The sequence below is a fragment of the Lipophrys pholis genome (assembly GCF_963383615.2).
Source record: "Lipophrys pholis genome assembly, chromosome: 6".
In the NCBI taxonomy this organism is placed as follows: domain Eukaryota; kingdom Metazoa; phylum Chordata; class Actinopteri; order Blenniiformes; family Blenniidae; genus Lipophrys; species Lipophrys pholis.
The window spans coordinates 3116113-3188201 of NC_137629.1; the positions used below are offsets into that span (position 1 = coordinate 3116113).

Consider the following 72089-nt stretch of genomic DNA (forward strand, 5'->3'; position numbering starts at 1 on the left):
TTTTAGGCTTTTCTTCTTAATATGGAGTCGCAGGTCTGAGAAAAGTGTCCACTTCCTTTTAAGTGAATCTTTCAGCACCGTGACTAGAAAAGGGAATGAATGCTTCCCGGAGGGGGGGGGGGGGGGGGGCAGCGGTGGGAGAGGGAATGTTTATCCAGAGCCGCTCCATTTTCCATGATCAGACCAGCAGCTCAGGCCTTATATGGGCAGACTGGAAGTTTCCAGTGGAAAGAGCATTCCTGGACTCCCCCCCCCCCCCCCCCCCCCCCCCCCCCCCAACTACCCCCTCAGCCACATCTTCACCTTACCCCCCCCTACTACCCCCTCACCCTCACCCACTACGCCCTCACCCCACCTGCCACCCCCACCCACTACCCCCTCACCCTGCTCTCCCCTCCTCCATCATCTAGCTATCTCTCTCTCTCTCTCTCTCTCTCTCTCTCTCTCTCTCTCTCTCTCTCTCTCTCTCTCTCTCTCTCTATCTATTTATCTATCCATCTATCCAGCTCCAGGAGCTGCTGTGACTGGAAATGTAGTCCGTCCTCGGAGGATGAAAAGTCCTCCCTGAACAGTTCCTGCAATTAGTCTCAGTAGCTTCTGTGAAAAGTTGGTGAAATCAATCAATCAATCAGAGGTGGAGTCCGTGGTTCTGGTCTGTTGTTCTGGTCCGTGGTTCTGGTCCGTGGTTCTGGTCCGTGGCCCGGGGTGCAGTGCTGCATCTCTGGTCAGTCGGTAGTCTGAGATGAAGCACTGTAGCTCAGGACATCGGACAATAACACCGTCATCCACAGTGGAGCGTTCATGTATTCATCAGTTCAACCACACGAAGATGAGGACCAGAAGGACTCAGCTTCTCCTCTCTCCTAAGGTCCAGTTTTCCCAGGAATCCCTTCACCTATCAGAGATGGGGATTCCTGGAAATACTGTTCTTGGGGGCGGGGCTTGTCAACGAGCACCTGTTTTTGGTTGAACACATGAATTAAAGGTAATGAACACAATCTTTTTTTTTTTTTTGGAACAAAGATTTCATTTTAAGTTTTGCACAGAACAAAATACAAAACACAAAGTGAATTATTGCGACTGAATGAAATAAGAAAAACAAAAAACAAACACAATCGTTTAACTGTTTTCAATAAAATCCTGGTACTAATCGTTGTTGTCGTTGTTTTGTGTTGACATTTTCAATCTGAACTATTTGCAACAAGAGACGAGCCGTGGTGAGTCGGACAAGGTCAAAGGTCGAGGGTCAAAGGCAGAAAAACCTCTGATATATATTTTATCATCTGATAGAATAATATGACACCAAAACAAGACAATCTGGATTAAAGTGTAGAAAGTCATGAATTCACCCGGACAATTCTTCATGAGAAACAAAGTCATATGATACCATACTAAATATATATGGACATATACTAGATATATGAAACATATATGAAATATCAATTAGAAGTACGATGTAAAACTACATTGAACAGGACTTATCTTCTCCAAAGAATTTTGTAATCTCATCGGTGGACAAGTTGTCCGGGTTTGCAGTTTTGTGGACGAGTTGTCCTACAATCGTCCCAGAGTGAGGAAATTCTAAGACCTCGGCTCGGCTGTGAGGTGTGGACGGCAAAGACGAACATCTGTGGGAAAAAGATGATGTAATCGGTTTTATTTTGAAAGCCAGCTCACCCCTCGACTGCTAAACACTTAAAGTAATTTCTGATTAGAATGTTTGAGCAGAAGCTTCTCCTGTCATTTAGTCAAGTTTTGAAGCCGATATGATATTCGCCCTCAGAGGGGATAGCGTTTGCGCGAGGGCCTTATTTGGGCGAAAATCTTATTTTGAAAGGCAAATTGTGGATTTAGGCCAGTTGAACGAACAATTGAGTTTTGGTTTGATTTTCCTAGGACATTCCTCCGGAGCGAGGCGGCCGCTTCGATTCAGTGACTGAGGAAGCTTCTAAGAGCAACTGAGGAAGGAGTTGACAGAAACGTAGATGTTCGTGAGGAGGTGTGGTCGACCCCGTTGCTGCGGCGTGTGATGCAGTCTGCTAAAAGCTGTGATTGGTTGTTAGAGAAACGGTTCTGTGCTGCTCGTAATTAATGGAGAGTAAAATGAACCTCGTTGCCCATTATAATATTGATTTGCTTATTGTTACCTTTTCTGTCACGCTGGTTATTTACACCACTTAATGTATTTGATATTCATGGTGGACGCGACGCAGCGGTCACCAACTCCTGTGATTGTTGGAGCTCTAATGAAAAGAGATTTGATTTCGAAGAATGATGAAAACAACAAATGGAATGGAAACCAAAGAAACCAACAGGACAGAAGAGCAGTTCCTGCTGTGAGCGCAGCTCGGGGAGGAAATAAAACCACTTTAAGAGGTAAACTGGTCCCGGATCACTGCTCAAGGGACGAGGCAGACCTGGGAGCGCTTTGCCCAACAACTCAATGCCTCGTTCCCTCTGCTTGGAGCACAAGTGACGAGTGTGAGAAGCGCTGGTACGAAAGCCGGAGCGGAGATTCAGCATTCACACGTAGTTCTTCTCTAACCGGTGAACGTCGCCGTCACCAGGAAACTCTGACTGCAGATTTTGAGATATTAGACTTTCAGTGTGTGTGAATGTTTCTGCAGTCACTGTGTTCAGTGTGTTGGACGGTCTGACAGCAGCATCAGCGGCCTGGAGGAGGACATTGATCCCTCACTGACTCAGCTGGCAGAACTGCGTCAAAGGAAGGACGAACTGAGACGATTTCAAGAGAAAAAGCCTCCAGCCTCTTCCTCCTCCTGCTCTTCCTCCTCCTCCTGCTCCTCCTTCTTCTCTTCCTCCTCCTCCTATTCCTCCTGCTCCTCCTTCTTCTTCTCTTCCTCCTGCTCCTCCTCTTCCTCCTCCTCCTGCTCCTCCTTCTTCTCCCCAACCTCCTCCTGCTCCTCCTCTTCCTTCTGTTCCTCCTCCTCCTGCTCCTCCTTCTTCTCTCCCTCCTCCTCCTGCTCCTCCTGCTCCTCCTTCTTCTCTCCCTCCTCCTCCTCCTCCTCCTTCTTCTCTTCCTCCTATTTCTCCTGCTCCTCCTCTTCCTCCTCCTCCTGCTCCTCCTTCTTCTCCCCAACCTCCTCCTGCTCCTCCTCTTCCTCCTGCTCCTCCTCTTCCTCCTCCTCCTTCTTCTCTTCCTCCTATTTCTCCTGCTCCTCCTCTTCCTCCTCCTCCTGCTCCTCCTTCTTCTCCCCAACCTCCTCCTGCTCCTCCTCTTCCTTCTGTTCCTCCTCCTCCTGCTCCTCCTTCTTCTCTTCCTCCTCCTCCTGCTCCTCCTTCTTCTCTCCCTCCTCCTCCTGCTCCTCCTCTTCCTCCTGCTCCTCCTTCTTCTCTTCCTCCTCCTCCTGCTCCTCCTTCTTCTCTCCCTCCTCCTCCTGCTCCTCCTCCTCTTCCTCCAATAGCACAACTAAAGTCCGTCCTCTGCAGGAGGAGCATTACAGGCTCAAAATTGAGCATTTGAAAAATAAATGAACAAATAAATGAAGCATCTTGTGATTTACTTCAACACGTTTGACTGTTTTAATATTTGTTGGTTGAATAAAATCACTGACTGGAAATGACCTAAAGTGCGACTGGTTAAATTGAGTTCTGTACGATTCCCCTCCTGCTGTTGCTGAACATCCTCATCCTCATCCTCATCATCATCCTCATCCTCATCATCACCACTGTCCTGGCCTTCCTCAGGAGGTTCTGGGAGCCGCCTGACCTTGCAGATAGTATGAAGTACTGCACAGGCGAGTATTTGGCAGACCTTCCCCGGGACAGCCTCACGTCTCTTTTAAATTGTTTTTTTTAATTGTTTTTTATTGGAATCCATGCAAAAGATTTCATAAGCAAAAACTTTTAACAAATTTTGATGCATAGTTTTTATTTCTCCTTTCATTTTGTTTTATTTTTTTTTATGAATAATTTGTCTGTGATAACTTATGTTGGATCTATATATACTATATAAACATTTCTGATAAAACAAATTGTGCAATAGATTTGTAAAGGAAGAACTTGTATTTCATCTATTCATTCTAAATTGATACCGTACTTTTGTACCATTTTTTGTTTTTAATTGTTCACTATAATGTCACTATTTGATATTTCTTACATTTTTTTTTATTGTATTTATTTTTTATGAGGACCACAACAGAAATAAGCGATTTGTCTCATCCTCAGGTTTTCATTTTTACATGTCATCAAAATGATTACTATATATTTGTATGTTTTATTTTGTATGTACATGTAGAAAATCTAAATAAATTAATTCCCTGTGAAACACATGGAATCTCCATTTCAGCTCAACTCAGGCGGCTGTTTTCTTCTGGACCCTGCGCTCACAAAACCTAAAAGCAAAGCTGGAAACGGTAAATTGTTTTAGGGAGACATTTAAAGTAATACGATAATCCAACTGCTCCTAATGTCCATTCCCCTGCATTATATAGGCTATAGTTTAACATTATTTACATTACCTGTGGTTGATGCTGTGGCAGCGTTTTCTGTCGACACAAACAGCCTCGTCTGGTGACGGTGCCGTGATGCGGATGTGACACCATCAATGACACCATCAATGACACCATCAATGACACCAGCACCACCAGGGAAGCCCGATACGCAACTAGTGAACAATGTGGGGCTGTGAAAGCGCCGTAGCGGTCAGACTGACACTCTGCTGACGGAGGGTTGGGACAGACCCCAGCCATCACCGCCACACTGCTGCATCTTACCTGCAGCCAGGTGTCGCAGTGCGGTGGTCAGCTTCACTTCGGGCGTTAAGGCGTTAACTCGTCCCTGATGAGCTCCACCACAGACATTATTCCTGTAGCGTGTCATTAAATCGTTGTTGTGAAACATTGAGAACATCTTTCCTTTCTCTTTGTCTTTCCGCCATCTTGTCTGTTTAAGAAACTCTTAGGAGGCTTCCTAAAGGAGTTAAGGAAAGGTGTTAGGAGGCTTCCTGAAGGAGTTAAGGAAAGGCGCTAGGAGGCTTCCTAAAGGGGTTAAGGAAAGGTGTTAGGAGGCTTCCTAAAGGAGTTAAGGAAAGGTGTTAGGAGGCTTCCTGAAGGAGTTAAGGAAAGGTGTTAGGAGGCTTCCTGAAGGGGTTAAGGAAAGGCGTTAGGAGGCTTCCTGAAGGAGTTAAGGAAAGGCGCTAGGAGGCTTCCTAAAGGAGTTAAGGAAAGGCGTTAGGAGGCTTCCTAAAGGAGTTAAGGAAAGGTGTTAGGAGGCTTCCTAAAGGAGTTAAGGAAAGGTGTTAGGAGGCTTCCTAAAGGGGTTAAGGAAAGGCGTTAGGAGGCTTCCTAAAGGAGTTAAGGAAAGGTGTTAGGAGGCTTCCAAAAGGGGCTAAGGAAAGGCGTTAGGAGGCTTCCTAAAGGGGTTAAGGAAAGGCGTTAGGAGGCTTCCTGAAGGAGTTAAGGAAAGGTGTTAGGAGGCTTCCTAAAGGGGTTAAGGAAAGGCGTTAGGAGGCTTCCTGAAGGAGTTAAGGAAAGGTGCTAGGAGGCTTCCTGAAGGGGTTAAGGAAAGGCGTTAGGAGGCTTCCTAAAGGAGTTAAGGAAAGGTGTTAGGAGGCTTCCTAAAGGAGTTAAGGAAAGGCGTTAGGAGGCTTCCTGAAGGAGTTAAGGAAAGGTGTTAGGAGGCTTCCTAAAGGGGTTAAGGAAAGGCGTTAGGAGGCTTCCTGAAGGAGTTAAGGAAAGGTGCTAGGAGGCTTCCTGAAGGGGTTAAGGAAAGGCGTTAGGAGGCGTCCTGAAGGAGTTAAGGAAAGGTGTTAGGAGGCTTCCTAAAGGAGTTAAGGAAAGGCGTTAGGAGGCTTCCTGAAGGAGTTAAGGAAAGGTGTTAGGAGGCTTCCTAAAGGGGTTAAGGAAAGGCGTTAGGAGGCTTCCTGAAGGAGTTAAGGAAAGGTGTTAGGAGGCTTCCTAAAGGAGTTAAGGAAAGGCGTTAGGAGGCTTCCTGAAGGAGTTAAGGAAAGGTGTTAGGAGGCTTCCTAAAGGAGTTAAGGAAAGGCGTTAGGAGGCGTCCTGAAGGAGTTAAGGAAAGGCGCTAGGAGGCTTCCTAAAGGGGTTAAGGAAAGGTGCTAGGAGGCTTCCTAAAGGAGTTAAGGAAAGGCGTTAGGAGGCTTCCTAAAGGAGTTAAGGAAAGGTGTTAGGAGGCTTCCTGAAGGAGTTAAGGAAAGGCGTTAGGAGGCTTCCTAAAGGGGTTAAGGAAAGGCGTTAGGAGGCTTCCTGAAGGAGTTAAGGAAAGGTGCTAGGAGGCTTCCTGAAGGAGTTAAGGAAAGGTGATAGGAGGCTCCCTGAAGGAGTTAAGGAAAGGTGATAGGAGGCTTCCTGAAGGAGTTAAGGAAAGGTGATAGGAGGCTTCTGAAAGGCGATCATGTTGTTGTGACCGTCGGACCACACTTCCACTAGGTGGCGTATTAATAAAAAAAAAGTGCATTTCTCTCGCTTCCCCCTGAGACTCTTACGGAAGAGCTTTAGGGCCACTGAAGGAAAAAAATAATAATTCGGAGGCTGAAAACCAAACCTTCACGCGCTTCGGAAAAAGTCGAAAATCAAAGTCGAGATTTTTTTTTTTCACGGTTGAAAAAAAAGGTCCGTCCATCTACAAGCCAGCGCGTGACTGCTTCTTCAAAATGCATCTCAGGCGGTTTAATGAAGTGATGAAAAGATGCTTCAGGACAGAATGGAGCTCCTAAACACGGTCAGTTATCATCAGTATCAGGACCAGAAGAGACGGAGCAGCTGCTGCCTGGTTCTGTGGTGGAAGTTCGTCGAACACGAAGGACAAAGGCACGGATCCCGGGCTGCTTATTTAAATGTGTTCTTATTAATAAACGAAATCCTGTGTAAAATCACATGTCCATAAGCAGTAAGCAACCCGATATAGTCACAATTACGTGATTTAATGTGAGTTCACATCTACGGGCAAATGATGATAGATAGAAGGTCTGTGTGGAGAAAAATAATCTCACTTTGATTTTCTACTTTTTCTGAAGCCACGAAGGTTTTTTTTGTTTTTTTAGCCTCCAAATTTTTTTTTTTCTTCTGTGGCCCTAAAACTCTTCCGTAGACTCTCACCACTGATCTAATGTCAAACATCTCAAGGTTTGAATGGAAATGAAAGGAAAAGAGGAACTAAAGGTAAACGGAATAAAGAACCAATCAGTGAGAATAAGCTGCACTAAAACTGGACTTTACTGTGTTGGTTCTACAACATCCAGAACATTCCTAGTTGGGATCTGGGTTCTAGATGATTTCAAGTTGTTCTAGGCAGATTATTGCTTTGGTAACTTACATGATCTGCTCCTTTTTCAGTCACCCTGTTTCCCTGAACGCTCCGATGAGCGGGTTCCTTTAAATGTTGTCGCCGCAAGGAATTGTGGGGGAACATGAGCTGGTCTCCTTTGGTAAAGGAAGCATCAGTGGTTCTTAAGCTAAAGGAGGTTCTAAAGGAAGCATCAGTGGTTCCTCGGCTAAAGGAGGTTCTAAAGGAACCATCAGTGGTTCCTCGGCTAAAGGAAGTTCTAAAGGAAGCATCAGTGGTTCCTCGGCTAAAGGAAGTTCTAAAGGAAGCATCAGTGGTTCCTAAGCTAAAGGAGGTTCTAAAGGAAGAATTGAGCCTCCTTTCCTTATCTTTGTGAGAATTCCAACCCTCCTCATCATGGCCACTTAAACACTTCTAGGGTTTAGGAGAAGTGGATAGGAAAAGAGATAGGAGGGACTATTAGGACGTCTTTACACCTTAGGGACACACACACACACACACACACACACACACACACACACACACACACACACACACACACACACACACACACACACACACACACACACACACACACACACACACACACACACACACACACACACACACACACACACACACACACACACACACACACACACACACACGGCTGAAGGCTGGGTTCCAACAGTTTTAAGTTTTACTATAAACATTTTTATTGAAATCCGTCTTTCTCTCAACTTTTATAATTTTCTTCCTTTGGTTCTTCATCTCTTCTTCATGGGAGAAAATAGTCCCCCTGCAGCGCCAGGTTTTCAGGGAACCACAGCTCCCTCATGTGGTCACACAGAATCTCGGCGATGAAATGGTTCCACTCTTCCTCTGGACCCGTTGCTCCCTCCACCCACCCACCCACCCACCATCCCTCCCTCCCTCCCTCCCTCCCTCCCTCCACCATCCCTCCCTACAATAAAGCCCCAGGCCAGTCAGTTATTTATGTTTTTATTGGCATTTTCTGGAGAAGACCAAAGGTTTGACGACAGATTGAATAATTCAGAGCTGGAGAGTGAGAGCATCGTTCTACCATCGACTGCTGCCTTCAGCTGCTGACAAACTCCTAACCACCATAGAAACAAAAAGAAAACAAGAACTCAACATTTCTGATTCTTTAGTAAATAACACCCAGGGTTCATCATTCAATTATTGAAGAAACAAAAAGGGAGAGGATTTAGTTTATATGTTTTAACATTTGTCTTGTAAAAGGAGGGAGTGAAATAAGGAGTGATGAGGGAGAGAATCCACCGTGAGAGAAGAACAGAAGGTCAGGAGGTCATGGGGGGAGGAGGGAGGGATGATTGGGGGAGACGCTGATCTGGGGTGTAGGCGAGGGGCTACAGCCTCCACGTCCTCGAGGACGCTGGAGTTATTATATATACACATAAGAATATATAGACGACACAGCTGACGAGGTGTGTGTAGATCTATATATTTCCATTACATAGATACTGTGAGGAGGGAAAGACAGACGTTCTGTTTGTCGCTCGTCCAGGAAGAGAGACGTCGCCAACGCTGCGCCGCCGCCGCTCCGGGCGGAGCTCAGAAACCTGCAACACACACCAGCAGAGGCTTAACCACCGAGATACACCTAGACACAGGCGGAGCTGCACCTGGAAACAGGCGGAGGTGGAGCTACACCTGGAAACAAGGGGTCCTACGCCTGGAAACAGGCTGAACAACGATGAGACGGAGGACATTATAGATCCAACATGACGAAAGGCTACGAGGTACAGTGAAGCAGAGATCTTAGTGATGTAGGTGGTAATAAAGTCACACACCCACCCCCACCCCGACCCCCACCCCCACCCCCACACTCACACACACGGTCAGTGAACCACAGTACAGAGCTCCACCACCGTGGACACAACGGTCCCCAGGACGACGCCCCCCACAGGCAGACCAGACAAGAAAAATAAAACTAAGTAAAATAAAAAACAAAACAAAACATGAGCTTTTAAAATTAATTGATAAATGAAATAAAATAAATTAAGCTAAAACATTGACTACATAAAAAACATGAAAAAAGTTAAATAAATTAACTTATTAAAAAAGTGGGTTTTGAGCCTGCTTTTAAAAATACCAACAGTCCAATACCAACTCCAGTGTTGGTGGTAATAAAGTATCACGTCAGTGTTGATGGTAATAAAGTATCACGTTAGTCTTGATGGTAATGAAGTATGAAATTAAGTTTTATTTTGGTTGTTTACATTTAACACTTGTATAAGCCCTTCAAAACACAACCGAGAGTCACAACCAAAACAGGGTTTGGGCAGAAGCAATGTTTTTTTTCCCGCCCACCCTGAACGTCACATCAACTCAACAACAATAAACAAACTTTTGCCACTATGCTCACCTTCATCTATAACCTCCTGGAAATGGTTTTTTTTTTCAACTAAGGAAATGTACTGTACTAACTATTCACATAACGAATAAGTATTAATCATATCGGATTTTAGAGATTTTTTTAATTTTAACAGAGAATCGCTCACTCAGATCGTTCCATTATTTCACCCCAACAACTGAAACACACCTTCGTTTGACGTTGGTTCTTATTTTGCGTATTTCAAACCGAAGCAAACCTCTTAAATTATAATGTCCTCTTCTTAATTTGAAGGATTGGATGACCTGGAAGGCTCCCGTTTACGGCACGAAACATAATTTCCAGCAGTTTTAACTTAACTAAATCCATAAATTTGAATTGTTTGGATTTTATAAAGAGTCGATTTGTCGAATCCCAGAATCCAGTGTTTATTATTCTAATTGCTCTTTTTTTGTAGTTTAACGATTGGGTCTAAGTATGTCTTACAAGCATTCCCCCAAATTTCTGAGCAATATAATAAAGTAGTGTAGCACAAGAGAGGAGTTCAACATATGGAGACATTTTATGTTCAGTAAAGTTTTAATATTATATAATATACTAACGGTTTTTGATAGCTTAGACTGAACGTACTGTACGTGTGGTTTCCAACATAGCTGATGGTCTATTATTATCCCCAAGTTTCAAGAACTTGCTCTATTTCAGGTCCATTCAAACCCAGTTTTATGTTAGTTTTTCTCATGGGATCTAAAAAGCATAAATTTTGTTTTCTGTTCATTTAGAGAGAACTTATTCAGATCAAACCATTTTTTAAAAGAAATTCAGCACAATTTCCACTTTCGAAATGAACTGCTTGAGGTCCTGTCCTGAGCAGAATAAGGTTGTATCATCTGCAAAAATGACCCTTTTCAATGTTTTTGGTTCACTACAAATATCATTCAAGTAAAAAATACATAATTTTGGTCCTAAAACAGAACCTTGAGGGATGCCACAACATAGTTTTTTTTAAACGATATGGTTCCGTTAATTTGTACATATTGGAGTCTGTTATGCAAGTAGCTTTGTAACCAATGATTGACCACGCCTCTTATCCCATAGTTCTGACATTTCTGTAAAAGTAAAGAATGACTGACGCTTTTCTCAGATCAATAAATATCCCAATTGCACTCTCTGTTGTCGACAGCTGCTGTTATGTTCTCAACAAAATCCATCATGTCCGTGTTGGTGGTAATAAAGTGTCACCTGAGTGTTGGTGGTAATATAGTAATAAATTATCTTGCGGTTTCAAAGATTAGCAACGGTCTCAGTTTAGTCACCATCATAAAAAAAAACTATAAAAATCTGCTGTGCATAGAGGCGTGTTGGGGCTGAATATATGGGTGAATATTATTTCTTTAATGCTTAAATAACAAGCATTAGTCCAGCACTTAAGTATGTGTGTTTTAATTTTCTATTTAATACTATTAAAGCTACTAGTAGGCTAATGAGTTTCTCTTAACGGCCGTTTGTGATGATGACAGTTAATAAAGTTTTTGGACGTGATGTCATCGCATGAAGCTCAGAAGTGAAAGTGCAACAGAAGACAAGATGGCGAGCCGCACTCTGAGCCAGTTGGTTTTAATAAAGACTCTAGATGTCCAGTACCAACTGCCTGGATGCAAATACTTTCCGAAAACAGCTGTTCCACAGTTATAGAACCTTAGAAAAGAGATTCACATATCAGGTTTGAGAGAATCCTTGACAGCTGCACGAGGTCATCAGGTAACATGACACCATATATGTTGGTGACTAAACATGCCATTACACCTGAACAGAAGCTTGAACCTATATGCTTGAGAGTCTTGGACTCTGCCGTAATATTGCCGGGGTCTTTTTCACGCCGTGGCGGCGGGAGACTGAACTGCACAGGAAGCTGAACTGGGACGATCAGAGCAGAGTCTCCCGACGGTGAGCTGACATTAAGTTGTTAGAGGCCTATAGACAAATAGAAAGAAAAAAAGTCTCATGAATGGAGAACTACATGTACATGCACCTACTTGTGCACAACCGCTTCTTATTGATTGATTGATTGGCTGATTTTACCCATCTTGGCTCTGTAGAAACTACTGTTATTTTATTTGGCTCTATGGGGTTTCATATCAGGCCAGTTGACACACTTTGTGAGCAAAGCATAAGATGAGAGAGGAGAGGCTCCGTCTCTCTTCATAAACTATAAACTGAATTATTTTCCTGGATGGACACTTCATAAATGGTATGTTATTATATTGTGTAATAAGGAGAAAAGTTTCATCTGTAACACCATGACTTATATTGTTACAGCGAGACTGATGTCAGAATGAGGAAATGGTGCGGACAAAATGATTTTAATTAGTGACGGTAACACCGTATACCGGGAACATGTGGGGAAGGCTTAACGGTAACACCGTATACCGGGAACGTGTGGGGAAGGCTTAACGGTAACACCGTATACCGGGAACGTGTGGGGAAGGCTTAACGGTAACACCGTATAGCGGGAACATGTGGGGAAGCTTTAACGGTAACACCGTATAGCGGGAACATGTGGGGAAGGTTTAACGGTAACACCGTATACCGGGAACATGTGGGGAAGCTTTAACGGTAACACCGTATAGCGGGAACATGTGGGGAAGCTTTAACGGTAACACCGTATAGCGGGAACATGTGGGGAAGGTTTAGCAACTAGAGCAGACTGCACACAGGCAATATTTTTGCTGCTAAAGCCAGTTTAAGTAGCAGCAGCTCCATTTCACTGGAGTTTAAGGCAGCGAGCCTCCAGACGTCATTTTGACGGTCAGTCTTCGAAAAAGATGGCCGAAAAAATAGCGCACACCTCGCTGAAAGCTGTCTAACTTATGTGTACAGTAGAACCTCGGATTAGTGACCCGGTAAGAGCAGACAAATTGTCCCTCATCAAGGTGTTAACAGTTAAAACCTCCATGCTCGACTGACTCCAGCAGGGGGTGCTGCTGAGAAGTTTACTCAAACATGAGGCCCGTGGACCAAAACCGGCCACAAAAAGCTCCAATCAGCCCCAGAAACCACCAAGCAAGGTGGTTATATAGGATTTCTGGAAGCAGTTCCTTACACATTTCACTGTATTTTGCTGCAGAATGCTTTATTAAAATGGACTTCATGTTGACATTGTAGTAATTTTTAGAACTTATTGTTTGATCTTGCAAAATTATACAGTTTCATCACATACACTGTGCGCCACAACAAAGCAAACATTTAAAGTGTAGCTTTAAAGGTTATTATACCAATATTTTACCAGTCCAGCCACTCAAGATGAAAATCGACTGTATGTGGCCCCTGAAGTATAGTTTTATTTAGTATTTATTTTGTTTTCCTCTTTGTGTGTATATATATTTAGTATACAACTTTATATTTGTTGAGTTTTGTGCTCATTAAATAAGTATGTTTCTTCCATATCATTTGGTGTTTGATTCGTATCAACTGGTCGTACAACTTATCGTGTCTCAATATAGTATTTAGTTGTCCACAACGCATTATGCATCATTTAAGGTCTATTTTTTTCCAAGGTTTTCAGGTGTTTGAGGGCATTTTTTTTTGGGGGGGCTCCATTTATTTATCTATTATTTATTTATTTTTGTTATGTTATGATTGTATAGTAATATGACCAGCATTAATTGCTGCCTAAATGCTTCAAGTACCACGGTAAAAGGTAAACTACCCCTGGGCAGGAACACGTTAACACATTACAGAGCCTGCAGCAGCATTAGTAACTATAGTAATACATTTCTAACTATAGCAATTAATATAAAAATTCATCAGCTGGTTTCCTAAAATTCATACAAAAAGCGAAAGATAGCTACTACATTATAAAACATGCAATGGAGAATTAAAATGGACCGATGCTGACAGCTGATTTTCATGGTGTGTAGAAAAGGTTGCAGTTTGAAGACAGTTCTTAAGATTGTATACAGACTTAAATAGTCAGACGTGAGTATTTTGTATTTGCTGAGAATATGACAGTGATGATACGAAGGTGTTTCCTGTGACCAGAAATGGTTGGGTATGATTATTTCAGTACCATCCATAACTCTTGTCAGTGGAAACACATGAGTGCGTGTACGTGTGTGTCTGTCCAGGTTTGCAGCAGATCTAGACCGTACAGTCTGTCCTCTGCTTGGTTCATATTAGATTGGTTGTTGTGAAGCAGGACTAAGAGTTTTAGAAACTGACAGCTCGTTCCGGTGCCGTTGGTGCCCAGCACAAGTCCAACGCAGTGTTTTTTAAAGCACTCTTAAGTTAAATGCATTTTACATTTAATGCTGCGAGCAAACAACAGATGTACAGCCAAACTTAAACAAGGCCGTTATTGTGAGGAAAGGAGGAAGACAAGGCAGCGCTCCTGGATGGGTGTCATTGGAGCTTGAAGAGGACTTCATGTGAAGTGGAAATTATTTGTGCCATCATTAACATTAGCAGATATGTTCTGTGCTGTGACTTGTACTTGATTGTACTCTTGTGCCATTGCTGAAGCAATTTAGGGTGTGACCAAATTCAACTTGCCAGAACCTGAAAAAGACTTCAGACAGGGCAGGACAGAGCAAAAGAGAAGAAAATCTTTAGAAAGCTAAAGCTTCAAAGCATTTCTGCATGTGAATTTTGCTCCCGTCACCAGGAGGAAGGTGCGGCTGCTTTTTAGTGAACTACTGAACAAAGCAGAGTACCGAGGACAGTTCAAAATCTACCCAGATTTCAAAGAGTGTGAGGATTTCATCTACTAGCATAAATCTACGCTGTAGTCATTCATTATATGGGATAGATTGACGACAATTTATGTATGATTAGTCCCTCATTTGTCCTAGACAGGACATTTCTTCACCAAACAGACCATAGGCAGCAGCCACAGAGCGCGGTGCTTGGGGGGGTCTAGCTCAGGGGGTCACGGGGCAGGTTGTTTGGACTGTGGCAGTAAACCAGAGTACCGGAGCAAATCTGCACAAACACAGAGAAAACATGGAAACGCCACACAGAAAGGACCTGCTTGGGTTTGAACTGGGGACCTTCTGGCTGTGAGGCTCAGTGGGACGTGGGTAGAGGAACATGTATCATCAAATCAGATGTACAGTATATTCTGTCATCTCCCACTGGACCTGATATGGACTTCATGTCTCCTTGACCATCGTTGGCGCCTCGTCTTCAGATCGTCTGAATCTGAGTTCTTCGGTTGATCGTCTAGATATGACTCTAATCTGTACGTCTGGCCTCTAATGCTCCCGCCATCACGCTGTCTTACTCTTCTCCTTTAGTCTTCAACTATCGCTGAACAGTCTGACATGTCAGAAAATATTTCTTCGCTCTCTGTTTTCAGCATGTCTGCTGGAGCCTGTTCTTCCTGTGACGTCACAGCCAAGATGGCGGCGGGTCAGAACGCTTGCTTGGCTGCGATCAAGAATCAAGTCCATTTGACTAGCTTTCAGTAGTTGTTTACTAGCAGATGAAAGTATGACAAAAACCTTTTATTATGAAAATACTTTTTTTCAAAAATGCTTTGTGTCATTAAGGTCTTGAAGAAAAGCCTTTTGATGGACACTCCCTTGCTCTCTTCCGCTCTGCTCGTCGGCCTGCGACCACGGCAGCTCAGCTGCTCCTCTCCTGATCCTGCCAAGAGGTCAGAGGGCCAGCAGACAACAGAGCCCAGACTAGGCATCTGGGAAGAACCCAGCCCTGGTTGCCCCTTGAAGCCAAAACGGGAAGGCCCCCGTCCACAAACTCTTTCTGCCCTTTTCCACAGCAAGCAGGACCTTATAGCTCCGCTAGTTCACAGGGGATCCTCCCGTCTCCCTCTCCCCAGAAGATTTAAAAGGTCCTCCAGCAGAACAAATACTTAAAACTGTCCTTCCCATAAAGGAGTGATTCTGCCCAGAGAATAACGCAAAACACCAAAACCAAACCATCTCCACTCATTTCCTCTCTTTTCAACCTGCAGTTTCCCAAATCCTTCACACTAAAGTCCAGAAGTTTACAGACAACCCAGAATCTGGATCCATCAAACTCTTTATGTTTCCTGACTGACGCCATCTTGGGAAACCTGCCACAAGGAATTCTGCGATATCAAAGCTGGCAGCTCCAGCCAGAATATCAACATTTGACCAAATCAGGGTGAAACAAATCCAGACTTCCTGAAAGAAAGAGTCTTGAAGCCACAAAAAAAGTCTGAAATGTAGTGAAACTGATGGCTGATGGTTTTTCCAGAGAGAATCCAGATCCGGAGAGATCCAGTGGCCAAACGGGATCTTGTGACACAAAGCCTCAGGAATCTTCAGTAGTTTCTGCAATGCTGAGACGTCAACAAACCGGGGATGTCCCGCCAAATTAAAACGCTGGAAATACCAATTTGTCTGAGTGTGATGAGAAATTTCCTTCAGGAAGGTTTTGATGACGTATTCGAGACGGACGTCAATAGCTACAACTGGATCTACAGTTTCCCAGAGGATTCTGGGAAACGGGAACTTTAAGTGAAAATGTGTTGATTCCATTATTGTGATTTAGTTCTACTGGTGATGATATTGGGGTAATTAACCTGTAAGTTAGAAGCTGTGTGTTTTGTTTTGATTTTGAAGTCCAATTTACAAAAATTAATGAAAAACCGACCTCTTGTGCATCAAGAATTCTGAAATCCTTCAGGCTTTACATTTGAATTTGGTAATTGTCCTTAATTTAACTTTTAATTCAAATTCCAAATAAATAGTTTAGGATAACTTATGAGACTGATATAAATGAAATGGCTGTTTAAGGGGTGGTGCCCCGAGGTATCTGATGCAAATCAGATTCCATTTGTTTGTTAATCAATAATAGTAACTATCCTTGACCATTATTAATGATTATCGATGTCCAAACTGCCTATACAGTTGATTCCCAACACAAAGGTACCCCGGTGTGAAACTAGTGCTGAACAAGTGCTGATGTCAGTGTCCAGTGATTAGATTACACAAGTGGACCTGGAGGAGATCCAGTCTAAAGCTTCAGCAGGTGATGACACGTTCAGCTCTTCTCTTCATGCTTTCATAACTGCTTTGTCCACAAGACTGCACATTCGTTCTTCAGGAAAAGACAAAGAACTATGCCTTATTTTCAGGAAAATAAAGGAAACTTTGGTGCAAATCAGCTTCAGTTAGTGTAGATCAGGGGTGTCTAAACTCTGTTCTCGAGGGCCTGTGTCCTACACGACTTGGCTCTTCCTGCTTCAGCATACCTGAATCTAATGAGGTCATCACAAAGCTTGAGGAAAAACCCAATAACAAGCCCCTCATTGCAATCAGGTGTGTTACAATTGGGAGAGACCAAAAACATGCAGGACGCCGGCCCTGGAGGACGGAGTTTGGACACCCCTGGTGTAGATGATTTAGAGTCAAATCACACATGGAACCAAGTGTCTAGTAAGAAGGGAACAACAAAGACAATATTGGAAACACCATCCAATTGGAAAGGGGATGTTAATGAGGAAAGACTGCAGAAGAATAGGTGCGAGTTGGTCAGCATTAAAACAGAGTCACAGCGGAGAAAGCCCGTTGTCCAGGACCAACAGTCGAACAGAATAGCATTACATTAAAGTTAGTAGTCAAATTCCCCAAGGACGTCTTTGCTTGTGCAAGACAGACCAATTGTTCCAAATTTGATCTTCTCAAGTTTCTGTTCTTGTAGGGTGCCTCCTCAAACTGACAGGGTGCTTTGGTGTCCTAATTCCAGCAGCATTTTGGATTGTCCAATTGTGTCTTGTTAAGGGGCACTGGGGCAAGGCTCTGAACTTCACCGTCTAATTTTCCCTAAATACAATACGAAATCAATATGTGCGCAATTGGCGTCTGTAAAAGAAACGTCACTTGGCTGTTTGCTACTAACCTTTCATGTTAGGCTTGGGTTTGTCAGTTTGCTTGCCTGTGGGGGTTTGTGCCTGCTGGCCCTGGCCCCCGGAGGAGGCCCCCTGCTGGGCTGCTTTCTGTTTCAGCATGGTCCAGTCGAATGTGTAGTCGTACTGGTGGTTTAGAGTCCTGCAACACACAACAGAGAAAATACATTACATACATTCAGTATTCTGTGGTACGGCTTGGCAAAAAATCGATTTAAGAAATTTATCGAATTTGTAGCTAAAATCGATTTTCATTGTACAAATTCGACTCCAGGCGTCATTTGGACGGTCAAGCTTCGAAAAAGACGGATGAAAAAATAGCACACACCATGCTCTAAGCCGTCTAACTTGTGTGTACAGTAGAACCTCGGATGAGTGACCCGGTAAGAGCCGACAAATAGTCGAGCACAAAGAGGTTTGAACTGTTAAGGCACCATAATGAGCAGACAGCCTCCAGCAGGGGACGCTGCTGTGAACTTTACTTCAGTCAAACATAAGGCCGGTGGACCAAAACCGGCCGCAAAAAGCTCCAATCAGCCCCAGAATCCACCAAGCAAGGTGGTTATATAGGATTTTAATTTTTATTTTATTTTTTTAAACATTTCACTGTATTTTGCAGCAGAATGTTTCATTAAAATTTACTTTTACGTTGAGATTGTTGGCATTTCAACTCTGAGGAGAATTACAGCAATAAAGTTGCACTTTTGACAATATATATGATGTCTGCAGTCATTTTTGAGTGCACTGAGAAAAAAAAAATCAAAAATCAAATCGAAAATTGAACTTTGTTTTTATTTTAAAAAATCGTCAACTCGCCAAGACCTATTTTGTGGTGACAGAACTCAAATAGCTGTGTATTTTCCAAATGATCAGCAGGTAATACCACAGCTTTACATCAGACTTATAAACATCATTGGTTGGTTTTTGATGGTGTGTGTGTTTACCTGAAGAGGATGCGAAACAGCTGGCGCAGGTACATGTAGTCTGGAGCCTCCTCAAAGCGTAGTCCACGGCAGTAGTTCAGATACATGGCGAACTCTGCCGGGAACCCCTGTAGACAAGCTTTCAGTGAGGCATGTGGGGCTGCAGCACAAGGCACTGACCACTGCACATTACTGGGCTCTTACCTTACAAAGGACCTCAACAGGGGTCGACATCTTCTTTTCCGAGATTTTCTCATACTTCTGTTTCTTTGTGGCAGCCTGACACACAACACAAAACAAATGTCACCAGAGTCCATGAAATGATCTAACCCGTCACTTAGTTCTCGCATCCACTTTAAACTTTGACACTGTAAAAACCACTGTGCTCGTGTTTTCATTGATCACATAGCAGAACCCAATATGAGTACCTCCCAGAGAACACAGTCACTGCTCAGGGCACAAATTCAGGGTGAGGCTGGTCCTGGACGTGCATACTGACCTTTAGTCCCTGCCATGGCAGACTGGTTCTGTTGAAGTACATCAGGACATAGCCTAGTGACTCCATGTCATCACGGCGACTGGAACCACAAGACAAAAGTTTATGAGTCAAGAAGCCTCTGATCAGCATGCTGATAATGTCATGAGTTCAGAGGCAACAAAGACAAGGTCTAATTTGACCTGCTGAGTAACATTACAGACAATTACTGAGTTTTTACAGAAAAGCAATGTTCCTCATATATTTAGGGGAAGTTTTTTTCAAAATGGTGTTTTATTTTATTTTATACAAATTTCTTACATTTTGCGTTTACTCTGAAACTAAAGAAAGTGTAAAGATGTCCATCACTTTGTATCAAGAGTTTTTGTTTTATATTTATTCAGTTCACTGGTGAAATTAGGTGGCATGAAGGCATTTGAAAAGCTGTTATTGTTTAGTTACACTGAGCCTGAAAGCCCTTTGATGGTCAGGACTGACGCTGATTTAATGTCCATACTGACCTCTGTTCGATGCCCAGGTGTGCGTTGATGGAGGCATAGCGTGCCGTTCCAGTCAAGTTTTTGTCTTCTCTGTAGGGGATGTGCTGCCGTGTTCGGTTGTCTCGGTACTTCTTTGCCAAGCCAAAGTCAATAAGGAACAACTGAGGGTGAGATAGATTGAAAGAAATCGTTGGTCAGAAGTCTGTGTTGGCCCTCACATTCATTAAAACATTGACAAAAACACTTTCCTCCAGCCTGGACTCTCACGTCATAATAAGATCATCAACTGTTTGACTAACTGAAATCATTTCACTTGTGTGTGTGTTTGTGCTTTCTTGCTTTAGTTTCAGGCCTCAGCTGGTAGTTTCAGTCTTTATTGAGGAGAAAAGAACCAGCTGAGAGTCTAGGGATATAAGGACCTATATCACATACTTACCAATTATAGTTTATATAATCCTTCTCATATCTTTTTGTGGTTCGACAAATCGATTACTGCTTTTACAGACTCAACAGTAAAACTGCATTCAATGACATTACATCTATTCTTCTGTATGACGCTGTTACAGTAATGCCAATAATTTAGACCGGAGAGTTCACTCAAAAATCGCTTCACTTCATCCAAATTGAGGAGATTTTGTAGAACACAGTTCTCTAGCCAGTAAAGCCACACCTTACCCTCAACAATAACCCAACAGACAGTTCAGCCAACGCTCAAGGCTGACAGGAGTCTTGTGTGGGCTTGTTCAACAGCATACCTGCTTAAAGGTTAACAACCAAATACCAGAGCAGACATTGAGCTGCAGAGAGAGGACACGCCTCAAAACTGACACACCGAGTCACTCACATTTAACCCTTTACGCCATTGCTTCTTAAGATCGAACTCAAAAGGCTGTAACTAGAAAATGATCCAAGACAAAACCGTCTACTGTAAAGGAAAACAAAATTCTCTTCGACCTAAGGTCTGGATGTAGATTCACTCATTTAATAGTTATGGAGATATCGCCAGACGGTGGCCATATTCAATTACACTTAGTAAAGCTGAACTTTGATCATATGTTTATTTATCTATCTATGGTACTGTATTAAAACCCACGGGTGAAGTTGGTAGGGGTCGGGGGTCTTGTTCATGGAGGCTGGTGGGGGTAAACGGTCTTTGTAGGGAGAAGCCGGGGGTGGAGGGTCTTGCTCAATGGGGTTGTGGGGGGCCGGGGGTCCTGGCAGTTGGAGGTCAAGGGTCTTGTTGAGGAGGGTAGTGGGGATCAAGGGTCCTGGAGAAAAAGGATGATGGTTGAGGGTCTTGGTAAGGTGGAGGTGGTGGGGGTCGAGGGTCCTGGTAGGGGGGATAATGGTCGAAGGTCTTGGTAAGGTGGAGGTGGTAGGGGTCGAGGGTCCTGGTAGGTGGAGGGGGTAGAGGGTCCTGGTTGGGGGGGATGATGGTCAAGGGTCTTGTTAAGGTAAAGGTGAGAGGGGTCGAGGGTCCTGGTAGGTGGAGGTAGTGGAGCTCGAGGGTCCTGGAAGGAGGGATGATGGTCGAGGGTCTTGGTGAGGTGGAGGTGGTAGGGGTAGAGGGTGGTGGTAGGTGGGGGTCGAGGGTCCTGGAATGGGGGATGATGGTCGACCTTTTCGCTGTGGGGCAAAGCGCTCACCACTCTGGTCGCCATACTGTCCTAAATGTGCTGTTGGTTTCATTTGTGAGAAAGTCCCGAAAATCCTAATCTAAAACACAGATTAGAAATGTGAAGTTTTAGCATGTTTTAAATTACAATTCCTCACAGACTGGTACACTTCCTGTCTGACCACCCTGCTGCCCTCGCTACCGTTTTGACGCCAGCTCTTCCCGTTACCATCCGAGCTGTGATAAAAGAAGGCCTGGACCTTATGAACACGAGCTTCTTCATGTGGGCTGTGAACAGAAGCTGTAGTGACACAGTCCAGTTGTTGAATTACTACATCACTCACTGGCATGGAGGGCCAGTTTCAGACCCGCTTGATTAAAGATTTTGATTATACACATGAGCCACGACTGAAGCCACATGTGTCTGCTTCAGTGCTCAGCTTTGAAAATATTCAATATTGTAAAAGTGCTTGAAGACAACCACCTGGAGAAAAACCACAAACCAGGTTTGTATTGGAATACAAAGGAATGGTAATTTCAGGTATCTTTGACAATGCTACTTTGGATTAAAAGTTTCAGTTTCAAACACATTCAGATGTTTGCTAAACATCTAAAATGTTCCACGGGGCCTCCACTTTTCTCTTAGCTTATTTTATACCACAATTCCAGGTAAAAACTCCTGAATATCACCAGATACCCATCAAGCCTGATAATGCAGGTGCTGAGGGTAAGGAGCCGAGTGTCATACTACTTCATTTGATAGTCCATATTATTGCTTGATTTAAGTATTCCTCCCATCTATAGCACGCAGTCCTTTTTTTTTGGAACAAACCTCAAGGGGATATTAATGATTGATCAAAACAAAGCCTCAATGACAAAAACAGGAAGAGATTGTCCTGTTCCCTTACTTTTATCCAGACAGACGGTTCGGAAGTGAAGTTGCTCACAAAGCTACGTCACAAGTTCAGAGAAAGCATATCGAAGAAAGTCGGAGCAGCCGTCAACAGAGCCAACAGGAAACAGTGCTGAGAGGAGCAGAGTTTGCTGACTGGTATTTCTGAGCGCTCAGACTCCTGAAAAATACAACACCCAGAGGAAATGTTGACACACTCAGACTGAATATAAAGTTAAGGGTGGGAGATAATCATGTGCCTCATTTCATAAAGAACTGAAACTCAAAATATATCAGAAGGTTTCATACAGCTCAGTGGCAAAACTCTGATCATCACATCACATATCAGGTATATTTATGATATAACATCCTAAAAGTTAAAACCATTTTTGACTATTGGAAAATGAAAACTTCAGAGCACTCAGTAACCTCTGATTTCAACAGCAAGACTTTTCACAAAGAAACAACTACCAAAATGTCCAACACACAAAGTCTAGAGGCCGTCGCCTGCAGGAAAACACACTTGTATACCATGTGCCGATAAAAGAAAAACGTACAACTGAAGCAAACTACTTTACCAGTGCAACCTTAAATACATGCATGCAGTGCACTTTCAGTCCCGTCTGCACAGATTCCTCTTCTGGGTTCTAAAGAGTGAACAGTGTGGCCAGTGCAAACATTCACACACCACTGATCTTGCATCACAGACATGAAGTTGCAAAACAAAAACAAAAGTTGTGTTAATACTTGAATAACATCACCCCGTGTTTGTGAAGCAGAAGCAGATGCAGCAGCAGAACAGTTCCTGTTAAAGTACATTAACTTGACAAGAGTCCTTCAAGGAAACTGCAGCTCCTACACTTGTTTCTCAAACTAGAGGCCATGCCAAGTTGTAATGGATTCTATTTTCACATTGTTCAGCTTTAAAAATGATCAGCATCTCACGCTTTGTTTTAACAGGAATGTGAGCATCCTGTATGACTTGACATTAAGTTGGTAACAGGGCTTTTTGAACCACCAGTTGCTTTATTGCAGTCTTGACCAGTTTCTGTTGCCGTGTTTTTGGTGGTGTTTAGAATTAAGTCTGAATACGAGAAAGGATTGCTGTCACTACTGTCAGAGCAGTCAGCTCCTGCCCCATGTGGAGCAACAAGGTATCTGAAAGAACAGGGATAACCTTCTCTAGAAGATTCATGTGGAGTCTGTGGTCCTCCTCCACTGTGACAAGGAGCACACTGGGTGAAGGATGGAGAACATGTGCTGCGTAGTGCGGGATGAGTGCGGGTGGACTGACTCACTTTGTACCAGTGTAGTTAAGCATGATTGCAAAGCAACAAGTGCTGTTGTGAGGCAGCTGGTGTTGTGGTAAAACTCACACCTGGTTTAATCCTGAGAAAGATGGGTCCTGAGAAGAGCTAACAGCCAAGCTTCTTTTCCTCTTCCCCACTGACGAGTCTAAACACTAGGGCAGACAGTAAAGGGGCAGGGGTCAAAATTACACAGCCTCCATCCACCTTCAGTCACAGTCACCATGAGTACAACAGGCACATCTGTCTGCACCCACATTGTGTTCCAAGCCCTTATCTGACCAACGGTGTCCAGTCCAGTGTCTGTACATCCAGGTCTGGACGGACAGAGGCAGCGGGACTTGTGGTACAGATATGATCGTTCTGGCCATCAGTCTAGAGGACGGGACAACCGTGGAAAGATCAACCCTGTACCACAACAGGACAAAGACAAAAGTGTCTGTGGAATTGCCTTGCCATTATGTCTGATGTGGACAGAAAAGGCCCGTGCAGACAGGCAGCGTTATAGCTCACAAGGACTGGAAGGGGAGAGAAGTTTCTGGCATTAAATAGGAAACAGTCACAAGTCGTCTCTTCCTTATCAAGAAAACATTGAAATGCTTCTGCAGAGAGAAATCGTTTACCAGCCCTCAGAAGTGGTGGAATCATGATATAGGAGACTATGCCGGTCTCCAGTATACATGAAAAACTAAGATCATTTGTTAACTCCTGTTGTAGATACGTGGACGCTGTACTACAGTAGAAACTATTAGCGTTCTCTGGTGCAGTCACTCAGATTTCTTTTCTGTCCAGCTTTTTAAAGTGGTCCTTGATTTTCTTGTTTAGAAGCTTTCCTGCTAGACAACACCTGATCTGAAAGCAGTTATGAGGCCTGATGAGCTATTCACTTCAATCAGATGTTCTGTGGCAGAGAAACATCTAAATCAACAACAGCAGTACAGTAAAACCTGCTGTAAGCTGGTCCGTGTTCAGCTTTATTTCTCTATTTTAATGTGCTCTCTTCACTGCAGAACACAAAATTTACACACTGATTACCAGTTTGCGCTCATTGATTAGCTGGTGCACAGAGAAGCAGGCAATTACATTGACTACAGGACAACAGAACTAATAAAATTAGACCACAACAATAAACATAGTCCTATATAGCCGGGTTTTTTTTCTTGCTGTGCGAGCACTGTTTTGAGATCTGTACTCTTGTTTAAAAGCGAAATACAAGGGAGCACATGAGCGTCACACTGTGACAAGTTGAGGTAGACACATAAATGAGACAATCAAGACATTAAGAAAGTGCTTCACAAACGAGCACAGAGACTATATTAGATACACTATAACATAAAAAAACCTGGAAGACAATAAGCTATAAACTCCGGCCTAATTGCCATGCCAGCATGTGTATGTTTAGAGAGGGACCCAGAATGATACGGATCTGGATTTGGAGGCAAACATATGGCAAGTTTTCTAAATAGGAAAAAGCCTAGATAGCCGCGGTCCCACCGCATTTTTTGTGCCGGGGCGGGGCAGGACGGCTTTCCGCGAGATCCCACCCCCAAAAAAACATTGTGAATGGTACAGAAAAAAACGCGAACGCTGGGTACAATTTTTCGTCACCCCTGCGCTGAGGTATTTAGCACTGAGGAACGGGTCTGTGAGGAGCAGCAACAACGCAGCCGTCTGCTGATTGGTAGAGACGGTCATCACGCTGGACTTGCCACAATATTTAAATATTTCATCAGCCACAAACCCTCCTGTTGTTTACATACTCTGCGTTGCGCTCACTGGTTGTTTTGTTAACTCGGTTTATTGAAACGTCGGCGTGCAACACAACATCTCAGTAATAGAAGAGGAGGAGATTCAGCGGGAGCTGGACGTTGTGTTTACAATGAGAAGGTTTGTGCTGTGTCACAGAACAACTCTGACAGCCGTGGAGTTGCAGCAGGGTGAAACCGGCCGCTGCCACGTTCTTCACCCGACACCCCTCAACGTCGTTCACAGCCCCGCCTACATTTTAACCGTACTTACTGTGGTAAGACTGTGTGACGGAGTTGGGCCTGGGTGCGCTTTGCCAGATCGTACCCTTCCGCCCCGCCCCAATCAGGCACGTTCCGCGGTGGAACCGAAGCTGATGTTAGGGGTATATGTGAAGTGGAAGGTGAAGAAAGTTTTCCAACAACACTGCAATAATTTTGAGTGTACATATAAACAAGAAATTGAGAACAAAGTGTGGCAGCTGTCATCTCAAACTGACAGCAACAACTTTAGAATTCACCGACATAAAACATAGACTTTACGTGACAAAGGTCAGTCCACCGACAGGACAGCAGACAGTCCGTAAACACCAGCTCCAGTTTGCAATACACATTCACTTACTGCCTCAAAATCCACAACATAGCTTTTGAGAAGCAGCACCGCTTGTCGTATCCACTCTGTTCACTTCCAACACAAACCACACATGTTCTCCCATCAAGTCTGACCAGTGATCAGTTAAATGGACAGGTCAGAGTTCAAACTGCAATCAAAAGGGTGCAGGTCCCTCCAGGGTGGAAATGCTCTGAGGATACATTCACAAGGACCAACAAAGTCTGGTCTGCTACTGAGCCAACACTAAAGGACTGAAAGCTGGTTTAGTTATGTACATGAGTAGTTGGAGAAAGCTCTTTTCCTGTGGTACGTCCTTGAAGATTTGACCAACAGATGAGCGACAGGAGGCACAGATGAAAAGCACTCCTATCGTCTGTATTTCTACTTGGCAGTGTAAACCACTGACACATGGTGGGAAATTATATCTAATAAATGTTTTCAGAATGGGGGACTGTTAGCCAATGTTGAAACCCTTGGAGGGAAGGAGTGCTCCTCACTCACATACACAGGATGTCCATTAATTTGTGTCAGATGAAAGCTGAGTCATCAAATTACTTTAAAATTTGCACTTATAAAATCCCATTATCTTTAACTGGAGTTGATGTTGTACTAGGGCTGGGTGATTTGACCTAAAAATAACAAGTTTCGATTAGATCTTCTCAATGCACTTCAAAACGACTGCAGACATCAGATATATTGTCAAAAGTGCAACTGTATTGCTAATTTATTGCCGAGCTAAAATGTATATAAAAAAATCCCAAAATAAAACGTAAATGAGGCTCTGTCATTCAACACATTCAAGCTTTAACCTAGGTTTAAGCAAAGGTTTAACAGCAACTATGGAAACTCACAAGGAATGGTAGAACGGAACCCGAAAAATGTGGAAAAACTGTATGTGTGTGTTTTGGGGGGGGGGGGGTGAAAAAATAAATATCTTTTTTTAGCTACAAGTTTTATAAATCGATTAAATCCATTGTTTTTGCCCAGCCCTGACTTAATCTATACCGAAGTAAAGTTTAATCAAAGTCCAACTGTTTTCCTGTGTGAAAGAAGGGCTTCTTTGTGCCCACTGGTGCAAACGTAACTGCTCAGTGTCCCAAGGAACCCCCGCGAAAGAGACCAGAGCAGGCAGCCGTGTGTTGCAAAGATTGCCGTGAACTGAAGGAAAGGTTGTGGTCAAGAGTGACACTAATCTGCAGTACCCAGCTCCTGACGGTGCAACCTGCAGATGATCTGAACTGGAAAACAAAGCTCCAACTTCAGCTCCTCAGGAGAGGGTCTGGAGTGTCAGGACAAAGATGACAGGACACAAATGGACCAACATTTAAGGGTGCATGAAGCAGGCTTGGACTTTCCACTTTGAGAGACTAACTCGATAGGTAACTTGTTTCTATTGCATATTTACACTCAGTGAGATAAAAGAGAGAAATCTCTTGGTCTTTCTGAAACATCTTCCCCATCCAAGCGAGCTTGGCTTGAGGCCATGTGGATACGGGAGTCGTCAGTATAAATTAACTATGACATGAACTCCTGTAGACCACACATGCCCTTTTCTTTCACAGTTGCACAACCATATTCTCTAGAAATCAACTCTTATGTGTGAATAATTATTTCGTAGGAATAAAAGTTTTGCTTGTTGTTCAATGTTGAATAATTTTTTTTAAAACGGTTGCACAACAAAAACAGTTTTCAGAACTTGACTGTGAAATACAAATTCCTCAGTCTTGAGCCTTGCTAGAACTATGCAGTACAGTACGGTACAGGTTTTAGTGCATCCCCATTGATAAAAGTTGTGGATGGTACCAAAACAAGCGGATCTAACTAGCTAGCACATCGGTATGAGTCTCATAAGGAGCCATCTGCTAATTGGTCACTGAAAATCGTCACTCTGCACAAGCAACAATATTTAAATATCTCCTCGCCATATAAACCCTACGTTGTTGTTCTCATATGCTGATTTGTGCTCACTGGTCATTTAGTGAACTGGTTTATTGAAATGTTTCACTCCACTGCCCCCTGGTGCTCCGACGAGGTGTAGACACTCCCCTCGGTAACAGGAGAGGAGCAGCTTCAGCAGGAGCTGGACGCTGCTGTTCACAATGAGAAAGTTTTCACTGTTGCATTTCCCCCTTCTGAGCCACAACTCCGCCTCCTGAGCCACAGCGCAACTAATGTGTTCCTCTAGTCCTCATTTACTTTCACGTCATGACGTCACAAGTCTGTGTTGTTCACTACCCACCTACATTTTAACTGTACTCTCTGTGGTGGGCCTTGCTGTGCTTTGTCTTAAGTTTGTGCGGGACTGGAATGGGGCGGGGTGGGTTTTCATGTGACCCCACTAACAAAAGTTGTGGATGGTACGGAACAACCCATAACGGATAACTGTTACGATTCCCGTCACCCTTCCGTTGAGGTACCTCGCACTGAGCAAGGGATCTCATAAGGAGGACTGACAAAGCAGCCGTCTACTGATTGGTAGTGATCATTGTCACTCTTGACGTGCCCGCAATATTTAAATATTTCATTGGCCGTAAACTCTCCCATTGTTTACATATGCCGCGTTGCACTCCTGGGTTGTTTTATGAACTGGGTTTATTGAAACGTCGGGGCTCCACATTAGGGATGGGGCCGATCCGATCAGGTTTCGATACCAATGTAATTCATGGATTGGAAATTAGAAATGGAAGCAGGTCTCGATGAGACGTGGGGTAATGAGTCATGAAATCCATTCCACAGTTTTCAGCTAGTGAGCAGGCAAGCATAGCAGGACTGTGGCTATCCAACGTTTCATGACATGTCCACTGTTTGGACGTATTTTACGCTCAGAACACCGCAATGCAAGACTGAAACGTGCAATGTTTGCAAATCCGTTGTACAGCGAGGCGGTCGCTCTGCAGCCAGCCGTCACCGTTTTAAAACGCCAGCTCGCAAAAGAGAATGGCACTGACATTAAAACAACGAAATGCAGCTTCTCCTCGCAAAACTCTGAAAATAGTCCCAATCATTTGTGCTGCATTAGAGCTGGAAACATTGCAGTTTGTGCCTTGTTGCTGAAGAATTTCTCCAGAGATTAATAAAGTGGATGAGGTTTTAATCATATAAAAAGTTTATTATGAGATGATGGCGTCACACAGTCCCCCACATTGTCCAAACTGAACAAAAATAGTTTGTGTAGCTTTCCTTTTCTCCCTTATACCAATCTCAATTTGCCTTTTGGGAGCAGACTTTCATATACAGTCCCACATTCCATACTTGCCTGTAGAGGGGAGTTTATTACAACCTCATATAAAATCAACAATAATGCTAATAATATTAAAGCAAACAGAGCTCTGGCATTAGAATAGTATCGGTATTGGCAGATATCCAAATTTAGGTATCGGAAGTGATAAAATGTGTATCGGTGCATCCCTACTCCACAGCACCGTGGTCTTTCAACGAGGTTCAGACGCTCCTCTCAGTAACAGGAGAGGAGTAGGTTCAGCAGAAGCTGGACGCTGTTGTTCACAATGACAAAGTTTTCATTGTGTCACAGAGAACGTGGCTCAAGGTTTTACTCGGATGATCACGGAGCTGCATCCAACGCTGGCCGCAGCTCCGCGATCTTCGTCCGATAGATATAACCGGGTCATTCTCAACCCCGCCTACATTTTAACTGTACTGTCTGCAGTGGGACCGTGTGACGGAGTTGGGCCTTGGTGTGCTTTGCCGTATCGTACCCTCCCGCCTGGCACTGCGCTGTGGGACCGCAGCTTCACTGTACCGTGCAGTGGAAACAAAGCTTGTAACAGAGGAGTGAACCATTCCTGTTACAATGGTCGTTTTATAGTCTATGTGAAAATTGCATCTCATAGTGATGTGGGGCTGGACTGTTTTCAAAAAGTAACCTCTTCAAAATCTGCTTCTTCAGAAAGTTCTTTCACAAAGACAAGCGATTTATTCTATAGAGTCTACCAAAGTGAACAAACAACAATATATATATCGGACTAAGAGATGTTTTCTCTATCAACTCCTCAAATTTTTTAAATGAAAACTAGTGTACAAATAAAAGAAACCAAGTAAATTAATTGTTTTTTAAGGACCCTTTGAAGCCTTTAATCACAATCTTCACTCCAGATGTTAAAGGTTGCTGTCCAAGTTCAAAGTGTTGGCTTCATGTGGTTGGTGCAGGTTAATAAAGTATTGGCTTCATGTGATTGTGCATTGCTCCAGTGCAGGGATTACTGTATGTATCAGTTTATTTTCTGTGTTAGTGACTCCACATCACTTCATTTCAGTTTAAAAGTGTTGACTAGAGAACTGCTGTCTGATGGTACTTTAACTGTGATTTGTGGCAAGCAGATGAGTGACAGTTGGCATACTTCTACACTAATAAAACAATGACTGATAAACACCTACAGGGTAGCAAGAGTGGGGGTGGAGGGGGCTTACACTTTACTTGAAAAGCCACGTGTTCCCGTAGGAAGAAAACCCTGTTTTGTAAATTAAAAAAAAAAACAAAAAAAAAAACAGATTTGAAGCACTTTGAATTTCTTTGGCAAACGAAAAGGAAAGATTTGAGTCATGTACAGCACTGCGGTTATGGTTCCTCTGGTGGAATTTATAATAAAGCATCAGTGTTTGAGTGAAAACTAGCGTTTTGCCATATCATCAGACTGAGAAAAGGTAGCGTTTAAATGACATGTGGGAAGAACTCAGTAAATGTTGTTCCTGAACTGACACCAGCCATGGGATATCCTTGTCTTGATTTTGCATGTGACACTGCAATAAGAGCTGACAAGAACCTATCCCATGGAAACGTCTGATCAGTTCACTGTTGTTGTGGAGATTTGTGCCATAATCAGAGGTGCTTCGACAAACAAGCTCTACTTTAATGTGACAATAAATTTCAAGAAATACTGTGACAAAACTTATCAAACTTTTATGTCACAAACTGACACCATGTGTTCAAAATTAAACATACGCTTGAGTGATATGATCACTACTTTTGGACAATATCAGTGCATAGATGGAATTAGTTTGTGCTGTGGTAATATATTTAAAGATGCAAACAACAGATCAACATATCTACGGACGGTCTGTTTGTTTAATATAAGGGTCGATCACTATCAGCTGTTGCCAGACCAAGACAGATATACTACTTAAATATCAGGCCAAAGAGAACTGAAAACATAATTTTGCAGTTCTGCGCTGCCATCTGCAGCCAGTTGAATGTTCTTTGTGATGAAACACATCCAGAAAAAGACTGCTTCGGAATAAGGCCATTAATTAAGCTAAATGTGTAGATCAGGCAGACATGAGGACAGTGTGGCACGGGTCTTACCTTGTTACAGTGACGGCCAATGCCCATGAGAAAGTTGTCTGGTTTGATGTCTCTGTGGATGAAGTTCTTTGTGTGTACATACTCAATTCTGCTGATCATCTGAAGAGGAAAAACAACTGGTGTTAATGTTTCATCGGGCTCTACCTTCTCAACCTCCACTGAAATTCTATAAAGATTCTCACAGCCTGGGCCAGCAAATCAACCAACAAATGAAATGCAGGCATTCTGATATCATGCAGGATCATACTGAGAAACTGAAATACACAGTAATTCAAACTTTGAATTTTCTATGTAGATCTCTGGTGTGAAGCAGAAGCAGAAGACACCGCTGCTCTCAGCAGTAACCTGCTACATGCAGTGGTCCACGTGTCTCCAGCATGTCCACTGCAGGAGAAATGATGACGAGTGCCAGTGGGCTACCTGGTCTGCCAGCATGAGGACCGTTTTCATGGTGAAGCGGCGAGAGCAGAAGTTAAACAGGTCCTCCAGACTCGGTCCAAGCAGGTCCATGACTAGGACGTTGTAGTCCTTCTCTTGGCCATACCACCTGGTGACAAAACGGCACAAGTTTAAACACTGACCTTTAAACAGACAGAGGACATTAGACAAGTTAGATGAAAACACATCTACTTTACAACTTCCTCTGTCCAAACAAGGAGACAAACATGATTAAGATGGTACACAAAGCAGCCACATTGTTTATGGAGAGAAATACAACTCTGGTAACATCTGTAAAAAGTGAATTAAGTTCATTTGTACTGCATAAGTAAATGGTTGTATAGCACGATCTGAGCTCCTATTACTGAACCCTGTTTCCTGTTAGTAAGAGAACATTGGTTTTGTTTTAGTTGTGATCATCTGTACAAACAGACAGCTGCACTAAGAGTCTTTGAACAGCGGTTCAGAGGGTCAACAGAGATATTGGTATCATGGCACAAGCTTTCAGTGAATGAGTCCTCACAAACCATGCAGTCTGTAGCAGAGGGAGCCAGCAGGTTATAGTTCACTACAAGGGGAGTTCTATAAAATACCGGACCAAGATGAAGCAGTAGACAGAGAAGACTGTTGGTTCCATGGATCAATATGATTCCATCCACAGAATGTTTAAAGTCACAAGAGGAAAAGAGACGTCATGTCAAACTATGCCTCAATAACAGTATGAGGAGAGGGAAATCTATCATTCTTCAAAAGATGGTGCCTGTAGCAAAGAACAGTGTTCAATAAAGTCAACAGAAATATCCTTATGATTTGATATTGAATGAGAACTTTGAAGGAGTTGAGTGCCTAACAGTTTGATAAATACCCGGATAAGCCTTCCTGATATCGATTCCTTTATGTCTGAGCGTTCAGGCTCACCAGCGTGCCACACTCCCACATTTAATCCTTTCACTCAACAAGCAGGAGCAACCCTGACACTTCAGCTGAGAACTACAGTCTATTCTGCACACAGTGGTGCTTTTGAATCCGCCACATATCTAGAATACCCCCAGTAGTGATCAAGTCAACGTACTACCAGGGATCAGAATCAGCAGTAGTTTACTACCAGGTGAAGGCTTTGACTTGGCACAAGAATTACTGAATCACCTGCGGATGAATGCCAGGTTCAAATCCAAGTTCGGCTTGGAGGCTTTTCTCTATGGTGTTTGCATGTTCTTTCCTCCCATGATGCAAAATCATACCCGAATGTAAACGAGGTGACTTTTTAAAAAGCAGCCAGTCCAGCATGGGCTGTGAGGAGACAAAAATCTGTGCAGTCATCCTGAACTTAACAGTAGAGCTCTCATAATCAGTCCACAATGAAAAGTCGTCAACAGGATATATTTTAGTTGACTTGTCATTTTACTATTAGACCACCTATTTATTTTTCTTGTCTGTCTCAAACAGTTCACCTGGTTTCACTCGTGATCGTGCTGAGCTCCAAATCCCCATCATCCACGAGCTAGAGGGACTATTTTTCTTCTACAGCAGGGGTATTCAACTAAAATGTTCAGAGGTCCAGTTGTACAAAATTTCTTGATGCAAAGGTCTGGAAGATCAGAATGTCTAACTAATTAGTCTGATATATATTCAAGTATACAGATAATAAATCTAAACAAATTCTTCTGGACTTCTGGAGAAAGACTCACTTTCTTCCTTAGCGCTTGCTTGTCCTGCCAAGGTTTCCACCCTGGACTTGAGTGGAGTTGGGGCCATTCTTAGCCTCAGGTGGCTCTGGAACCATATTTAGTTTTGACTATTCACTGTGGAGAAAGCTGCCTGACAGTGGTGTATTCTGTACAGAACTACTTTCCCAAGACCTGGGAAAGAGACTCTGGTAGGAATGGGGGCCAATACGCGTCAGTATCGGTATGGGGTTGCTATACCCACGTAATTCACAGATCAGAAATTTCCGATCCAACCTGCGGACATTTCGATCCATGAAGCCTCGTCTGTGCTTTACTGTTGCTTAAATGACTCCACAAGTGTTTCCCTGCCGGCTGCTCTGCTCGCTGGCTGAAAAATATGGTACGGGTTAGAGTTAACCTAACCCGAACACAAAATTTTTTATTAGATAGAGCCTGTCTTAAGTAGGACCAATGTCTTTAAATGGTATGTTACTATGCAGTAATCTTTACAACATTAAATGGCTCAAATAAAATATTTCAATATTATATTCTTTTCTATCCTTAATTATATTATATTCATAATACTAATATTTATAATAGCTTTAATTGTTTTCCAGAACTACTTTTTCGTTCTTTGAACTCCTTATGCAGGTCTGGGAGTTTGTCCTTCAGGTGTTTAGCAGGTTAGTAGTGTTTCCACTCTTGGCTAGACATGTTCTCAAACACTGTTTGCACAGCGGTGCTCATTTATTTTGAAACCAAAGTACTTCCATATAGCACTTCCCGCACCTGTTTTTTCTACAAGTTGCGGCCTTGTGGATGTAGTAGCAGCCATTGTTTCCCTTCTGTCGCTCTCTCTTTTATTCCTCTCTTTCACCAGACTCTTGCTCTTTGCTGCTCTGTTAGTGATGCACTCGATTTCTTTTTCCGGAGTTTCCACGGGTCGTTTGAGTCAGTTACGCATGCGCACTCTCACATGGACGCAAACGTCATGTCATTTACGCATGCGCAGCCGATATTATTTTCACAGTACAAGCTCGGTTGGGAGAAGATTGTTTTGAAAATACGTTGTTTTGACTTTTATTTTGAAGTTGTGTCCAGGAATGTTGTTGGTAAATAAGTTGAAGTATGAAGCGCTTATTAAGTTGTGGATCTTGGGTCGGAGCATCTGCAGATTTTTTCACACCTCTCGGAACCCAGATTGCAAAAAAATTAAATAACAAAAAATTTAGAAAAAAGAAAAAAAGAAACCGAACCGCTGTTTTTCGCACTTTTGATTGTCCAAAACAACCCGTAACACAATCCTGGTCACTGAGCTTTGAACTATGTTTTTGTTCTTGACTTGTTCAAAGTCTGTATTTTGCAGTACTTTGGCTGCTCAAGCCAGTTTAAGGAGCAGTGAGCACAAAGCGATGTATGAGAACAACGGAGGGTTTATACGGCAAGGAGATATTTAAATATTGCTGCTTGTGCAAAGTGACGATCGTTCCTGACCAATCAGCAGACTGCTCCGTATGAGGCTCTTATGAGAGACTTATGTGCTAGCGACCTCAACTAATGGGTTACCAAAAATGTTATTGGTTGGGTTAGGGTGGCGCCGCCCTGCATCGTCGCTCACTGCACGGAGGGACTGGAGCTAAAAGGCCTTGGCAGTGAAGGAGCTTCATGTTTTGAGGAAGCCCTGCTGAGTCCAAGTTAATTCAAAAAACAATTCCTATCCAACAAAGTATAGGCACATCACAAGTCTAACACTTCCATGGTGTGTTGTTTACATGTCCAGCTGCCTGTGGTGGCTTTTTGAGCAGCAATAAGTAGAACAACATGGTCATATCTGCTGCTTTGCTTCAAGCTCAAAGTCACATTTGGCCCAAACTATTGAAAGGTTTTTCAATTACAGCATTCTATCATATAGTTCTTATTAATTTACTTCAAAGTAGGAGTGGGTGATATGGCAAATTTATATATTTTTTGTAATAAAATCAAATAAATCCTTTATTACATGACGTTTCTGAATAGTGTAACCAAAGAACAGAATATGAGCTTTTAGGACAAAGAACCAATGTAGTATATATAATATTATTTAACCGTTATTTTAACAGGATTAAAGTACCAAAACACTAAATAGCTTACAGAAAGAGTCATTTCATTACATATTTTTCATTTTGAACATGGTCAAATTGAAATATCAAAATCAACAGTAGTCACCAATAAACCTAAGATATTTAAGCAATCAGTGACTAACAGCAGTAAAATAGAATCATTTTGTCCAAAAAGGAGTGGGAAGAAGTATAATTCCTTAAATCCTACCCCTTCTCCATAAATAAATAATATATGTTAGCACTATTATATTAAGGCCAATTATCTTTTCAAAAGGTATGAATACATTACTTTTTTCAAAATAGTATAAATATAAATCATATAACAATATATAGTATAATGCATATAACGATGTACAATCATGATGACGGAATGATATTCGAAATATATCAAATAACGACAGATACATGTTCTCTATAACAATAGACTAAATACATGTATATACACATCCAGTAGCCATATGTAGAAACAGTCACATCTGCTGCACAACTGAACTGCCATTAACCTCTTCATCTTAGGTTTTCTCTTAAAGTGCAGCAAATTAAACTCCCATGTCTAGAACCTGATTATTAAAAATCCAATAGCTTTAGAACATTTTACTGCTCAGACATCTGATAGAGTTTCTGTCCTTCTGAAAAGGAGGCGCAGATTATGTCTGAACCGTGTCTGTACGGCAGCTGAGGGTAAATCACGGTTGTTTGAATTTTGTCGCCCGGGGAAAAGACTAACTTGATGGATGTGGAGTTTCTTTTCGGGACCAACTCCACGTTTCTCTGTCAGCTACACCTTTTCGCTCCAAAACCACAACAGACACGCTTGTAATTTGCTATGATTGGCTGGTCGGGCGCACGTGAAACATCTGCTGCATCAGAATAGAAATGCAACATTAGAATGTGTTCTTTTGTTGCAGTTCTATGCAGCATAGAACTGCAATGTATAGACGTGTTCTACAGACGATTCTACGATCTCTCTGTCAGATCGTCAACACGTTTGTAATCCATCTAATATTTGTTTGTTTGAAATGTTTATTTCGAATATCAAGGTACAAAAACAAAAAAAATCAGGAAAAAAAAGAAAAACAACAAAGTTTTCCTCTCAAATAAATAAGTAAATGAATAACAGTAATAATAATATAAAAATAAATCAAGAAAAAACATCGTCAGATGCGTATTCGAAAAGGAGTGAGAAAAAGTAAAACTTATTTACTCCCACCCCTTGTCCTAAAGTAAATAACATAATTAACTTCCTTCTTATATATGGCACACCTCTACTTCAAAGTGTAGTAAAACGTCTCCTACGTTATTCAAGGGGTACCTAATCTTTCCCATGAAGGAGAGCTTAAAACTTAAATTCTATTTTTGTACAATTCACTTAGCCTACTGCTGCACAGAAGTTGCCAACTTCTCTGATATCTCATTAAATTATGCCTACAGTACCGTTGTTTAGTCAGGGGACGTCCAAAATGGCGGCCCAGTAGTACTGCTAGACCTACAATATTATCTGCAAAACCTCAGTGCTCAAAACCTCTGATGTATAGCTCCACCTGCCCTGCACCTACTGAGATACATGCAGCAGAACGGTATACAGCCAGGATGAAGGAACCTGTGAGCCTGAGCTCAGGGCAGAGAAACCCAGGCTTTTCAGCTTATAATCCTGTCATGACACAAGTGTCGAAAAAGTCACGTGTAAACCAGCCGTTCGTGAAGCTGCTTGACTTGTAACTGGTGATTTCTTGGTATTTTCAGTATTTGAAACTGAAAAAAGACTTAAATCATGAATATCTTTGTACGTATTGACAACTCTTCATACGTATTGACAATCCTATTACATGTACAAATTCTAATACAAATGTGCAGATTCAGGTTGACATTGACAAAATGTTTTACACATTGGCAACTGACACTTTGGACAGACGGATTGAATTACAGACAGAAAACTCTCCACACACATTGACAAATAGTTTTGCTACAATAATGCCTCCGTAACAGGCTACCATATGGGGATAAACTGCATTTCAGCAGCTCCGGTCATGCCTGAGGTTTGCACTCTCAATGTACTGTGGAAGTGAATACTTCACTGCTGAAGATTAACCTCTCACACTACCTGTGATCGGGTTCTCCGTCTGTTTGCCCGATGGCTGATTTTTATATGGAAGAAGTTAAAATGAGTGTCTTGTTCACATTTGGATTCTTTGTGCTTTTATGATGCTGTGTGGACCTTTAAATAGGTCTACTGGGGTGGCCCGGCCCGGCCCAGCTGCATGAACCTCAATACCTTCATGTTTCAGAATAACAACATCAACTCCTCACTTCAAAGGCATGTAGAAATATTACCACACATTGAAAAAGTCTTTTCAACATTAACAATGTGACAATAATCACAACGGTGTACACATGCTGCATGTTGACCTTCACTGCACTGCCAGGATAGACTTCATGTCATCCCACACAGTCTGACCAAACAGTCTGGTAGAAATGTGATTTTCACTTTGACTGTAAGCTTGTGTCGCCCTTCTCCACAGAGCTGCTGTTCTGTAAACCAACTGCTAAAAACTTGACTGTTTTCATGTGACAACTTGACATGGACACACAACAGGAGTTCATATTGTTCTGCTTATCATTTAAGTGTGACACTGAAGTGGTTAGAACTCTTTTAGACCTAATCATAAAAAGGCCTGTCCCAATAATCAATAAATCAATTAATTGCACAATAGTTAAAAATGAGCTCGATAAGTTTGCCAGGCTCGATAATTTTTCATTTACCAAAGACGTCACTGTGAGCGGCACTCATTCTGGTGTTAGTGACAGTTTAATGTTGTTTTAGAGAGTTGCCAGATTTCTGAGCCTTCCAGTGGATTACCCGGGTAAGGCTCACTGTGAACGGGCCTTAACATGTAGGGGAAAACAGCCAATTTGGCAACAGCAGCCACCAGAGTCGCACCACTGCATATGTCATCAGAATGCGAAGCATCCTGACAAAAACAAGTAGAAGACAGCAGCACTACCTCAGAATCTGTCTCCACGATTATTACTTCTTCTTCGTATGGTTACCGTACTTTCCGGACGACAGGCCGCTACTTTTTTTTACATGCTTTGAACTTGGACAACTTTTTAAGGGTTAACAAGCTTTATGCTGCTGATTCTGGGTGATGCGTTCAGGTGCATCACGTAACTCCAAAGCTCACAGCAACATGTTGTAAAAAAAAGAATTATGAACTAGTTAACTTTTGGAACTATGAATTTAGAACTTTCCCAACACTACCAGTCAATCACTCTCGTGTGGGGAGGCGGGGCACCTGGTTCACCAGAGCGCCGCATGAGAGCCCCGTGAGGAGGAGAGGGAGAGATGAGGGGGGAGAGAGAGAGAGCGCGAGGCTGTTTTGATTATTTATTTTGGATATTTACAATCTCTTTTTCATAATACAATTCCAATTTTAAATATTCTTAAGAAATGAAAGTTTATTTATCTTTAAAAGTTTATACTTGCAATATTAAACCATTATTAATATTTTAGTGGAAAAATGGTATCAATCCGGCAAAATTATTCATCGCAATAATTTCTGGGACAATTTATCATCCAGCAAAATTTGTTATCGTGACAGGCCTAATCATAAGTTATATAATAATATATATAAAGCCCCACCAAACAATCTGGACTTCTTTTCTTCTACACCTCAAATCAGAAAGCTCCAACGAGGGCGGAAGTCACCCAGAACGAGGAATAGTATGCTGGGCTGTAGTAACAGTGGAGGTGGGGCAGCAGGTAAAGCAGGTTAGACAGGCTTCGACATGAAACTAGCAGTTGTAGCACAGCAGGCACACTTGACAGAGACAGAAACACTGGAGGCACAGCTGATAAAACTTGTCACAAATCAAACAGCCATTCGAGCTCCTCACTGACTGAACACAGCTCGTAGTTGTTTACTCTGCTTTCCAATAGTCACTCTGACACGACAGTGCTCAGGAGTGTCATTCACAACACTTCTCATGTAGTGACAACACAAAAAAAACGTCAGATAAACATGCTTTTGCACATGTACACAATATATTGACTTATATCTGCCTCATCCATCCATCTTCTATCCCACTTATCCTGTTCAGAGTCGCTGGGGCTGATCCCAGCCTACTGTGGACGAGGGCAGGGTTCACCTGGACAGGTGGCCAGGCTGCCTCATAACCCTCAATAAACACACCTAGGTCTAACTATGAATGAATTTTATCAATGATTAAGGATTCCTAAAGGCCACTTCATACTACTCTCCCGGTCCACAGAGTCCACATTGGTCTGTGTGACGTAGATATAGTCAGCAACCCTGTGACCCAGGGTCTGCCAAGTTCAGACCAATGTTCGTGACTTTGCAGACTGAGCACACCGACTGCACCAGAGCAGCAGCAACACCAATAGCAACGACAACAACGGAGCCTACTGAGCTTGAGTGAGGAGATCCTCCGTCTACCGTCTGAATAATCACAGTTTAGAAGAAAATAAAGATCCAGAGGGCTCAGAACTCCTGGACTGAAATATAAACTACTTCAGGAAAGGAGAATGCCGCCACCAGACATGGAGATATTTTCGGGATTGTTATGTTATGGAACGCGTTCCAACATGGGCCCTGAAATGTAGGATGAATGGAAGCGCACGTGCAATGCAGAAAGTATGGACGAGCGTTAACAGGGCCTCGGCTCTGAATGTGACTGGAGACGTGTTAGTGCTGCAGCGCCATCAGACACAACAGCAGGTGAAACAAGAAAAGTGATTCAACATTTGAGCTGAACACACAATGCAGCCAGTAATTAATCACATGGCAGTTAACAACTTGAGGTGAACTGTAGTTACAGCCACACCCAGTCAAAGGTTTTAAAGTTATGTGGCGAGTAGGAACCATGTTCGATAAGATTCTTCCTCTGCAGCTCACTGTGAATATCTAGCAACATAACTGCTGAAGGAAAATTATATAAACTCGAGCTGTCATTTGTCCTTAGTGTTCTTATTCTAAATTTATTCCTCACAGTTTTGAGTAAAAATATTAAAAACTTTTAACACAGCCTAATGTTGGTGTGAATGATGCTTGTATGCTTTACCAGCGTTACAGTCACACAGTTCTGGGATGTTGAGTCCACAAGAGGGCAGGCAGAAACATTTAGGAAATGATCAACAGGTGAAGTGTGGCCACAAAACAATGAACCTGTCAAATGTCAGCCCTAATCAATACCTTCCACTATGGAAACAAGTATTTCCTGACAGCATATTTCTGTTGAAAATCCAGCACATCTGGAAATGAAAAGATTTGAACACACATATGCACACACTAAATATCAGACAGGGTTAATATACCAGCTGTGAACACTGGGGGCAGCAACGTGCAGACTGAATGTGTCTGCAGGATCACACAAACCCATCAGTACAAAACACACAATACAGGAAGGGAAGTTTTATGTTACAGTCCTTCTGAAAACATAGTCAATCCACATACTTATCTCAGCACTGCTATTATTGCAAGTGCGTAGGTGTGTCATTTGTTTAGTTTCAGTTAAAAAAAACAAGACCTGACAGTGTCTTCTCCCTGCGATGTCCATAACTGACTAAGAGGAGAGACCTGCACACATCATATCAGTAGGTTTCCTTGTGAGGACAAATCTGTGCTGCCTTTCATGAAGTGCCACTATTTCTTTAGCCAGGCATATTCCAGATGTGGTGTACAATGCTGCTCAGACAGATAAAGAACAGGGAAGGAAAGTTACTGCCGATCATTCCTCTGCTTTCACTGACTTTCCAAATGGCCAGCACCTCATTGTTCCCATGAAACAAATGGCAGCCATTGATTGGCAGCTCTCTGGTAGCAGCACAGCATATAACCAGTTGGTACAGGCTGGACCTTGAAGGAATGCTCTCACTTCTTCCTTCAACAAGGCTTTCAGGTTACAAGGTGAATCACTGTGAGTCACTGACTTGGCAGAGTCAAAACTCCTCTTCAACTCGACCCATGAATAAATATGTGCCCCACCTTCAAATGACACCACTCCACATGTAACCTGTCACCCAGCTCAGTCTGAATAAACTCCTAGAACATGTTCTTGACCACTGACAGCTCTTCATAAACCATCAACAGGTTCACTAGTATACTGTTCTCTGACAGTTTGAGTTATTTGTCTAAACTCTTGCAAATGGGACTCAATGCTAAAAGGTTTGTCAAAATGCTTCAGAGAACGTGTTAACGAGAAGGGTGAAGCCCTGCAGCCAGTTAACAGGATTTAAACCAGTTTTTACTCAGTCAGTGACAGTAACTATTCAGTTACTAATCCACCTCTGCTCTTATTATGTGGCCTCAGTTTAAGCTCGGTGATTAAAGGTTCAGGTTGTCTGCTAGTATGGCAATACCACCATCACCTCAACCTCACAGCTTTTGACAAACAAAGAAATCTATCTACAACTAAAACTAAAGGACCCCAGCCTGACAACAAGAGGAAGACCTCTCCACTCACACACTGCATGGAGCATGAACATTACAGCTTCAAACACACATCATTACTACTAAGTATCTGGGCAGGTGACACTCCAACACACACACACACTTAACTGTGGCAGTAGTTGATTTTGCTGTACGTATATTCAAAAAAACAGAATATCATTCAGTTGCTGTGAAATAGACAGGAGTACCATGATTATCAAACAGTGTATATAAAGTGTGATTTCTGAGATGAAGAGTGCAGATTGATTGGCACCATCCAGCCATTATAAATGTACTTCTAATAAAGAAAATGTATGGGCGTTTTAATCCTCTGAACTTTAACTGAGCTTACAATTTCCCAGATAGTATCAAACACAGATGGCAGTGAGACTTTTAACTGCCAGAGATTAGTTTTAAAACAAAAGACCGTCAACAAGCAACCAGGTAAAAAAATATAAAGTTATCTTCTGGTCGTGAGGTTAACTATCAGATCGATCAAAGAAATTAAGCTGAAATATTGAAAAACAGAAAGGGATTTGACAGAAACGTGTAGAGAACATGTAGCTTATGGCTACCGCCAGGGAAACGTTTCATCTGAACCAGACTGGTGGGAATAACTGCACCCAGCCAGCCCTCTCCCTCTTCCTGCCCTGCCGGGGCAGGAGAGCTCCGGGGCAGGAGAGGCCCAGGAGGAGGAGTGCTGTTGTTTTCTTCCTCCGCTCCGCCGCCATTTTCTCTCCCCACAGGAAGACATGTTAGAGCTAGCACAACAAAAGAGGAGCGGCCATTTCCAGCCACGGCTCCCGGAGCCAGGCTTCATCCCGCACAGCCCACCGAGCAGAACCGAGCCCGGAGCCGGTGTCCGGGCCCGGTGAGCGGGTTCTGTTTAGCAGAGAAAAGAGTTCGGTCTCGACCAGCAGGCCTCATGAACCGAGCTACAACTAACAACTGTCGCTTATCCACCCGAATCCGATCATAAACCCGGGCCAGTATGACGGCACCGGGCCAGCCTGACGGCACCGGGCCGGACTCACCTGATGTGTGGGATCCCGACTCCTCCTTGTAGGATTTTGTACAGTTTGCTTTCGTACAACAGCTGTGGATGTCTGGCTTTCTGCGACTCCAACTTAACGGCGACCTCCTGGAAGCCAAACAAAGAGTGAGATTAATTCAGTTAGCTGGCGGGCTCACAGGCCGGTTTAAAGTTCACACAGCTGATCCAGTGGATCCTGCGGGACCGAGTCCCGGTCCTCGGTGAGGTTCGGTATAGAAGTTCAATATAGTAGAAACGTTACCTCTCCATTCGTGATGTTGATCGCCAGGTAAATGTCGCCGAAAGAGCCCGAGCCGATCTTTCGGACGAGTTTGTATTTCCCACCGACTATGAACTCGGCTTTGGAGCCGCTGCTGCTCGCCATGGCCACCGACTGGGACAATCCACCGATTAACTGATAACGGAAGTGGCGGAGGAACCGGGCCGTCAGCAGAACATTCAGTCCGGTTCTGTTCGGATCTCTGAGGACGGGCTGCGACTCCGAGCAAAAGCCGACGTCTTCCCGGGAGAGTCGCTTGATACCGGTGCAAACGGCTACAACGGAACCTCGTAGCGTCTAACGTCCCCAAAGAAACTGGAAGACTCGGCACGGAGAGAGAGGGAGCGAGAGAACGAGCCCCGGGCCTCCGACAACCGCCAGCCGCCTCCGAGCTAATGCTAGGCAATGCTAACGCTGGCTAACATAACACTCAGAGCACGGAAACACGTCCACACCGCCTCCGAACCGAGGGGCAAAGCTGCTTTCTGTCGGTGGGAGTCGTTCCCCTTCCGGTCCGTAAAGCCCCTTTTCGATTAACTTCGAGGGTCGCGGCAGTCCAAACAGCGAGCAGCCCACTCACTCCGCCATCTTGTCTTCTCTACCCTCTGCCTCAGCTTCCGCTCCGCAGCGCGAGGAGCTCGGAAATCCCGTGAGGCGTTCAGGGACTGTCGGAAAACACACACACACACAAGCACACACACACACACACACACACACACACACACACACACACACACACACACACACACACACACACACACACACACACACACACACACACACACACACACACACACACACACACACACAATATATTTCTTAGCTTTTGCCTAAATCCCAAATAATTATTTCAGGGCAATCAACACGATGGATAAAGACACTGTCCGTTTTCCAATTCTTAGAATGCCAGTGCGTACTAGCATACCTCATGAGTAACTACTTGCAGAGCGTCCTCTGAAGTGCGGATCTCCCCAGGTATCTCTTGCCAAATGCATTTTGGGTCATTTTGTCTTCCCAAGCATACACAGGTCAATGTCGATGCATCCGCGATAAAGTTGGAGGAGCGAAGACACGTCCGGGTATTCCATGCGTACTCGGTGAGAAACGGAATAGAATTGGATCAGTACTTGGTCTCCCACTGATCATGTTTCAGGGGTACACGAGAACACAAGTATGGACAAGTATGGGTATTGGAAAACAGTCATTATTTTCTTCTGATTAGTGATCAAAACTAGATCCGATCAGGCTCTCTTCAGTAACAAGCTTTGTATCAAAGGCCTTTAAGGTTGCCGTTATTAAAAAGTATTTATCCAGGTGTTTCAGGTTCCAGATCAATATCCAACCTTCCCTTTAGTTCTAGAATCCTCGAAAAAATTGTTTCGAATGAATTAGAGTGTAGCCACAAAACTTTCTTCACTTTTGGGGGGTCCGTTTACACGTCACCAGTTTGCGGATGCACTGTAGATTTTAATCCGGCTCCCAAGGTGGAAAGATTCTTTCATGGCGCAAATCCCTCCTGCGGAGACTGCCGGAGGCTACATAGCCAGTTACTGCACATGCACATCTCTCCCTCCCTCCTGCTCATCCAGTTGTAAACAAACATGGTGGCCGCGTAGTGGTACGACTCGCGGTCTATATTCTAGTTTTATCGTCCAAATCAGTAGTTTAATAGTTGAGACTCACCCCTGATAGCATCTGATGTGTCATCAGTCCATACGGATGTCAGGTTCTCTCCATCTTCTTCACGTTAATAGTGTTTTTTTCTCTGCACACGTCTGTGTAGTTTCATTACAAAATCAAGCAACAGCGCCTTCCAGTGGCTTTCTTTATACATAGTCGGAAAAAAAATTCATTCATTCATAAATAAATGAATCAATAAACATCTAACATAAATCTGGGTTTTGCTAGAGAATTTGAATATTTCTAGAAACAAAGTTGTAAACTTATTACATAAAGTGGCCATAATATACTGTGACACACACACACACACACACACACACACACACACACACACACACACACACACACACACACACACACACACACACACACACACACACACACACACACAGTATACAGGAGAGCCAGGGAAAGAGAGAAAGAAGAGAAATTAATATTTTACCAGTATTTCCTCCAGCTTTAGCAATTTGGTGGCTGCTTGTCAGCCAACATGGCAACCTGCTGTTTTGCTGCAGAATTACTTCTGTAGTTGTTAAATTCAGTTTTACAAAGTGTGTTAACGACTTTAATTTTCTCAATCAGCCATCAGGGAACTTTTTAAAGTGAAACTTTCTGCCTTAATATTATTCCACTTAGTATTGTGTTGCTCTGTAGTCACGGTTTTGTGCCCGGCTTCTCCAGTAAGGGAGTAAAAACAACAAAAAACAGAAGTAAACAAAACTGCGTTAATTACTTTAAATTATTTTAACGAGGTAAACGTTTCTTGAAAAAAAATGTCGATTATTGACCTGACCTGTTGGTAGGCAGCCACACAGTGCAGCTGATAAGGGCTGAGCATGTTGCTCATGGACTGTTGGAGAACAAGCAATTGCCACACAGAAAGACCACAAACTCACAATCTCCTGGCCTTTGACCCTTCCACCATTATGGTGCAGGTGACACCAGGACCAGTGCTCAGGTCCACACTGACAACCTGTCACAGACCAGGATGGGACCTAAATACAGACTCGAACACCAGAGATGAGCTCAAAAGAGTTTATTAAAAAGTCTCAGAGTGCCAGCAACAAAGGTTTCCGAAGGGAGACCCAAGCGGAGGTCAGGAGATAAGCAGAAGTCCACAAACCAGAAAATAGGAACACAAGGAGGATTACTGAGACGCTGGATGTCCGACACAAAGTACAAAGATGATCTGGCACAGACACACTGAGAGAGAGGGGGTTAATATACATGAGGAGATGGACACAGGTAGAACACATCGAGGTGATGACGTTAAGAGGAGAGTTAATTGGAAATGTGGAGCGAAACGCACATGAATGTCAGACACATAGACAATGTCACAAGCACACACACACACACACACACACACACACACACACACACACACACACACACACACACACACACACACGACTACTTGTAAAAACCCAGGTATGTGTAAACGTGGCCTAAGACACATTGGGTGTGCTCACACCTGTTGCCAAATCCGACAGCAGCGGCGAACCAGAGACTTGCCAGAAGGGAATCCCACCTCTTTCTCCAGAGCAGAGAACCGATGAGGCTGGTACTCCAGGATGCACAGGAATGGCGACATCCCAGTGGAGGAGGGCAGTGAGTTGTGGGCAAACTTCACCCACAGCAGCTGCTTGGACCAGTATGTGGGGTTCCTGGAGGCCAGGATCCTAAGGCCTGTCTCTAGGTCTTGGTTGAGCCTCTGCTTGCCCATTGGACTGGTGGTGGTACCCGGAGGAGAGACTGACCCGGGCGCCCAACAAGGTCGCAGAAGGCCCTCTAGAACTTGGACACAAGCTGAGGACCCCAGTCTGATACCACGTCAAAAGGAAATCCATGGTTCCTCCACACATGGGAAAGCAACACTTCGGCCGTCTTCTTGGCAGAGGGGAGTTTAGACAGGGCCACAAAACGAACCATTTTAGAGAATCTGTCTTCGAGGGTGAGAAAAACAGTGCTACCTTCTGATTCTGGCAAACCTGTGACGAAATCCAAGGCGATGTCCGACCAGGGTGCCAGAGTATCGGAAGGGGATGCAGGAGACCATGAGTAGGAAGCCGGGAGGACTTGTGTTGGGCGAAGGTAGGACAGGCCGCCACGTAGTTCTTGATATGTTTTCTCATGGAGGCCCACCAGAAGCGTTGCTGAACCAAGAAGAGGGTCCTCCGAGCCCTGGGGTGCCCAAATATGGGCGTGGCATGAGCCCAGTGGATCACAGTGGACCTGATATCCTCGGGAATGAAGAGCTGGTTTGGAGGACAGGAACGTGGACCCTCAAGCCCACCTGGGCATGTTGGACCCTCGATTTTATCTCCCAGGTAACGGCCCCTATGAAACAGGTGGCTGGTAGGATGGTGTCAGGGGCCTCAGAGTCAGAGGAGGGGTCGTACAGCTGAGAGATAGCATCAGGCTTGACGTTCTTGCACCCTGGATGGTAGGACAGTATAAAGTTGAAGCAGTGAAAGAACAGAGCCCACCTGGCCTGCCTAGAGTTCAGTTGCTTAGCCATGCACAGGTAGTCCAAGCTCTTGTGGTCGGTGTAGACCTGCACCGGCAACTCGGCTCCCTTGAGCCAGTGACGCCACTCCTCAAGCTCGACGTTATAAATTTTAGTAAATCTGAAGCGATGCCACTGGGAGCCCTCAATATTACAGCTGTCCAGGAGAACTTTGCTTTCAGATGGTCGAGCTCTGGATTTACTTAATTGGGAATAAAGGTGTTCTCAGATCTAGGAGATCTCCAAAAACAAAATTTTGTCCCAATCAGTACCTCAGTCAAAAGAGACTTGGTGCACTGGCAGAATCTGCTCCTGTCCCTGTTTGGCCGAATCAGCCTCATTAAGATGAATGTGCTCCCTCGGCTCTGATACCCGCTGGAAATACTAACTTTATATTCATCAAAGAAAACTAGCCAAGACTTAGAGAAGGCTTTTTCAAAAAATTTCTGTCAAGGCAGAAAACCAAACCAGAGGCTTAAAATAGTGCAGTTACCTGCAGACATGGGCAGTCTTTTTATGCCTAATATGCTATTTTATAACTGGGCCTGTCATGCATGCCACCTCTGGTTTTGGTCACAATCATACATTAAGAAAGTGGCCTGTGTTGATTCTTGGGCTTGTCACCCTCATTGCCCACGGAGCTTTGTCACATGTGAGGCCAAAGAGCTCAATCCAAGAGTAAAAGACAAAATTATTATTTACAATGGCATAAGGGTATGGCGTGACACCTCGGAAAGAGAAATGTGAAGTCCCTTCTTTCTCCTCTAACCTAAAATCCTGACTTTCCTGCAGGTGCGGCTCACTCATGTTCCTCTCTTGGAGGGACAAGGGAATTCCTGTAATGGAGATTTATTGAAAGATAACTTACTGTCCTTCCAACAACTACAGGATACAGTCAATATTCCCAAAGACATTTTTGGAAGGGGTATCTACAGATTAGGCATTTTGTGTCTTCATAGGCTTCTTCCTCTGTAGAAGTCGCTGAGAGATTCTTTGTGAAGTGTGAAAACAGAAAATAATTTATAGAATCATTTTATGCACTTCTTGGCTCTTCTATTGCATATCATCACTCAGACATCTCTCAGAAATGGGAAAAACACATGAACAGTCAATATTTTGAGGATGATTGGCAAGCATCAATATGCCTGATCAGGTCCATAACTACTTGTAATTGGTTAAGAGAAACTCAGTCTAAGATACTTCACAGACTGCATATTACTCCTGTCATCTTAAACAAGATTGACTCTCCATTCCACCTCTATGCACTAAATGCAACTCGGAAAGGGGGACGTATTTCCACTACTTCTGGGAATGCAAATTCATTTCAAGATTTTGGTTATTAATTTCAAAAGAAGTCAGTGGGATATTTAAAAAGAAAATGAAGAAAGACCCTGAGGTTTTCCTCCTAGGCCTTCCATCTAGAGACCTACATCTCTTCACATCACATCTCAAGCTGTTTGAAAATCTACTTCGAGTTGCTTGGAAGTGTAATTCTGCGATACTGGGTCAAAACGTTCCCACCTATTGGGTCCGTGTCAATGAAGATCCTTTTTTAAATGGAGAGGGGGAAATATCAGGTTTTTTTAAAAACCCAGGCACGTGTAAATATGGCCTCAGACACATCGGGCGTGCTGACAATGACCTGTTGGCTGCGAGAATCAAACCGGCAACACTCAGATCCTCAGGCTGCTTCTCTAGCCTCGAGGCCATCAAGACCACTGACAGACCCGGCAGGAGAAATATACGACATAATGTTGTGAACATAGTAGACCCAGAACATGAGCTGGATTCTGGCTGGTGGGACATCCAGAGTTGTTTCCAGTGTCCTCCTTCTCATCTGGACTGTGGCTGGAAACAAGACCAGTTGCTGATAGAAGATCCAAGACAATGATTTCCAGACCTGTAACTCCGGTCTGAAAACATTCTACCAAGAGAAACACAACGCGGCATCACTTCCATGGGAAATGGAGGCAGAGCAGTAACGAGGACAAGCCTGGTAAAAGCTTGTGGGAAGTCAAGTCACAACAATAACAACACTTCATTAATTCCCATCGATGGGTACCACAGTACGGCGCTCTGAGGAGCTGGTGGGGGTTGAGGGTCTTGGTCAGGATCCCACGGTGGTGGCCTGTCCACTGTGGGGATCGAACCTGTGACTTCCCGCCCCCAGAGCACCAGCTGCTGGCCGCTTGTCGGGCTGTAAGTTAGAAATGTTGGAGTACCGAGGACATTCGTGTCCTTCGTTCTAACATTTCTCCAACTTTTTCAAGATTTCACCAAACGGGAGGAGGCAATGTCGGAGCTGAGCAGCAATTTGCAGTTATAAGAAATTAAGTTACTGAAATGAAAAAGGCACTAAATCGCTAAAGCAATTTACAAATAACACGACATTTCTAAATAATAGGAGCTGTTGTTTAACGTGCATTACTGAAGCATTAGACGACTGGAGGCAATAAATCACTAACAAAACTTAAAAGTATTAAAAATTGTTAAGTGTAATAAATCATTATTTATTAATTAATAATTGCAGTAATTAATGGCTTAATTAAATGGGACGAATCCCTGAAAGTACTTTAAAAGCAATTTGGATTATTACTTAAATAAATTTGTAATTTATCAATTAATAATCATTGGAAGTAATAGATTACTCCACAAGTCCAAGAGCATTGGGACAGTAGTGACCAACATGGCGGAATAAGTGAGACAGCAGCACTTCTCTGCACTCAAAAACCTGATTTATTTGTTTACAGCCTCAAGCAACTGACCAACTGAACAAAGACTTTTTGCCAAAATGCCAAAACCACCTAAACGACCTATCAAACACCGGGATGCCTCTGAGGATCAGCTTCAAAAGCTCCCGAATGAGCAACTTAATAAGGTAAATACTCGGTTTCAATGTAATAAATTACCATTAAATATTAGCGAGACCTTTCATATTATTTTCCGGTCAAACAGTCATAAGTACAGTGACCAGGTCATGAATATAAAAATAGATGGTATGAATATTAATAAAGTGGATTCCATACATTCTTTAGGAATCCATATAGATGAATTCATACATTTTGAAAAGTATATTAAATAACTAGTTTTAAAAAATTGTCTAAAATTGTAGGCCTATTATTCAAAATGAGACAGTTGGTCCCAATAGATGCACTGTTATCATTGTACAGATCTCTGTTTGAGCCTCACTTGAATTATTGTCACTTTATCAGGAATAATACTTACTCTACTTACACTACAAAACGTCTGGCACTACAAAAGAAAGCGATAAGAGTCATTTCATGGTCGATGCCAAACTCTTCAGCAAACGCTCTCTTCCATAAATATGGTCTCCTGAAGCTTCCTGAAGTGAGTCTTTATCACAACCCATGTATTATGTATAATATTGTAAACAGGTGAAATACTAGATTGTCCGAACTCATTCCGTTATACTCTCCTTCTCACCAACATGATACTAGGAATAAGCTTCTTCTAAAGGAAATATAGGAAACTAAATGGTACTACTCTTAGTATATGCCATAGAGGTCCAAACTTATGGAATGAGCTGGAAAGCAACTGAAAACAATCAGCCACATTATCCAAATTAAAAGAAAACCTGAAGAATCAACTACTGGAGAATAGTGCACGTTGTTTACATGTTGCTCAGTACTCGCAGGGTTAAACTGCTTTTCCTCTGAACATGGATCAGTTCAAGTACAAGATATTAATGTTACATGCATGTAAGTGTAGAGTCATTTTTTGTTTTTGTGTTTATGACCACACTACTAGGGAAATGTGTGTTGTGCTGCACAAATTAGTCCGCCTGGATCACTACTCGCTAATGATGGCAGCAGGAGATGGTTGTGGTTACGCCATCCTTGGTTAAGTTTACAGCACAAGATGCACTGGGAGGTAGAGTGTTGGACCCCAGCATGAGAAGCTCCAAGATTTTAGGGTGTACGTTTTATCATAGTTTTGCATAATTCTTGCACAAGTCAAAATCTTTGTTGTATGTGTAAAACTGTGGGAAAAAAAATACTTAAATGGAATAAATCAGTGAAAGTAATTCATTGATTAATAATGATGGGGCATCAGCTGGAGTCAGGAACTAATAACGTCAGTCTCAGTCCAGTTTGTTAATATTCTTTACCAGACCTTATAACCAGTATTGGGAAAGTTCCGTTTCTACACGAACTAGTTCAAAGTTCAGTTCACAAATTTTAAAATGAACTAGTTCAGTTCATAGTTCATAATTCACAGTTCCAAAAATAAAGTAGTTCATAGTTCTTTTTTTTCAATATGTTGCTGTGAGCTATTACCCTCGGAATACTGGCATTTCTCCATTGTTGCCACCCATTCAGTCCACACTAGTAGCCAGCTGCAGCTCCCCACCCCGACAGTATATTCTCAAAAACATGAGGAAAAACTTGCTGCTTGAATGGTCTTTTTGAATGAGGAATTATTAAAAAAACTAAACAAAACAGACAGTAGTCCTTAAGGTGCAAAGGAAAATATACCAGGCAGGTTCTACAAACAAATTACAACTTAAAATAGTAAAAGCCTCAAGGAATTTTTCAGTTACTCTCATATACCTTGAAAGGCCAGCCGGGTTCAATGTGCTGTCTCGGGGTTGTTTTACGGAGTTGCTTCTTGAAACCGGGCGGGCAAAGTTTCCACAAAAAGGTACGATTTTTTCCACCTGGATGATCACTGATTTTTTCATAAATACCAGGACTTCCGAACTATTGAGCGCACCGGAATATAAGCCCCAGCCACCAAATTTAAAAATGAAAAAAAGAAAAAGAAAAATGGAGTTACGTGATGCACCTGAACGCAACACCCACGTATCAGCGGCATGAAGCTCATTAACCCTTAAAAAGCCGAGTCGTCCACTGGAGAGTTCAAAGCATGTAAAAAAAAAAAAAAGTGGCTTATCATCCGGAAAGCACGGTAATCATACGAAGATGAAGTATTAATCGTGGAGGCAGAGTTTGAGGTAGTACTGCTGTCTTCCATTTGTTTTTGCCGCGATGCTTCACATTTCCATGACGCATGCAGCGGTGGGACTCTGTGTTGGCTGCTGTTGCCAGATTGGCTGTTTTCCTCCTACAAGTTAAGGCCCGTTTACGGTGAGCTTTAGCCGGGTTTTCGACTGGAAGGCTCGGAAATCAGTCACTCTCTTAAGTAACGTTGAACTGTGAGAGCGCCGTTCACGAACACCAGAATGAGCGGCGCTCACAGTGACGTTCATGAGACAGAAATATGATAAGTTCAGTTCACGTTCGCTCAAAATATGAACGAGTACAATGAACGTTCGTTCATTGTACTCGTTCAGGCACAACACAGATTATAACTACACTTGAATGAAAAAGAGGCTGTGGGGCCTGAGCACCAACTGTCACAACCAGCAACTGTCATGACCAGCAACTGTCACATCTAGCAACTCTCCCGATCAGCAACTGTCACATCCAGCAACTGTCATGACCAGCAACTGTCACAACCAGCAACTGTCACATCCAGCAAATGTCACGACCAGCAACTGTCACAACCAGCAACTGTCACAACCAGCAACTGTCACATCCAGCAACTGTCACAACCAACAACTGTCACATCCAGCAAATGTCATGATCAGCAACTGTCACAACCAGCAACTGTCACATCCAGCAAATGTCACGACCAGCAACTGTCACAACCAGCAACTGTCACAACCAACAACTGTCACATCCAGCAAATGTCATGACCAGCAACTGTCACGACCAGCAACTGTCACAACCAGCAACTGTCACATCCAACAACTGTCACAACCAACAACTGTCATGACCAGCAACTGTTACATCCAGCAACTGTCATGACCAGCAACTGTCACATCCAGCAACTGTCATGACCAGCAACTGTCACATCCAGCAACTGTCACGACCAGCAACTGTCACAACCAGCAACTGTCACATCCAACAACTGTCACAACCAACAACTGTCATGACCAGCAACTGTTACATCCAGCAACTGTCATGACCAGCAACTGTCACATCCAGCAACTGTCATGACCAGCAACTGTCACGACCAGCAACTGTCACAACCAGCAACTGTCACATCCAACAACTGTCACAACCAACAACTGTCATGACCAGCAACTGTTACATCCAGCAACTGTCATGACCAGCAACTGTCACAACCAGCAACAGTCACTTCCAGCAACTGTCACAACCAACAACTGTCACAACCAGCAACTGTCACAATAAACACAAACACCACAAGGAATAATTCAATTCAACTAATGAGCGTTTATTTACAAAATGTCTATGCCGAAATAATGACTAAATTATTATTATCTTGATCCCGGCTGGCTCAGTTGACAGAGCTTGAAACTCGCAATCTCAAGGTAGAGGGTTCATGTCCCACGCCGGGCACTACCTTCCCGTGGGTTCACCACCTGAGGGAAAGGTTCTTCGGTGCAACGTGATCTGGGTGACGGTGCTCAGACTGACACCCTCGCAACCCGAAAACGGAAAAGTGGGAGAAAATGGATGGACGGATGGACGGATGGATATTATTATCTACGATACATCCAGGCTGTTAAATGACTGAAACAAAGATGGGATTTCACAACCAGGTGTGACAAACTGGTCTGCCCCTGCTGGAAGAGTGGCAGTGGTTAAACATGTGGAGTGAGGCCCCCTGCTGGACGAGTGGCAGTGGTTAAACATGTGGAGTGAGGCCCCCTGCTGGAAGTGTGGCAGTGGTTGAACATGTGGAGTGAGGCCCCCTGCTGGACAAGTGGTGGTGGTGAAACATGCCTTATGTTCTCTGCTGTGAAGGGAAAGTCAAACTTTCGTGTGCACAGAGTACGCGTGACGTCAAAATCATCATCCACCCTGTACGCTACTCTCCGACCCTCTGCGGTCGACAGCGCGATCTGTACACACCGACTGCTCATGCTCCAGAGCTACTGGACGCTTGTGTGAGGACATCCTCCGTCTCCCCGTCTGAACAATCACAATTTAAAAGCAAATAAAGATCCAGAGGCACAGAACTCCTGAAGTGAAACATAAACTACTTGGGGAAAGGTGGAGAACGCCGGGCAGCAGAAGTGGAGATATTTTCGGGATCGTTACGTTTCGTTATGGAACATTATAGATCGTTACGTTACTTTATGGAACGTTATAGATCATTACGTTAGATTATGGAAAGCGCATGAAAGTGAACCAGGAGTGTAATATGGATGCAATCGTGTAGCACTCACGGCCTGAAAATTCCCATCATCATGTCCAGCCCAAGTATATTGGCCATTTCAGTGTTCCTCAGCTTGAAATTTGCCAGGAAAACCTGTCCGTTGCCCCATCGGGTAGGTTGTCCGCTCATTAAAGTGTGTTAACAGTTAAATACAGTATGTGTCCATGCACAGTGACGTGTCCGCCCAGTACAGGGTGTCCGTTCTAACTGGGTCCACTCCCCAGAGTTTCTACTGTATTTGGAGAAAGTCCAATCAGTCACAGGGAGACCACTCAAAGCAAGGTCCCAAGCACTGAGCAGCCCTCTAATACGGTATGGGAGGCTGGAGAGGACGCTGGCTTTGTCTGTTCGCTGCTTCTCCGTCCGTGATTTTCGTTTCGACTGCTCTCTAATAGCATTCCTGTGCCATTGTAGCGACGCAGCTACCTGCTACAGTTGACCTCCAGCAACCACTGTCCCACCTGAGAGAGGGTTCTCAGGACCCTGTGACGTCATCCAGGGGTTAAGGTAAAGTCCATAGATAAGGAGTTAGGAGGGACAATTCGGATGTACCCACTCACTCTTGCTGTGTCTTACTGTGAAGGCCACACCCTCTCCTGAAGGCCACACCCCTCCTGAAGGCCACACCCTCTTTGGAAGGCCACACCCTCTCCCGAAGACCACACCCCCTCCTGAAGGCCACACTCTTTGCTGCCGGTCATATCCAGTGTATGGATGTTTGCTCATGTGCACTCAGTTCTCCAATCTGAAAATCATTTAAGTAAAAAGGCAGATTGCTACGCTGCCTTTGGCTGTAACCGTGCTATGCTAAATGCTAAATGCTATATGTATGTTCACAGTGCATTAGTGAATTGATACCGCGCTGCTATGCTCTCTAACTAGTTGGCGGGTTAACAGGCAGGATGACAGCGCCAGAGACGATAAAGACATTTTCACAACTTTGTTTTGAGAACAAACAGCAGCTTTTAAAAGATGGGAGACCAACACCTGAGCTATCAGACCTCCAGCAAAGGAAAGCTCAGAAGGTTGCTCGTACTTTCACTGTTTTGTGTGTCATTTCGTCCTGCCATGCTGCTCCTGTATGGTGTGTTGAATGAAAAGCTTCTGTATACTACAGTTTATAAGTAGGAAGTTAACATATTATTGTTAATCTATTCTCTGCATGACTACAACATCTAATAATTGCTATAGAAAAGAAAATCAAATGCATTTGTGATGAACACATTCTGCTATACTATGGGTGATCTATGTGTGAGGAATATTGTTGAAAAGGCATTAATTGAGTTATTGATTTTGATTGAGTTTCTGATCGTGTTTGATTAAATATAACTTTTGGGTATAAAGGGAAAATATGGTTACTGAGCCTGCAGCCGCCATCCAGCCTAGTGGCGAAACTGGAACACAGCCTGTCTCTAAATATAGTGTAAAATCAAACACGAAGAATGACACCAGCTCAAAAATCAGATCCCCGAGCAGAGAGAGCTGCACTGGAAGCTGCTCTGCAGCCTTGAGGGAGAGACATGCTCTGGAGGAGCAGCTGGAGGAGCTGAAGATGAGGAAGGAAAGGGTGGAGCTGGAAACAGAGATGGCAGCTACTTGGGCTAAGCCAGCAGTGTTATCAGCCGCTCGTCTAAAGACCAACAGCAGTAAAGCGTCTCATCAGAACAGCCCGAGGAACCATCAGAGAGCAGTGTGCTGGTCTCTGGTCAAACAAGTGACCATACAGGGGCCGGAAATAAAGAGGTACAGTGTGAGAATGGAAACTCCACTGCTACGGTTCACTGGACCTCCATAAAGATGAAGGAGCGAGAGGATGATGAAGAGGAGAACAGAGCGGCCGGGTTGAGTTGCTGTGATGACGACTTCCAACAGAGTCAGCAGAACGCCTCCATGAGGAAGGAGGAAGACCTTCCACAGATGGGCAAAGTTGGCACAGGCTGGCCTTCATCACTGAAGGCCAGCCTGTGTTCGACCCCAAGGAGAAGAGCTTCCAGCAGAAGTCGGATCAGGACTACAAGGACGTCACCCAAGACCTCCCAGGTGGGTCTCACTGCAGGAAGGTGCCTTCTTCACTTGATCACCACACGAAACTCCCGGCAACAACAACAAGGAGCTGAACTGCTGGTGCTCAGTGAACAACACCTGCATGTCCAGGTCTGGGAAGCTGAAGATGAGCGGCCTGAAGGCCAACGTCAAAACACAGAAGAAGAAGAAGGAAATCCTCTATTTCACTTGTTCCCTGGACAAAGGTGTAGAAGATGGACAACCAAGATGGGAAAGACGAGGCGAGACCATCTGAGAAAGAAAAGGACAGAAGGAAGGAAAGAGAAGGAAGAGGAAAAAGAAAAGGAAAGCCTCGGGAAAGAGGAGGAGGTGAAAAAAATGCAATGAAATAGTTTTGATAGAATAATCTGATTTCTGTATTTATTTGAAATAGCAGCAATATGAGTTAAAATGATGTAGAAACCTTAAAGAAACATTTCATTTTGGAAAAGGAGTTTTGATTTTCTCATAATTTGGAAAAATGAATGTTGATTTCTTGGTTTGATAAAACGTCGGCGCCTCCACAGCACAGGAGTAACAGGAGAGGAGGAGCTTCAGCAGGAGCTGGGTGCCGCTGTTCACGAGGAGAAAGCTGTATCGAACCCTCCCGCTCCACCACGTACTGCGGTGGAACCGTGACTTACGGTACCTGGTACCTGGAGCAGTCTACAGTGGTACCTAGTACCTGGTACCAAAGCTAATCCACCAAACCACCAAAGTGGAAAAATTCCAAAGAATACGTAAATCTTTTTAAAACAAATTTCTTTAGAGTGGCAAACGCCACACAGGCCTGAGGCCCCGCCCACACCACGTTTTTTTTGTCCGATCATCGTCACGGCATTTCAGGAGCCTCAAAACTTTATTTTTTTTAAAACGGGTTCCGGAGTGGAGAAATTATAAAACGCCACCTCGGCTTTGACGTGTAGACAGACAAGACACACATTAGCTGGAAATGATGACGTCATCACCCTGAGGCTGGTGTCTTCTTCTTCGTTGTTGGTGTTTTTCTGTGGCAGAGTTACAGCGCCCTCTACTGACCTGGCATTTGTACTACATTGTTTTGAGTTGTTTTCACAGTGTCGCTTGGGCGCAGATGTTTTCTGCACCGATGTCGTGGAGATAGGACATTTTTTAAGAACGACCGGGAGAAAAAGAGGGTTTTTGCTGGTGTGGGCGGGGCCTGAGACCCGAGCTGAGACATCGGCCGTTTTCCAATTCTTAGAGCGCCAGTGTGTACTCGCCTACGTCATGAGTAGCCACTTACAGGCGTCCTCGGAAGTGGGGAAATGCAAATTTACGAGGACGCATCGGCGTTAATGGAGAAATGGAACACGAGCGTACTTGATGACGCCGGTGGCTGTCATGGCTGGATGATGGACCCTGAAGCTGAGGAGGAGGAGGAGGAGGAGGAGGAGGAGGAGGAGGAGGAGGAGGAGGAGGAGGAGGAGGAACCTGTTTCCTCTCTGGTTTAGTAGGAAGGTGATTTGTACCTGATATTTTGTATGATGATTTAAACTTTAGAACATTATTGCAAAATAGTACCTTTTCTGTCACATACATGCTGTGTATATTACACTGTATTGTACCGTGTATAGTACAATGTACAGTACTGTGTATAGTACAGTGTATAGTTCCATGTATAGGACAGTGTTACTATTACTTCTAGCCGCCTATAAGCCTTTATTTTACTATTCATCTCTTTGGAGTTCAGTAATAATAAAAACAGCTGATCAGAAATGTCCTACTAATATAGGCTCTAGGCCTAGACTGCTGAGGGGATTTTCTCTCTCCCACTAAAGGGAGTAACTCTACATTTGGAGCTTCTGTTTCTTGTCTTTCTTTCTTTCTCTCTGTGTAACAACATTACTGGAGCCACCAGATACTGCCGCCGTCTGTTTTTCTCCCTGACAGGAGGGGAGCAGGATCCAGGGGATCAGACCCAAGACTCCCAGAGTGGAGTTACCACGGTCCTACTACCCGACCCCACCACAGCACCGGGACCCCACCACAACGGCACGGCCCTTAAACTCCAGACTGAGATTGGTTCATCATCAGACCAACGCTCATCATAGACTTTTCTTAGTATTTGTATTATCTGGCCTGTCTGCCACTCTCTCTCTCCCTCTTCTATTCCTCTCTCTCCCTGTCCTATCCCATGTACTTCTCCCCCCAACCGGTCAAGGCGGATGGCCGCCCTTCCAGAGTCTAGGGTCCGCCCCACGGTTTCTTCCTGAAGAGGGAGTTCTTATGAACTTCTCTCCATGTGAGGGAGTTTTTCCTGGTTTCCACTGTTGCTTGTTACATCTGCTGCTCTGGAAGGTTTAGTTGGGTTCTGATGTTCTCTATCATTGTAAGAGGCTTTGAGATGTTTGTTGATGTGATTTAGCGCTTTACAAATAAAATTGAATTGAATTGAATTGATTTAATACAAACAAGTATTTTACTGTTTTACTGAAGATTCCTGATGTTTATTAAATGAATTAACCAGCTTTTCACATACCTGCCTGCTTGTTGTCATCCTTCTGGCCATGCCATTAATATGTACTGTATTATATTTGTCTAATATACATCCTACAGTTAAGTACTCCAATCATTAGCTCTAATAATTTCTCTTTAGAATAAATACATCAATGGCTTATACTGTGTGAGAGTAAATACATAAATACACACATGGCTTACACTGTCGAGCAAAGAAAGATATCAAGCAGAAGGAAACTTTATTTAATAAACTTCAGCAAAACCTACAACAGTAAAAGCACAAGTTAGAAACATTATATACACAGAAAAATTACATTGTTTTGAAAAATTCTGAAGCTTTTTTCTTTTATTTCCCAGGAACCCCTGCAGTGATACACAGGTCAATAATGTTCCTATCCTGGACACTTTCTCTCCTGGAGGTGTCGTGACTCCAGCTTCAGGGTTTCCAGGAGCATCGTTATGTTGACACTGATGCTCCTGCTGGTCATCAGGTATTCTGCTGGACTGCTGGTTGATGGTGTCACGTTCTAATTCTTCCTCCTGCAGAGCCACAACACACATGTTACCTTTACAGAAAAACTTTCCCCTCTATCATAGTGGAGTTATTTGTGATGCCAAAGGAGGTTTATTGATAGTTGAATTGTGTTCATTTTGTCGTTCTAAACCTCATATATTATAGAGTATTTTTTAACGACAGGTAGATGCAGGAAAGATTCTACCTTGCTGACATGTTTCAGCTGCTTCTTCCTCAGAGCGTCATCTAGTGTGTGATGACATGTCGGTATTCATCAGGTGACTGGCCAGATGACGCCCTGAGGAAGACTACAGATGAAGCTGAAACATGTCAGCAAGGTAGAATCTTCCCTGCATATACCTGTCGTTAAAAAATAGGAGGAAGTAATGTATCCACCAGGTACTTTCTGCTAGGTGACGGAGGAAGTACTGTATCTACCAGGTACTTTCTGCTGGGTGACGGAGGATGTACTGTATCTACCATGTACTTTCTGCTAGGTGGCGGAGGAAGTACTGTATCTACCAGGTACTTTCTGATAGGTGACGGAGGAAGTACTGTATCTACCAGGTACTTTCTGCTGGGTAACGGAGGAAGTACTATATCCATGCCTGCAGCGCACAGTTGTTATTATATCACTGTACTGGCAACCTGCTTTATCTCAATAATCACAACCATGAACACGAAGGAAACAATAAATTCTGATTCATGATTACATCAAAATATATCAAATGTTTTCATGTGAATTCTAACTGACAGGCAGGTTGAAACCCAACAGACACCATCCAAACCTGCTGCTGCTCCATCTTTCTGAGAGCCTGGAGAGACGTCCTCTGGTTGCTGCCTGTCTGTGTGGCAGCGGGTGACATCATGGAGGCGGAAGAGGAAGGTCCAGGGAGGAAGAGGAGGAGGAAGGTCCAAGGAGGTGGAGGAGGAAGGTCCAGGGCGGAGGAGGAAGGTCCAGGGATGATGATGGAGATGACCAGGTGACACTGTGGGCACCCAGAGGGACCTGGCAGGAAGTGATGTGCGAGCGAGACTCACTGTCCAGATCCCTGCTGCTGAAGAACGACCTCAGAGAGCAGAACCACATCTAGACAGGAAGCTCTCCTCATGGAGTCATGTTCTCTAGTCATGTTCTCTAGTCATGTTCTCTAGTCATGCTCTCTAGTCATGTTCTCTAGTCATGTTCTCTAGTCATGCTCTCTAGTCATGCTCTCTAGTCAAATTCTCTGGTCATGTTCTCTAGTCATGTTCTCTACTCATGTTCTCTAGTCATGTTCTCTAGTCAAATTCTCTGGTCATGTTCTCTACTCATGTTCTCTAGTCAAATTCTCTGGTCATGTTCTATAGTCATGTTCTCTAGTCATGCTCTCTAGTCATGTTCTCTACTCATGTTCTCTAGTCATGCTCTCTAGTCAAATTCTCTGGTCATGTTCTCTAGTCATGTTCTCTAGTCAAATTCTCTGGTCATGTTCTCTACTCATGTTCTCTAGTCATGTTCTCCAGTCATGTTCTCTAGTCAAGTTAAAATATATACATGCAATAATTCAAGCATCAAAACCAATCCTCACTCCCTTCCTCATCTGGAGGAGTTCCTCTTCTCCACTGGACCAGGCTTCAGGTTCCTCAGTAGTCCTGGATTACAATAGTGCATGGTGTTAGTTTGAATCCACAGCATCCTCCAGTAGAACCTCCAGTAGAACCTCCAACAGAACCAGTAGAACCTCCAACAGAACCAGTAGAACCTCCAGTAGAACCTCCAACAGAACCAGTAGAACCCCCAACAGAACCAGTAGAACCTCCAGTAGAACCTCCAGTAGAACCTCCAGTATAACGGGGAGAAAACTTTTGTACAATTTAGACAAAACAATATGGCCAGTAGAACCTTCACCTCTCCGTCAAGTTAAATAGTTTTAAACTTGATCTTTCCCCTCAGCAACAAATATAAATGTACATAAACACTGTCAGATTTACACTAGAACATTTAGATCTCATGTTTAACCACAGTAGAGAACCACACCCAGCCTCATCTCAGTTTGGATCCACAATCTCTGAAAACCTCAGAACAAATGTTCAAGTCAGCGTGATCTTTAAATATCAACCTCATAGCAACATTTTAAACGACTATATTCTGGCCTAAAACACTCTTAAAACTATACTCTGTTAAACAATGACGCTCATATTTCAGATATTTTACTCACCGTGTTGTGTTTCCTCCTCCGGGATCTCTTGCCAAATGCATTATGGGTAAATTGGCTTCCTAAGTTTGCACAGGTCTGTGTCGATGCATCCTCGATAAAGTGGACGGAGCGAGAACGCATCCAGGTATTCTATGAGTGTGTCCGAATTGTCCCTCCTAACTCCTTAACTATCGACTTCTCCTGAACCCTGGAAGTGTTTTATGTGGCGGCCATGATAAGGACTGTCTGAATTCTCAATAAGCAAAGGAAAGGAACCACTGATGCATCCTTTACCAAAGGAGACCAGCTCATGTTCCCCCACAATTCCTTGCGGCGACAGCATTTAAAGGGACCCGCTCATCAGGGAAACTCAGGATGACTGAAAAAGGAGCAGATCATGTAAGTTACCAAAGCAATAATCTGCCTAGAACAACTTGAAATCATCTAGAATCCAAATGACCTTTTTGTAGTCCATTTTCAGAAACTTGTAGTTCTTTCCCCACCATGGCAGACGTCACTAACTTGCGCCGCCGTCGCATTATTATGACGTCACTAAGTGAAAGTGCTGTCCTACTGCCACACCACCCTGATCACCTTTCCTAACTCCTTTAGGAAGCCTCCTAACACCTTTCACTAGCTCCTTTAGGAAGCCTCCTAACACCTTTCCTAACTCCTTTAGGAAGCCTCCTAACACCTTTCCTTAGCTCCTTTAGGAAGCCTCCTAACACCTTTCACTAACACCTTTAGGAAGCCTCCTAACACCTTTCACTAACTCCTTTAGGAAGCCTCCTAACACCTTTCCTTAGCTCCTTTAGGAAGCCTCCTAACACCTTTCACTAACTCCTTTAGGAAGCCTCCTAACACCTTTCCTTAGCTCCTTTAGGAAGCCTCCTAACACCTTTCACTAGCTCCTTTAGGAAGCCTCCTAACACCTTTCACTAACCCCGTGACGTCATCCAGGGGGTTAAGGTAAAGTCCATAGATAAGGAGATAGGAGGGACAATTCGGACGTATCCTATGTGTAGTCGGTGAGAAACGGCCTAAAAATGGGAACAGTACTTGGTCTCCCACTTCACGGGTGCACGAGAGCACAAGTATGGGTATTGGAAAACGGCCATCTTGACGTTGCCTCAAAGCCACGCTGCCAGGGAGGATCTGGAACAACACCCAGAATGCAACAGCAAGTTTTTTTAGTTTTTTTTTAGATATTTTACTACATTTCTTTTGCAGGTTTCATTAAAATTGGTGTTATCTTGCGATTGTGGTAATTTTCTGGTGGTAATTGTTTAATTTTGTTAAAATATCGACATTTTCATCATCTTTAAAGTTGAAATCTACGGGTTATTATGGCTCCATTTCACTAAAACGTGTGACTCCCTGCTGCAGCAGACGTATTTACGAGGAGCCGCTGTACACCAGAGCTGACACTAGAGGGCAGCAGCAGCCCGCAGATGAACGTCAAAACTCCACTGAAGCCAAGTTTATCCTGCTGCACCATCAACATAACGCGTGCGTGTGTGTGTGTGTGTGTGTGTGTGTGTGTGTGTGTGTGTGTGTGTGTGTGTAAGATCAGTAATATTTGAACCATCATCTGTTACTTCATTTTGTCATAAATATGTGGTTTCATCAGAGGAAAACTTTGCTAATTCTCTGAAACAAGATGAAATATTGGGACTATTTTCTTCATTTCATCACTTCCTTTCATCATCAGTGTCAATTTGGAAGGAAATCTAAGCAACAGCTCCTAAAAGTTTCAGCGCCGCCACTTCTGGGCTTCTGAAGACGCGTTCATTCGTCTGTGATCACTAAATAAAGATGTATAATTCATCCGAGTTGGACGTGTGTGAGCTTTTAGCAGCTGTTGAAAAAAGCTGGGAGGAAGAGAAATTCACTTCCTAGGAAACATCAGATCAGAGTTTCAGGTCATGTTGCTCCGCAGCCAACAAAGGACTGAATGAAATCACCTGGAAACCATCCAGAGGAACAAATGAGATGAAAACAGCCACGAAGAGACAGAACGGCAACGGAGGAGAAGAAGACAAGCAAAGAGGCATGTAAACCAACACAAACACATCAAGTAGTAACACTAACGTAGAATCAAAAGCACAAAATGAATACAAAGCAAAATGAGCAAAAACAGGCAAAACGTCAAAAAATGAATGAAATGGAGAAACAAAACATCAGGAGGAATCTGAATCTATTATTATCTATCTATTGTGTGTGTGTGTGTGTGTGTGTGTGTGTGTGTGTGTGTGTGTGTGTGTGTGTGTGTGTGTGTGTGTGTGTGTGTGTGTGTGTGTGTGTGTGTAGACCGATACATACGGAGAACAAACGGGAGAATCTCTCTCTCTCTCTCTCTCGCTCAGCAGGTATGACCAGGACAATAGTTCCTCTGGTTCTGGCTCTTCTTGATCTTCTGGTTCTGGTTCTTCTGGGTTGAACCCCCACTGGTGGTCGCTGCAGGTATGACCAGGACAATGTAGAGTAGTGGAACTCGCCAGCAGCTGAAAGCCAAACTGCCGTCAGTCTGATGAGCTGAGCTCCAGTGAGTGAAGAAGGAAGGTTCCCCGCTGCAACTTTACTGAAGAGAAGAAACTGAGTCGAACATCTGAAGAAGATAAATCAAGAATCAAACATCTGAAGAAGACAAATCAAGAATCAAACATCTGAAGAAGACAAATCAAGAATCAAACATCTGAAGAAGACAAATCAAGACTCAGAAACAAGCCAACTTTCTTTGCTTCATCCAGAAATCAGGTTCTCTGAGTCTTTATGAGCAGGATGGAGACAATTTTTGGTATTTCAGTATCTCCTGCTGCTCCTAGACCCTTTTGGAGCAAATCAACATGATGTCACCAACATGGGAGTCGTGGGGACCTGTCACAGTGACCCCTAGTGGCCAGAGGAACCATGGCAGGCTGGAGCTGAGAGGCCAGTTTAGATCAGACCTTCTTTCACCAACCAGAGGCTCTGGACCGTAACCTGTCCCTAGAACACCTGGAGCACTGGATCACCTAGAGCACCTAGAACACCTAGAACACCTGGAGCACCTGGAGCACCATGAACACCTGGAGAACCTGGAGCACCATGAACACCTGGAGCACCGTGAACACCTGGAGCACCTGGGGCACCTGGAGTACCTGGAACACTTGGAGAACCGTGAACACCTAGAGGGTCTGGAGCACCGGGAGCACCGTGAACACCTGGAACACCTGGAGAACCTGGCGCACCTGGAACACTTGGAGCACCTGGAGCACCATGAACAATTGGAGCACCGGGACACCTGGAACACCTGGAGCACCAGGAGGACTCTTGGAAACTGGTGGGCGTTACAGCCACAATTCAGGATGACTTCAGGACGACGGTGCCAGAGGAAGGAGCTACTGGTGAGGGAGCAGGTATCATGGAGAACCAGACCTCTTAATGGAGAACCAGGACCCATGCATGGTGAACCAGACCACTAAATGTAGAACCAGACCCCTGCATGGACAACCAGACCCCTGCATGGAGAATCAGACCCCTGCAAGGCCTGGACCCCCATCAGCTACAGGAAGTGGCTGATATCAAGAAGACCAAACCATGGCTGGAAAACGATGAAGAGACACAGACGGGATCTTCACGGGAACAGGTTCTGACTCCGTCTTCCATGTTACAGTTCACAAGGGTTCTAACAATACGGCACGTCGGCAGTCGGACATGATTTTTAAATCAAATTTAAAGACACTGCTTTTCTCTACTGCTTATGATTGATATGAGACATTTGGTCATGTTGTTGTTGTTGATGGAGTGTGTTTGTTGATGATTTTAAATGTTTTTACCATTGATTTTAATGTTCTTATTGATTTTTAAGCTGTTGAATGTTTTCTTTTCCACTTTCTGATCATGTAAAGCACATTGAGTTGCCTTGTGTATGAAATGCGCTATACAAATAAATTTGCCTTGCCTTGCCTTGCCTTCCTCCACCTCCTCCTCCACCACCTCCTCCTCCTCCTCCTCCTTCTTGTCCTCCTCCTCTTCCCCCTCCTCCTCCTCCTCTTCCTGTCGTTCATTTGTTCTTAGTCTGTTAGTTTCAGAGTTACTACCCTGCTAGTGCGATATCCAATGCTAATGCTAACGTTAATGCTGAGAGAGAGAGCATGTGTTGGAGGCGGGACCTTCCACCTCTTGGCATTCAGCAGTGCACCGGCCGTTCACAGACTATTAGGCGTTGGAGCGCGAGCCGCTGAACTCATTTCACAGGTTAATTAGAACAAAAGGATCGGCCTTCCAGCGGGCGAGAGGCATTGGATTATTGAAAGGTTGCGGCTCGCTCTCCTCCCGCAGGCGTGTTGGGCTCCATACGCTAAATGCCACCGATCAATCACCGCATCACGTCACCGCCATGGCAGGGTCCGGCCAGACAGGAAGAGTCTGTCATCATCCTGCGGCCAACGCAGCGCCAAAGATTAACACGTTGCAGGAAACGAACCATGAACCGCTCAACTTTTCAAAACAAGAGGCCAGGATGACGAGTTGCTCAACTTAGGTTCTCTAGGTTCTCCATTTTTCTTCCAGGTTCCACCAGGTTCTTCCAGGTTCTCCATGTTCCTCCAGGGTTTTCAGGTTCTCCAGGTTCCCTCACGTTTCTCCATGTTCCTCCAGGGTTTTCAGGTTCTCCAGGTTCCCTCACGTTTCTCCAGGTTTCTCTAGGTTCTCCAGGTTCCTCCAGGTTTCTCCAGGTTTCTCCAGGTTCCTCCAGGTTTTCCAGGTTCTACATGTTCCCCCAGGTTCTCCATGTTTCTCCAGGGTTCTCCAAGTTCCTCCAGGTTGTCCAGGTTCTCTGGGTTCCTCCTGGTTGTCCAACTTTTTCCAGGTTCCTCCAGGGTTGCTTCATCAGTTTACTGGAGGATTTTCCAGCCAACGAAGAAACTGGTTCTGCTGGACCAGCGAGACGTTTCTGGAGACGTTCACTGAGCTTCATCAGTCACAGCAGGAGGAAGGAGAGGAAGAGAAGGAAGGAGAGGAAGGAGAGGAAAGAGAGGAAGAGGAGGAAGGAGAGGAAAGAGGAGGAAAGAGGAAGAGGAGGAAGATAGATAGATAGATAGATAGATAGATAGATAGATAGATAGATAGATAGATAGATAGATAGATAGATAGATAGATGCTCAGTGATGAGCGTCTGTAGAGTTCAGTCAGAGGAAGTTGGGTTAGTCTGGTTATTCTACTGTCCTGATCTATGATGTGGGAGAGTTTGTTTTGGTGGCGATGTGGTGATGAAATTGAACCAGGAGGAAATGTTAAAGGTGAGAGTGGATCCAATGAGTGATCTGTAAACAAGCGTTAAAATGTCTTTGCCGATGTCAAAAGTCCTCAATTTCCTGAGCAGGTGGAGGCGCTGTTGTGCCTTTTTGTAGACAGAGTCAGCACGTTGTGTAAAAGACAGGCAAGTGTTGATCTCCGTCCCCAGATACTTCAAACTCTGCTCCACCAGCGGACCGTTGATGCTGAGCGGTTGGTCTTTGCCTCTGGACTCAGCACACTCCTTAGTCTTTGAGATATTAAGCTCCTGTGAGCTTTCAGCAAAGCTTTGGACTAGGGTGTGGACTTCCTGCTGGTACTGCTGCAGGTCCTGGGAGTCAGTCAGATGCTCTACCAAGGCCATGTCATCTGCATACTTTAAAAGAGTCAATGCTATTGGTATAGAATGGGAGATATGACACAGCCCTGTGGCAGCCATGTCTTTAAAATCATTGTACTGGTTTTGAAAACCATTTCAAAACACATGCTGTGGTCTGTCTTTTTAAAAGTCCTTTATCCATAAAATCAATGACGGTTGGACCTGGAGATCAGAGATCAGAGGGATAATGGTGGATTCCTTCCACCGGTTGGGGACGATGCCAGTGTCCAGAAGGTGCTGGAACAGCCTGGTTCACACCCCACCTGGCTGGGTGGAGCTTCCCTGAGCACCGTGCCTCTGAGCCAGGGAGGCAGGGTGGAGGTTACCAGCTGCTTGTCGATGGTGTGAGCTTGGAGAAAGGAGCTGAGGGTTTCAGGAGTCCAGGTTGCTGGTGTGCTGCTGTTGTTGAAACGGGTGAAGAAGCAGTTCAGCTGTTCAGGGGGGGGGGGAGTCTAAACAGGCGACTACTGCAGGCTTGGATGTTCTCCCCATCATGACATTTAATCCCTGCCATGCTTTTTTTTGCATTTTCTGATGTCAGTTTCTTCTCCATGTTGTCTTTGTACGTCATTTTAGCCACACTGGCCGTCCTGCTGAATTCCTTCTGCAGCTCCCTCACCCCGACTCTGTCTCCCTGTTGAAAAGCCGTTTTCTTTTTGACTAAGCAGTCTTTCATGTCCTTGGTAATCCACTTTTTGTTATTTGGAAAAATGGCTACACATTTAGTGGGGGTGACAGTTTCTTCACAGAATAGAATGTATGTGTTGAGTTCATCAGAAAGTCTGTTAGAATCAACAAAAATATAAATCCCAGTCTGTAAGTTCACAACAGCCTTTTAATGTCTCTGATGCATCCTCATTCCAGGTTCTGATGGTTTTTGTAATAATTTCCTCTGTTTCTAATTGTGACCTTCACTTTGGTAGCAGCGGGATGACGTTGTGGTCAGACAGACCCAGAGGTGGGCGTATGCTCCAGGTATATTTCCAAAGCACCAGCATGTTGTGTTTCCTTGTTGGAGTTGTGACGTATCGCTCCGGACTGCGGAGGCGTGTTGAGATATCACACCTGTTCATATCACCCAGTACGACCACTGGCTGCTCTCCAGTCTAAGTGACGACACTGTTAGAAGTCTCAGCTATGAGCTCGGCCGCTAAATTAAAACCAGGACCTGGGGCAAACACTAAAATGACAGTGATCTGGGAGGATTCTCTGGGTAAATAATATGGTCACAGTCAGTATTTCACAATGTTTGCAGTAATCCGTCTCCCTCACCGTGTAGTTGGTAGCCCACCTCCTGCTGACTGCCATGTAGAGCCCCGCCCCCGGTACACCTCCTGCATCTCTGACAAATCCTTCCAGCTGAAATTCCACATCTTCAGAGAGCCATGTCTCCATAAATCAAAATATGCTGACTCGCTGATAATGCAGATCGGACTTGATCAGCAGACGGATGGAGCTCCTGTCTTGTTCTGTAACGATCGGACATTTGACGGGATGGCTGGTAAAGGGCTCCTCAGCCTGTCGCATATCCCGCCTCTTGAACCTCTTCCTTTTCACAAACGCTTTCACTTTCGACCTCGTATTATCTCCAGAGGGATGTTGGTAGTGATGTATAGGCTGACCCAGAGTGGAGGCTGCATAGCCTCAGCAGAAAGTCCCGGGAGGAGGTGAGCACACCTGGGGCGGCGGCTGCAAACAAAGTCTGTTTGTGGGTCATCGACCCAGGATGATGAGCCACATGCAGGCCAGGTGAAGCACTGTCCCCTTCCACATAATGTCGTTAACAAAACGAGTTAACAAACAAAAACACACAAATAAATCCGCCATAAATCACACTCACGCATAAGCCTTATCAGCAGTCACCTTCTTCGAGAAACAGCGCCCCCCTGAGGAGCAAGTAGAGGAAGAGGAGGAAGGAGAGAAAGGGGAGGAAGGTGAGGAAGGGAAGGAAGAGGCGAGGAAGGGGAGGAAGTGAGAGGAAGAGGAAGAAAGAGAGGAAGAGGAGGAAAGAGAGGAAAAGGAGAAAGGAAAGGAAGTGGAAGAAAAGGAAGAAGGAGATGAAGAGGAGGAAGGAGAGGAAGAGGAGGAAGGAGAAGTGGAGGCAGAGGAGGAAGGAGAAGAAGTGGAGGCAGAGGAGGAAGGAGAAGAAGCGGAGGCAGAGGAGGAAGGAGAAGAAGAGGAGGCAGAGGAGGAAGGAGAAGAAGCGGAGGCAGAGGAGGAAGGAGAAGAAGAGGAGGCAGAGGAGGAAGGAGAAGAAGAGGAGGCAGAGGCCACAATCAGCCTCTTGGAAACGACAGTGTTTTAATGACGGCATGGAAACGAGTGAACGCTTCAGTGCTGACGGCTCAGCGGTTACCCAGAGCCTTTCTACTGCCACAGGCCACAATTTTATTGAGGAAATACAATCAGTATTACTTCAGACAATAAAACCAGCATGGATTACTTCTCTAAAGTATGGTAGTTTTAAATAGTGACCAAAGCTCTTCAGGTTTGTGGCATTTCATTTACTGAGACACTTTAATGACAACCAGGATTTACTGTTGCTGCTTCTATTACTTACTTTTAAGTGACTTTGATTTTGAGGAAGCCAAATATTTTGGAAAAATCTTGTCGCTGTGGAACAGAAGCAGGAAACTAAATGACACAAAAAAGCCAAAACATCAAACAGACATTACAAACAGTAAATTGTGTAAAAAAAGTTTTTAAAAAGTGTCGTCTCACATGTCCTCACCTGTCCAAGTGTACCTGTCCTTGTCCACAGCACACAGGGATGGGCTCCAGCACACTGCAACCCGGAACAAGATCAAGTGGTGAAGATGGATGGATGGATGATGGATGGATGGATGGATGATGGATGGATGGATGGATGGATGGATGGAGGGATGGAGGGATGGATGGAGGGATGGAGGGATGGAGGGATGGAGGGATGGATGGATGGAGGGATGGAGGGATGGAGGGATGGATGGATGGATGGATGGAGTGATGATGGTGGATGGTGGGATGTTGGATTGATGGATGGATGGATGGAGGGATGGAGGGATGGAGGGATGGATGGAGGGATGGAGGGATGGAGGGATGGAGGGATGGAGGGATGGATGGATGGATGGATGGAGTGATGATGGTGGATGGTGGGATGTTGGATTGATGGATGTATGGAGAGATGATGGATGGAGGGATGATTGATGGAGGGATGATGGATGATGGTCGGATGGATGGAGGGACAGAGGGATGATGGATGAATGGAGGGATGATGTTGGATGGATGGAGGGATGATGGTGGATGGTGGGATGTTGGATTGATGGATGGATGGAGAGATGATGGATGGAGGGATGATGGATGGAGGGATGATGGATGGAGGGATGATGGATGATGGTGGATGGTGGGATGTTGGATTGATGGATGGATGGAGAGATGATGGATGATGGTTGGATGGATGGAGGGATGGAGGGACAGAGGGATTATGGATGGAGGGATGATGTTGGATGGATGGAGGGATGGAGAGATGATGGATGGAGGGATGATGGATGGAGGGATGATGGATGGAGGGATGATGGATGATGGTGGATGGTGGGATGTTGGATTGATGGATGGATGGAGAGATGATGGATGATGGTTGGATGGATGGAGGGATGGAGGGAAAGAGGGATTATGGATGGAGGGATGATGTTGGATGGATGGAGGGATGATGATGGATGATGGATGAATTAGAAGTTAATGTCTTTGTGCTTTAACATTTCTACCTCCAAATAACAGTGCTCTTTCTCTTGCCCCTACATACCCGGGTGGGCAGGGCTTTCAGGAAACGGCTCCTCGTGATTGGTCAAATACGTTAAACATGAATTCACAGGGTACAGAAACAATTCATGGAAGTTCAGTCAGACTTGTGGTGGCGATTAAAAAAACGAACAAAAAAACATGACATGTTGTGCAGCTTTAACCACAAACAATGAGATGTCACAATTAGAGGGGAAATGTGAAATGGAAGTAAAGTTGCCCGAACTAGATGAGATCAGTTTGTATCAAACGGCTTCCATCAAACATGCACAAATTCTGAAGCTTCTTTTATTGTGAAGTTCAGGTTTCTGCAGCACTACAGACTCTTATTTACAGAAAAGCAAAGCTCATGCGTGAGGCTGCTGCCAGATTCCCCAGATTTCCTCCGAGCTGCCACAGCAAACATGACAATCCTCGGCAGCGACAGATTCTGTCATTAAAATGGTTTAAACAGTTTGTTTCTTTTCTTGGATGCAGAGGCGCCGCCGTTACAGTGCAGTGAGTTAGAAAATGACATTGTAAAGAGTTCCGCGGCCTTTCCTCAGCGGGGGAAACATCTATGGGGCCTTTATCGTAGCAAAACTATATGTCAATCTGCGCTGAGAGTTTTCTGTCTGTATTTCAATCCGTCTGTCCAAAGTGTCAGCTTTTAATCTGTAAAAGAATTTGTCAACGTCAACCTAAATCGGCAAAAGTCGTCCCATAGTTTGTTTGTTTGTAATTAGGTTTTCAAATGTGTAAAAAAATCTGCTCATCTGTATTATAATTTGTACATGTAATAGGATTTGTCAGTACGTACAACGATAGTCATAGCTGAAAAGTATGTTTTTTAGTTTAAAATGCTGAAAATACAGGGAACAATTTAAACAATTTTTTTTAAATGTTATTGGCCCTGTAGTGAACAAGGAGCAAATGCCTGCTAACCAGTTAGCAGTCCAGCAGTTTCACAATTGTTTTTTTTTTTTTTTTTACACATGACTTTTGCTACAGTTCTGCCATGACAGGATTCGAAGCTGTAAACATGGGTTTTACTGCCCTGAGCTCAGGCTCACAGGCTCCTTCATCTTGGCAGTCCACCATCACGGAGACAGTTTCAGGAGGGAAGTCACAGTATTCAATCATTACATTGAAAGCAAAGCATTTGGGTATCAAATCAATTTGATCAGCTGTGAGGCTCCAGGCAAGA

At 43.9% G+C, this 72089-nt stretch overlaps 1 protein-coding gene across 5 annotated transcripts; it reads right to left on the reverse strand.

The window, feature by feature from the left end:
* Positions 1-8228: 8228 nt before the first annotated feature.
* csnk1a1 (casein kinase 1, alpha 1) lies at positions 8229-44453 on the reverse strand (the record flags this gene model as incomplete). Of its 5 annotated transcripts, none has more annotated exons than XM_080465007.1 (12): positions 44403-44453; positions 43789-43995; positions 42846-43528; positions 42585-42691; positions 31321-31447; positions 30901-30999; positions 19430-19569; positions 18933-19011; positions 18638-18712; positions 18455-18561; positions 17540-17652; positions 8229-8846 (listed from the first exon to the last, which is right to left on the reverse strand). In XM_080465007.1, exons 3-12 carry the CDS (start codon positions 42966-42968, stop codon positions 8839-8841), a joined length of 978 nt encoding a protein of 325 aa, XP_080321133.1. In that variant the 5' UTR covers positions 42969-43528; positions 43789-43995; positions 44403-44453. The 5 variants fall into 5 exon arrangements, with proteins under 5 accessions (XP_080321133.1, XP_080321132.1, XP_080321129.1 ...); XM_080465006.1 differs by having other exon boundaries at positions 17504-17652; positions 44403-44447; XM_080465003.1 differs by lacking the exons at positions 43789-43995; positions 44403-44453 and adding an exon at positions 23294-23377 and having other exon boundaries at positions 17504-17652; positions 42846-43494.
* Positions 44454-72089: the final 27636 nt, after the last annotated feature.